The following is a 72,089-nucleotide window of genomic DNA, read 5'->3' on the forward strand; positions in this document are numbered from 1 at the left end:
CTGACATCTTCAATCTGACTATCAGGAACTGGACTGCGGGTGCTCCTTCCAGCACTTGCAGGGGGCATGCAAATAGTGGAAGGCGCATGCTCTTCACGTCCAGTGTTGGGAAGGTCAGGCATCGCAAACGACACAATTGGACTCTCCTTGTGGATTTGGGATTTCAAAGAACGCACAGTTCTTTGCGGTGCTTTTGCCAGCTTGAGTCTTTTCAGTTTTCTAGCGAGAGGCTGAGTGCTTCCATCCTCATGTGAAGCTGAACCACTAGCCATGAACATAGGCCAGGGCCTCAGCCGTTCCTTGCCACTCCGTGTGGTAAATGGCATATTGGCAAGTTTACGCTTCTCCTCCGACAATTTTATTTTAGGTTTTGGAGTCCTTTTTTTTCTGATATTTGGTGTTTTGGATTTGACATGCTCTGTACTATGACATTGGGCATCGGCCTTGGCAGACGACGTTGCTGGCATTTCATCGTCTCGGCCATGACTAGTGGCAGCAGCTTCAGCACGAGGTGGAAGTGGATCTTGATCTTTCCCTAATTTTGGAACCTCAACTTTTTTGTTCTCCATATTTTATAGGCAGAACTAAAAGGCACCTCAGGTAAACAATGGAGATGGATGGATTGGATACTAGTATACAATTATGGACGGACTGCCACGGTTAGGTGGTATAAAAAAACCACGGTTAGGTGGTATATAATACAATTATGGATGGACGGACTGCCTGCCGAGTGCCGACACAGAGGTAGCCACAGCCGTGAACTACCGCACTGTACACTGGTTGATAAAGAGATAGTAGTATACTCGTAACAACTAGTATGACGACGGTATAAAGAATGAAAAAAAAACCACGGTTAGGTGGTATATATTATAATACAATTATGGTTGGACGGACTGCCTGCCGAGTGCCGACACAGAGGTAGCCACAGCCGTGAACTACCGCACTGTACACTGGTTGATAAAGAGATAGTAGTATACTCGTAACAACTAGTATGACTGACTATGACGGTATAAAGAATGAAAAAAAAAACCACGGTTAGGTGGTATATATTATAATACAATTATGGATGGACGGACTGCCTGCCGACTGCCGACACAGAGGTAGCCACAGCCGTGAACTACCGCACTGTACACTGGTTGATAAAGAGATAGTAGTATACTCGTAACAACTAGTATGACACTATGACGGTATAAAGAATGAAAAAAAAACCACGGTTAGGTGGTATATATTATAATAATACAATTATGGATGGACGGACTGCCTGCCGAGTTCCGACACAGAGGTAGCCACAGCCGTGAACTACCGCACTGTACACTGGTTGATAAAGAGATAGTAGTATACTCGTAACAACTAGTATGACTGACTATGACGGTATAAAGAATGGAAAAAAAACCACGGTTAGGTGGTATATATTGTAATACAATTATGGATGGACGGACTGCCTGCCGAGTTCCGACACAGAGGTAGCCACAGCCGTGAACTACCGCACTGTACACTGGTTGATAAAGAGATAGTAGTATACTCGTAACAACTAGTATGACACTATGACGGTATAAAGAATGAAAAAAAAACCACGGTTAGGTGGTATATATTATAATACAATTATGGATGGACGGACTGCCTGCCGACTGCCGACACAGAGGTAGCCACAGCCGTGAACTACCGCACTGTACACTGGTTGATAAAGAGATAGTAGTATACTCGTAACAACTAGTATGACACTATGACGGTATAAAGAATGAAAAAAAAACCACGGTTAGGTGGTATATATTATAATACAATTATGGATGGACGGACTGCCTGCCGAGTGCCGACACAGAGGTAGCCACAGCCGTGAACTACCGCACTGTACACTGGTTGATAAAGAGATAGTAGTATACTCGTAACAACTAGTATGACTGACTATGACGGTATAAAGAATGAAAAAAAAACCACGGTTAGGTGGTATATATTATAATACAATTATGGATGGACGGACTGCCTGCCGACTGCCGACACAGAGGTAGCCACAGCCGTGAACTACCGCACTGTACACTGGTTGATAAAGAGATAGTAGTATACTCGTAACAACTAGTATGACACTATGACGGTATAAAGAATGAAAAAAAAACCACGGTTAGGTGGTATATATTATAATACAATTATGGATGGACGGACTGCCTGCCGACTGCCGACACAGAGGTAGCCACAGCCGTGAACTACCGCACTGTACACTGGTTGATAAAGAGATAGTAGTATACTCGTAACAACTAGTATGACTATGACGACGGTATAAAGAAAGAAAAAAAAATACCACGGTTAGGTGGTATATAATTATACAATTATGGATGGACGGACTGCCTGCCGAGTGCCGACTGCCGACACAGAGGTAGCCACAGCCGTGAACTACCGCACTGTACTGTGTCTGCTGCTAATATAGACTGGTTGATAAAGAGATAGTATACAACAATATACTACTATACTGGTGGTCAGGCACTGGTCACCACTAGTCACACTGGCAGTGGCACTCCTGCAGCAAAAGTGTGCACTGTTTAATTTTAAATTAATATAATATTATGTACTCCTGGCTCCTGCTATAACAACCTGCAGTGCTCCCCAGTCTCCCCCACAATTATTATAAGCTTTTATACATTGATGTGCAGCACACTGGGCTGAGCTGAGTGCACACAGACTGAGTCACACTGTGTGACTGCTGTGTATCGTTTTTTTCAGGCAGAGAACGGATATAGCAGAGAACGGATATATTAAATAAAAGTTAACTTAACAACAACTGCACTGGTCACTGTGGTAAACTCTGTCTGCACAATCTCTCTCTCTCTCTCTCTCTTCTAATCTATTCTAATGGAGAGGACGCCAGCCACGTCCTCTCCCTATCAATCTCAATGCACGTGTGAAAATGGCGGCGACGCGCGGCTCCTTATATAGAATCCGAGTCTCGCGAGAATCCGACAGCGTCATGATGACGTTCGGGCGCGCTCGGGTTAACCGAGCAAGGCGGGAAGATCCGAGTCGCTCGGACCCGTGAAAAAAAAAAGTGAAGTTCGTGCGGGTTCGGATTCAAAGAAACCGAACCCGCTCATCTCTAGTAAATACAGCGGTATTTGTGGCCGCGGGAAATGCTTCAACCCAATTTGAGAACACATCAATACAGACCAAAACATACTTTAAATTTCTACAAGGTGGCAATTGTATGAAATCAATTTGTATTACCTGAAAAGGGCCATCTGTCGGAGGGATATGGAATGGCTCTGTTGGTATTGCCTTTCCGATATTCTTCCTCAAGCAGGTGAGACATGTCATCGCTCTTTTACCTGCATGGGAAGAAAATCCTGGGGCGCACCAATAAGCTCTTACCAACTTACACATTCCTTCTTTGCCTAGATGAGTCAGCCCATGTGCCGCTTCCGCTAGACTTGGAAGGTATGCTCTGGGTGCCACTGGCTTACCCTGTCCATCTGTCCAGAGTCCTGAGGACTCCTGGCCATATCCTTTTGACCTCCAAACTGCCTTTTCCTGTGGTGAACACAAGTTTTGCATTTCACACAATTTCTGTGTGTTTACAGTATTAAATACCATCAGTTGTGTGCTGTCTGTCTGTATGGGGTTACCGGCTGCTGATTTAGCAGCTTCGTCTGCTCGGCTGTTACCAAGTGATACCGGGTCTTGGCTATACGTATGAGCTTTACACTTGATAACAGCCACTCTGTCGGGTTCCTGTATCGCTGTTAGAAGTCTTTTGATGTGGGCTGCATGCGCTACGGGTGTGCCAGCTGCCGTCATGAAATTTCTGAGGCGCCATAGGGCCCCGAAATCATGGACTACTCCGAAGGCGTACCTAGAATCTGTGTAAATATTGGCTGACTTGCCCTTAGCCAATTCGCATGCTCTGGTTAGGGCAACCAGTTCAGCAACTTGTGCTGAGTGTGGTGGGCCTAGCGGTTCTGCTTCTATGGTACTTTGGTCATCTACGACTGCGTATCCAGTACACAAGTCTCCCGAGTCCGTCTGTCTGTGACAACTACCGTCAGTGTAGAAAGTAAAATCTACATCTTCCAGTGGGTTGTCACTGATGTCAGGCCTTGCTGTGAAATTTTGGGTCAAATATTCCATACAATCATGCGTGTCATCCCCTGTATTAAATCCTCCTTCACCATCACTCTCATCCTCCACCCTTTGTGCCTGTCCAGGCACACCTGGGAGATACGTTGCAGGATTTAATGCGCTGCATCTCCTTATGGTGTTGTTTACGGGGGCCATCAATGCCAATTCCCATCTTGTAAACCGTGCTGATGAGACGTGTCTGGTTTGGGCAGAATTTAGTAAGGCTGACACTGCATGTGGTGTATGAATTGTGAGGTTGTGTCCTAGCACTACATCTTCGCTCTTTGTGACTAACAATGCCTTTGCTGCAACACTTCGCAAGCATGTGGGGAGGGATCGCGCTACCGTATCTAGCTGAGCGCTATAGTAGGCTACCGGCCTGCTGGCATCACCATGTTTCTGGGTTAAGACACCTGCTGCGCACCCAGCACTCTCTGTTCCGTACAGCTCAAAGGGTTTCCCATAGTCAGGCATACCTAATGCCGGTGCCTGCGTTAGGCACTGTTTAAGTCTCTCAAATGCCATCTCAGACTCATCTGTGTGCGAAATCCGATCAGGTTTGCTTGATGAGACCATCTCCTGCAAAGGTAGGGCTAGTATGGAAAAACCTGGGATCCAGTTACGGCAATACCCACACATTCCTAAAAATGTTCTAATCTGTTACTGGGTTTGTGGCAGGGTCATGTCACGAATTGCTTGAATTCTATCAGCGGTAAGGTGTCTCAGTCCTTGTGTTAGACAGTGTCCCAAATACTTCACACGGGTCTGGCATAATTGTAACTTGTCCTTGGAAACCTTGTGTCCTGTGTCTGAAAGATGAAACAGGAGTTGTTTCGTATCTCTCAGGGACGCTTCCAGTGAATCTGAACACAGTAGTAAATCATCCACATACTGTATCAATATTGATCCACTCTGGTTGGAAAGACTGTAAACAATCATGTAAGGCCTGAGAGAAAATACTTGGACTGTCTATGAAACCTTGTGGTAAGCGAGTCCAAGTGTACTGAACTCCTCTGTATGTAAATGCGAATAAGTATTGACTGTCAGGGTGCAGAGGTACCGAGAAGAAAGCGGAGCAGAGGTCAATCACAGTGAAAAATTTGGCAGTGGGAGGGATTTGCATAAGGATGACAGCTGGATTTGGCACTACGGGGAATTGACTCTCAACAATTTTGTTGATCCCCCTTAGATTCTGCACTAATCTGTAACCCCTCCCCCCACTCTTTTTAACAGGGAAGATAGGACTATTGGCAGTGCTGGACGTTCTTACCAGAATGCCCTGTTGTAGCAAGCGCTCTATTACAGGGTAAACTCCTAACTCCACCTCTGGCTTCAGAGGGTATTGTGGGATTTTTGGAGCTATCCTACCATCTTTTACTTGCACAACTACTGGGGCTACGTTTGCCATCAATCCAGTGTCTTGTCCGTCCTTGGTCCAAAGTGACTCCGGTATCTGGGAAGTCATTTCTTCTATCTTGGACGGACACCTATTTACAACAACAGTGTGTGACATTAATCTTGCTGGGGAGTCTAGCATATCCTGCGCTTCCTGAGCGTGGTTTTCCGGTATGTCCAAGAACACACCTTCAGGAGTACAGTATATGACGCATCCCATTTTGCACAGTAAATCTCTCCCTAGGAGATTAGTCGGAGCCGATGCAGCCAGCAGAAAAGAATGTTTGGTATGCAAAGGCCCTATCGTAATCTCTGCTGGTTTGCTCAAAGGGTATTGCCGCACTACTCCTGTTACTCCCATGGCTGGAATTGTTTTACCAGTGGTTCTCATGCCCACGGTCGAATTTATCACTGACTTGGCCGCCCCCGTATCTACAAGGAAATTTAGAGATTTACCAGCTACATCAATTGTAACCTCGGGTTCACTTCCAAGGCTTGCAATTAATTTCACTGGCTGCAGATTACAGGTGTGGCCCCACCCCTATGGTGCGTGGTGACCTCCCTGCATTGCGCTGGCAGCTATTACCTGTGAAGGGGGTAAATGGGAACTATCAGAGACTTGCCAGTCTCTTCTTGGGGGATACCTTCTTGTTTCCCCTGCGTGTGGCTCATAACTCCGTCTCTGCGGTCCTTGATCCCAATCTCGTATGTCATGTCGTTGTCTAGGGTTTTTATATGTATTGTGTGGGTTACTGGTGCAGTTACGTGCAAAATGACCTTCCCTGTTACAATTGTAACATTTTACCATATGCGGCTTACCACCAGGGGTCTGAGATTTAGACTGAGGCGGCCTTGTTGTTAGGGCTTGGATACTTATAGCCATCAGTTTATCACTCTGTGACTCCCTGCGTCTTGTGATGTTCCTGTCGTGCCCAACAGCAGTCTCTCTTAAGGCGGCCACCGACATACCTCTCCAGTTAGGTTGAGTGGTTTGTACCCTATTCCTTAATACCTCCTTTAAACCATCCATCAAGACGGACACCGCTACCTCTCTATGGTATATATTTGCCTCAATTTCCACAATCCCAGTATATTTTGCCATTTCCTCCAGTGCCCGGTGGAAATAGTCAGAGGCAGTTTCTCCCTCCATTTGTTTGATGGAGAAAATTTTGTTCCATTTTACCACAGCTGGGAAGTATATTCCCAGCTGCAGATTGATCCTGGTTACATTATCTTGATTATACTCATCCGTAAGGGGTACCTCTTCATCTAATTTACAGTCAGCTATAAATTTCACAGGGTCAATACTAGAGGGCAGGCATGCCCTCAGAAGTGTCCGCCAATCTTTGTTGTTAGGTTCCGTGGAGTTACCCAGGTCCTTAATGAACTTCTGACATGCGGCTAAATCTTTTCTGGGATCAGGAAATTCAGACAAAATTGTTCTTAATTCTGCTCGGGACCAGAGACAGTGCATTGCAATATTCCTGATGGGTGTGACCCCATTTGTGTCGGTCTTCCCATTGGGGACCGCTATCACTCTAACAGGATTAAGATTAATTACTTCACTCTGGGTTGATTCTACAGTGTGTGGTGCAACAGTTTCAGCATATTGTACAGTGCCGTACTTACCTCTAGATACAACCTCACCTGTCCCTGACCTATGGGCCTTTGATACCACTCTTACTGGTTGGGCGGTGCCCACTGAATTATCGTTTATGGTGGCCGCTAGAGAGAGAGCTGAAATCGTAGTGGGCTCATCTTCCTGGTCGTGTTCCTGGGGGAAGTTTAAAATGGGATACAACTTGCATGGGTTAGCGTTAGTATCAACATTTGCATTAACTTTCATTTTATCCTTATCACTACTACATTGGTTAAGTGCACCTTTATCGAACACCCGCATGTCATTCTCTGCAGCCACTTTTTCCCCTACTATATACGGTGGTGGTGCCGTTGCTATCAGACTCCTACCAGGATTTGAATTTGCTTTCTGAGCTAATTCCTGTTGTATTTCACTTTCCTGTTGCCATACCTGTAAACAATCAGAATGTCTAATCCTCTGCTTTGCAGATTTTATTAGACCTATCCTTTTTCTTAGATTCTGCAATACCTCAGGGTTCAAACTGCCTACCCGGGGAAACTGTTCCCCATCATCCTCTGTCATTCGTTCCCATTCTTTGCAAAATACCTGTGTGTGTGATCCGTATTTTTCACACATTATATACTGTGCTGACCCTTTGGGCCAACAAATACCAACGTGAACCCTTGTTGGACGTCCCTTCTTTGAACAACTGGCCCCCATCGTTTGCAGATATTGCTGTCTCAGCGAATTCTTACAAAACAAACCAAGTTGCCCGCGGTAAGGCGACGGTGAAAGTTCAACTAGTGCCTTCACTCACTTTACGCCCCAATTGGCCAGTACGAGTTCCAGCAATGTGCCCACCACTGGACGTACCCAATTCGCGGGATCTTTTTGTAACCTCTATTTACTGGGGCGTGTGGGAGTATGCTACCCTCCCCAGTAAGTATTGATTGTTGGAGATTTCCTGAGTGAACAGCGAAACTCCCTTAAAATAACAAAAACCTACACAAATCACGTTAGAATGTACAAATAGCGTTTATGATCCCACAGTAAATTTTAATGGGTATCAAGGTAACAAACTAATGCACACAATTACGTGCGGTCCAGTCGCACTGCGCATAAGTAACTTAATATTTATACGCTGTACGACCAACGGAATCAGTTGTTTAGGCTGCGAAACCTTCAGCCAGAGCTCAACTTGTCTATATGGGTAATACGCAAAACCCCCCGGGCTGCGCTTAAACCTTCGCAGTCCTTTTGTCTGCGTATACTACTTGCTCCTTTTACCTTGTATAATGTTAACGCAGGCAAGCCAGTCCCACGCCACCAAGTGTCCACTCACCTGATGTGGTCTCCGACGGGATCCCGATTTCTGGGTTCACAAAATAATACCTTTATTTCCACACTCACTCCTACTCACTCATATGCACACTGATCTTTCTGTACAGAAATTCCTTTCATACAGGCAGTAGTCCAATCCTTGAGTATTGCAATAGAAAAAGGTTCTCTTTTAACTAAGCTTTTTTGGAAACTGAACAAACCTGTGCTATTATCAGGTGGCTATACTATACCGTCCCCACTAAAACAATGTTATTGTGTGATTTGAGTCTCGGTGGGCGTATCCGTACGCTCTGTTGCGTAAACACGCCACGTGCGTATGCCTTTGTGTTGCGTACGTAATCTCGCACGTTGCCCGAGACACGTATGCACAAAGTCCAGATATGCCCACAGCAATGCAACTAACACGCTTCTATAAATGTAAACGATGTTCAAATGTAATCGCTTACCGTACACCACACAGTATTTGCTATGCTGTGTGCGTGTCCTTTACAATTATTCCCTTAAAAATTATCCTTTATAATCTCAACTAAATAGCACCAGATTTCCTCAGCACGTGTCTAATAATCGATTCTAATGGCAACAAGAGAGTAAGCCGCAACAATGCAGGTGTGTGCGTGCGTGCGTGTGTGCGTACGCAAAACAGAAATAAACAGTTATAAAAGATAATAGCGTATTGTTCTTACCTTCCTACCTTCCGGTTTCGGATTCCACCCCAGCACTCCTACAGCGTAGCGTAACAGACGCTTATCTAGTCAGCACCACTGTATCCCTCACCACCAATGCGGATACGAAGGGATACTGCGTTCCCGTCCTTTGCTGACAGATAAAGTCTGTGTGCACTAGTGTGGATATGTGGAGGACGGACGAGGCCCCAATTGATAAAGCTGATTATTTACCTTAGAACACAAGCTATTTACTAATATCGTGAAGCCGTAATGGCCGCTGTCCCTCGTGCACGTGCTACGCACTTCGTACGCTATTTGCGTACAAAGACCTTGCACGTGGTACGCAAGTTACGTACACACGCTGCGCTGTGAGTACGGAATACACCCAGCGAGCGTACACACAGATATTAACCTTTTAAACCTTACACAGAGTATGCTTATACTGTTATTCTTAGTGTTGAGATACTGCAATGATATAACACTGTTTAACCTTGGTCTGTAAGCTAGCTGTTTGAGCGATTGAGACGCTCCGATTACCCTCAGCAATGTAATAAACACACAATACCTTGCTAAGGTACCAACACCTTTACTAACAATATTTAGCTAAGTAAAAAGGGAAAAAAACAGTTAACAGTTCATACACTACAGGCTAACATTAATAACTAACAGAATAACTAAACAAAAATATACACAACAGCGAACGATCGCAAACACAAATACATAGACTAAGAATGAATGGCTTACATTAAACGGGTAACAAAGTGGCCACAGAGAAACATACCATACGGGGAACACTCGCTAGCGCAACCGGATCCAGTACTCCATTTATCAGAGATAAATGTTGATGAGAGAGAGTACTGGCCGGTCTGGGGACAGTGACCCTTATATACACAACATACAGTGTACTACAAAGGGCCCTACAATCTTATTGTTCATTGGACACAGGAATGTCTCCTCGCATCATAACAAAAGGTCATTGGTTAGTTTGAACAGGTGGGCTGTGACTATATCAAACTGCTCAGGTGGGAGGGAATCTCAGAATTCCCGCCGCATGGATAATGAACCGCAAATATAGTAAATGTCCAGAAACTACTAATAGACATAACTATACGCAGGAGCGATTAATCTTTACCTAACCAGCACCGGATTGTTTCTAATAAAATGTTCTTTAGTTAGGTACCAAACACCACTGCTCAAACCCTGTCTGACCCTTCGTATCATGCAAAGAGGAATTCCTCTGTCCAGCGACCAGTTACATTAAACAGACTTACAGTTATTATTAAGGGGAACATTATCTATAAAACATACTATTTGGATTTATTATTTAACGATTGAGTCGCCCGCTAGACACACACAAACTCTACCGTAAATGCACATACCACGCGCTCGAGCGCATGGCCGAGGAGGCGCCATCACGCAGCTGCGAGTATCCGCACGCACGGGAGAGAATGTGCACGTGCAGCGGGCAAGCGCATGGGGTGAATATATGGCAACGTGTAGCGTGATATTTTTCCGACTTTGACAGTACCCAATCGAGTTTTTATGAGAATATAAAATAACAGGGAAAGGTTCGAGTGGGGCAATTCAGATAGTAATTGATTTACAAAGCTACGTGCCTGAAAATACGCAAACATGGGAATCTGGACATCAGAAAACAGCTCTCTGAGTCTCTCCAGGGTGTGGGTGGTGGAGAGAGTATCATCCATCAAATGACATGCCAATCTGAGTCCACGGAGATGCCAAACCTTAAAAGTCACTAGAGGGTTACCCTGTTGAAAATCAGTATTATACAAGAACGGCGAAAATATCATACTAGTAAAGGACAGTCCTAAGCGTTTACGAACTATGCGCCAAGCCATACATGGAGAGCATAGCAATGAGTTGCGCTTAACCTCCACATGGAGAGAAAGTAGGGAGGTGTGCAAAATGGAGGTCAAAGAGCCCCGGACAAGAAAGCCTTGTTCTATGTCCAAATTAACAAAGGCAGAGGCCTCACCTATCCATTCCAGAGCATATCTCAAATTGGAAGCCAGCACATAATCTTGCACATTGGGCAGATTGATCCCACCCAAGGATACTGGTTGCTATAGTCTAAAAAGCGAAATGCGAGGGTGTTTTCCCACCCAAAGAAATTTAGATAAGGCTCTATTGATAATTGTAATATCAGTTTTATTCAATAAAAATGGCAGCATCTGGATTGGATATAGAAACCGAGGAAAAGAAACCATTTTAAACAAGTGACACCTCCCAATATAGGATAACGGCAGGTGCCTCCATTTTTCAAAATCAGCATTTGAGTGACGTAGTGGGCATAATTAACCTTGTACAAAGCAGCAGGATCACTTGGGAAACGTAGACCCAAATACAAAAGATAATCTTGGGCCCAGCGAAAGGGGAAGGAGTCACCCCATCCAGATTTAGCCATGACATGTAACGCCAGAGCCTCTGTTTTTGAAAAATTAATAGTGAAACCAGATATCGATTGAAAATCTGTCAAAATACGCTGCAAGGAAGGGAGGGCCTGTCGTGGTTTACTAAAATATAGAAGCAAGTCGTCAGCAAAGGCAGACACTTTAATCTCGGAAGTGCCCAATGTAAAACCCCGCCACATACTCTCCCTGCAAAACACACAAATCAATGGGTCAAGTGCCAAATTAAACAGCAGTGGCGAAAGTGGACAGCCTTGGCGTGTGCCTCTAAAAAGCGTGAAAGGTGACGAATTCAGGCCATTAATAGTCAAATATGCTATCGGATTGGAATATAGCATATTAAAGATACCAATAAAGGTCGGGCCAAATTGTTGAGCATGGAGTATACGCGAAATATGCGACCAGGAAACCCTATCAAAAGCCTTGTCAGCGTCTCAACTAACAATAATGGCTTCTGTATTGCGCAATTGGTGACAACGATACAATGCCGCCACCAACATACGGATATTGTGGACCGAAGTTCTGCCTTTAACAAAGCCATTTTGAGCAGGGTGCAATATCCTAGGGAGAAAACTCTGCATAATTTAGTAAAGAGTTTTAAATCCTGATTTAACAAAGAAATAGGTCTATAGGATTGAACCTGCGCGGGATCCTTGCCTGGTTTCGGAAAAACTACGATCCTTGCCTCAGTAAAGTGTAAGGGGGGTTGTTCTCCAGAAAGCAAAGAATTAAATAAAGTAACCATGTGGGGCAATAAACGATCTAAGAGGAGTTGATAATATTCTGCCCCGAAGCCATCGGGGCCCGGGGATTTACCTTTAGCCAATGATTTAATTAAAAAGGATAATTCTACGTCAGTTACAGGCGCAGTCAGGAAATCCCTTTCCTCCTCTGTAAGTACAGGCAATCCTGCCCTAGTGAGGAACTGATCACCTTCGCATGGAGAGTCAGGTGGAGAGGCATATAACAGCCGGTAATAATCCCTAAAATGGTTAGATATCACAGACTGATCAGTGATCGCAGATCCATGCGGAGGGTCTATTTGCAAAATACGGGAAGGGGCATTATATGAACGCACCAGATTGTCAAGCAGTCTCCCTGATTTATTGCACCCATAATAATATTTACTCCGTTGAACATCATGGGTAAATTGAGCCCGTTCAGTACATAATGTATCATAAGAGTGTTTAGCATCTAAATAACTTTGGCGAGAACTTGCGGAGTCTGACTGTAACATAGTAAAGCATCGTAAGCCGTCGTCAACAACTTACTATGGTCCTCAATAATTTTAGAAAGCCTTCTCCGTTTCCTGGCCACATATTCCATCATCTGACCTCTAACCACAAGCTTCGCTGCTGCCCAAAACAACTGAATATCATCCAAGTGACCCACATTATCTTGTTCATAATTACAAAAAGCAATATACAAATGATTTCGAAACTCAGCGGATTTGGCAAGGTAGGCCGGGTACCTCCAATTGTAAGAAGTACGCAGGGGATCTTTAATAGACAGGGTTACCCAGACCGGGGCATGGTCGGAAAGAGCAATGGAGCCTATACCTGTATCCACCACCCTATGATAAAGTGTATTAGAAAGCAACCAAAAATCAATACGGGAGGAAGTATCGTGAGGGTGAGAGTAAAAAGTATATTCTCGCAAAATTGGATGTTGGCATCTCCATGGATCACACAACTCTAAAGAATCTCTTAAAAAGGATAACGAGGAGACCTCTCCCTCCATTCCCTGACCAGAGGAATGATCCTGTCCCCTGGAGAGAACACAGTTAAAATCACCACCTACCAGCAATTCTCCCTCCGCCCAGTCTTGTAATTTGGAGTATATAGTAGCAAAAAAAGGATTAGTCGCGCCCGTCGGCGCGTAAAGCGCCATCAATGTATACATAGAGTCTAGAAGCGACAACTTAATAAAAAGAAAATTATCATCTGGATCTGCCCACGTATCAGTGATTGTGTATGGCAAATGTTTCCTGAATAGTATTAAAACCCCCTTACGTTTTGCAGCAAATGAGGCAGCCTTGAATTCTCCCACCCAGGGTCCCCTAAGAGTATTAGGGTCTTTTACATCCTAATGGGTCTCTTGCAAAAATGCAACATCCGGCTTAAGGCGTTTTAAATGTGATAATACTTTTCGTCTCTTAATGAGGGAGTTTAAGCCCTCCACATTCCAAGTAACAAACTTCAAGGAAGATTGAATCCTAATGGAGCTATCTGCATGAGCAGACAAATTATCCGATACCTACTCTAGGCCACAAATTAATGATGAGTGTAAAAAATAGATGTGTCCAGCCCGTCCCAGCAAGTGGGCGGGGGCAATAGTGTGAGTACCTAGAGTGTCGTGCCAAACCTGTGTAGAAACACCACATATCTAAACCAATAAACCAAATAATCAATTTCTTATACAACGTATAACTTTTCTGAACCCAGGAGGGCGATCTATCCAATTGCCAATGTCTAAAACAGGAACAGTAAGACCAGAGGGGAGGGGACAGGAGGGGGGGTGGGGGGGGTGGGGGGGGGAGAGAACACAGCATGGAATGACATAACATTGGCAATCCAACCATGGCAAGAATAAAATAACATACTAGTACGGGGCCACTGAGACGACAAAAGCAGTAGTAATAAGAATAAAAAAGAAAACATGAAGAATGTATAATTACAACTCCTAGTTAACCACTGTATATCAAACATGTAGACATAAATAGCGGAGGTCAGGAGACCGGCAGTAAAACCTGAAGACCTGAATATGAAAAAGGCAATAGGATGTTAAAACAAACATTATTACTCATCGTCAGTCCTCATCTGATCTATGTGTCGAGGATCTGGAGGAGAAGATGTCCACAAAGTTCTTTGCCGCCTGCGGTGAGTCAAAGAAATGGGGTTTGCCATTATGAAAAACAAGAAGTTTTGCAGGATATAATAATGAGAAACGGCATCCCAAATCAAATAATTTCTTGCAGGTCGGAGCATATTCAAGTCGCTTCATAGCCACCAAATACGAAAAATCCTGGAATAGTAAGAATCTTGCACCTTGGTAACGGAGATCATCATGCTTACGATAAGCTTCCAGCAACCTCACTTTATCGGCATACTTTAAGATTTGAAGTATTACAGGGCGAGGGCGATCCCTGGTAACCGATCTGTCAGGGCCCACCCAATGCACCCTTTCTACCAGTAATGATGAGCCGGTTGGAACACAGCCCAATTCTTGTGGCAGCCATTCAGAAACCAAAGACATCAAGTCCGAATACTTGACGGATTCAGGAAGCCCAATAATACGGATATTATTTCCACGATTCCTGTTCTCCAAATCTTCTAGCTTGTCCGCCATGGATAACACCGATTTCTCATGATCAGAAATAGTGGCTTTAGCCGTAGTAAGCTCATCTTCTAAGTCGGATATACGTTGCTCCACTTCAGAAAGACGTTGATCGTGTTTCGTGAGCTGTGTGAGTGCAGAGTCAATAGAATCCTTAAGCGGTGCTAATTTTTGGTTTAAAAGTGATGCCAGAAGGGTAGTTAATTCTTGAGAGGTGATAGAACCAGCGACAGCATTAGGAACAGCATCAGAGACTCGTTCTCCAGCAACGTCACCCCGTCTGGTCCCAGGAGAGGCGGGTGAAGCTGAAGACGGCATGTCAGTTCCAATACCCTTACCTGTTTGGCCCCCCTTTGTGCCTCTGGCCTGTCTGGCCATGTATTTATCCATAATCAGCACTGCTGTGGAAGCTAATGAATCTTGGTAAACAGTGGAAAAGTGCTTCTCCCAAACCTGAGATCTCAGACAGCCTGGCCTGCCAACATCTGCCAGAGGTTAGGGTGCTATGCAGGAGCCCCTATCCACCTCTTCCCCGTCCAGCAATCTCCCCTGCAGGTAGTTATAGCTGAATCTGCAGCAGTGGAGAAAGACTGTATAACTAACTAACTGGCTAGCAAGATCGTCTTGTGAGGGGTCTCAGCCGAGAACCCCTTTACCTGCCTGGTATGAACGGCTTGTGGGGGCCCCTTCGGGTCCCGGAGTGTCACTGTACACCGCCTCGCACCGGTCGGCGCACGTGATGATAGGCCCAGCGCCGAGCTCCAAAATCCAGGCCGCGGCTTCTGCCGGCTGAGTAGGCCGCGTCTCGCGGGAGCTGATGGCTGCGTCCTCCGGCCCCGCGCGACCACCACCGGGCGTCCTGGACCTGGCTGACCTGAATGTGGTGCGGGAAGGGTGCCGAGGGCCGCCACTCCCAGGGTGTTAAAGGGAGTCGAGCTACGGAGCACAGCGGCGGCACGTCTTCTTCCACAGCCCGCTTGGCCACGCCCCGGTCCTGTTTTTTTTTATAGATGCTGCTATAATAATTCTTTTTTTTGTTAATGTTTCTGTGCATCATATATAAGTGTTCTGTAAATTATTCCCAGTATGACTTTCCTTGTTATGTGCACTTTATCTATAGTAAGCTTTTCTAGGCCTTTATGATGTAAAGTTATTTGCATAAGCCAAAGACCTGTTTGAGCAATGTTTTGATACATTGATTCTGTGACTGTAAAAGGCCCCATACACTAGGACGATAATGCCCAATTTCTTCAGATTTCAGGCATTTGGCCCAATAAATTGGGTGAAATCGGGCATTTTGGAAGTATTTCCTATCCGATGCGTATTCCCGTGAGCACCGGATCGGATCCTCCAGATTGAATGTGCTGCACATTCAATCATGTCCGACCCTGCAGGCATGGCTGGGATCGCCCAGGATCGCCCAAGATACATTGTATGCAAAAGGACAGCATACGATGTATCTTGGGCGATTCTGCCCCCCGGGGACGCTGCCAGTGTGATCGCCTGCGACATGTCAGACGGACATGTCGCGTAAGTGTATGGGGCCCTTAATATCTATGTGCTTTCTATTATAAAACGATGTATTATATTGTTTACCCTTGTTCTTATGGTGATGGGTGCACTTGTCAGATGCTGTATGTGCGCCATGACATCATTCTCCCGCGACAGCAGCAGGGACCGACTCTCGGCTTCCAATGTGCCGGACGATGGCTTGAAGCCTGATGACGGTTGAAATAAAATACCGAAACGTTGCTGCATATGGGGTGAGGACCCATTATTTATAAGTGAAGTCCAGTGAGTGCCGCTCAATCATATATATATATATATATATATATATACATATATATATATATATATACATATATATATATATAATAAGATTTTACTTACCGATAAATCTATTTCTCATAGTCCGTAGTGGATGCTGGGGACTCCGTCAGGACCATGGGGAATTAGCGGCTCCGCAGGAGACAGGGCACAAAAATAAAGCTTTAGGATCAGGTGGTGTGCACTGGCTCCTCCCCCTATGACCCTCCTCCAAGCCTCAGTTAGGATACTGTGCCCGGACGAGCGTACACAATAAGGAAGGATTTTGAATCCCGGGTAAGACTCAAACCAGCCACACCAATCACACCGTACAACTTGTGATCTGAACCCAGTTAACAGTATGACAAACGTAGGAGCCTCTGAACAGACGGCTCACAACAATAACAACCCGATTTTTTTGTAACAATAACTATGTACAAGTATTGCAGACAATCCGCACTTGGGATGGGCGCCCAGCATCCACTACGGACTATGAGAAATAGATTTATCGGTAAGTAAAATCTTATTTTCTCTGACGTCCTAGTGGATGCTGGGGACTCCGTCAGGACCATGGGGATTATACCAAAGCTCCCAAACGGGCGGGAGAGTGCGGATGACTCTGCAGCACCGAATGAGAGAACTCCAGGTCCTCTTTAGCCAGGGTATCAAATTTGTAGAATTTTACAAACGTGTTCTCCCCCGACCACGTAGCTGCTCGGCAGAGTTGTAATGCCGAGACCCCTCGGGCAGCCGCCCAGGATGAGCCCACCTTCCTTGTGGAATGGGCTTTGACAGATTTAGGCTGTGGCAGGCCTGCCACAGAATGTGCAAGTTGAATTGTGCTACAAATCCAACGAGCAATCGTCTGCTTAGAAGCAGGAGCACCCAGCTTGTTGGGTGCATACAGTATAAACAGCGAGTCAGATTTTCTGACTCCAGCCGTCCTTGAAATATATATTTTCAATGCCCTGACAACGTCCAGCAACTTGGAATCCTCCAAATCGCTAGTAGCCGCAGGCACCACAATAAGCTGGTTCAGGTGAAATGCTGACACCACCTTAGGCAGAAAATGAGGACGCGTCCGCAGTTCTGCCCTGTCCGAATGGAAAATCAGATATGGGCTTTTATACGATAAAGCCGCCAATTCTGACACTCTCCTGGCTGAAGCCAGGGCCAGTAGCATGGTTACTTTCCATGTAAGATATTTCAAATCCACCGATTTGAGTGGCTCAAACCAATGGGATTTGAGAAAATCCAAAACTACATTAAGGTCCCACGGAGCCACTGGGGGCACAACCGGGGGCTGTATATGTAGTACTCCTTTTACAAAAGTCTGGACTTCAGGAACTGAAGCCAATTCTTTCTGGAAGAAAATCGACAGGGCCGAAATTTGAACCTTAATGGACCCCAATTTGAGGCCCATAGACAATCCTGTTTGCAGGAAATGTAGGAATCGACCCAATTGAAATTCCTCCGTGGGGGCCTTCCTGGCCTCACACCACTCAACATATTTTCTCCAAATGCGGTGATAATGTTGTGCAGTCACCTCCTTCCTGGCTTTTACCAGTGTAGGAATGACCTCTTCCGGAATGCCTTTTTCCTTTAGAATTCGGCGTTCAACCGCCATGCCGTCAAACGCAGCCGCGGTAAGTCTTGGAATAGACACGGTCCCTGCTGAAGCAGGTCCCGTCTTAGAGGTAGAGGCCACGGATCTTCCGTGAGCATCTCCTGAAGTTCCGGGTACCAAGTTCTTCTTGGCCAATCCGGAGCCACGAGTATCGTTCTTACTCCCCTTTGCCGTATAATTCTCAGTACTTTTGGTATGAGAGGCAGAGGAGGAAACACATACACTGACTGGAACACCCACGGTGTTACCAGAGCGTCCACAGCTATTGCCTGAGGGTCTCTTGACCTGGCGCAATACCTGTCCAGTTTTTTGTTGAGGCGAGACGCCATCATGTCCACCTTTGGTTTTTCCCAACGGTTCACAATCATGTGGAAAACTTCTGGATGAAGTCCCCACTCTCCCGGGTGTAGATCGTGTCTGCTGAGGAAGTCTGCTTCCCAGTTGTCCACTCCCGGAATGAACACTGCTGACAGTGCTATCACATGATCTTCCGCCCAGCGAAGAATCCTTGCAGCTTCTGCCATTGCTCTCCTGCTTCTTGTGCCGCCCTGTCTGTTTACGTGGGCGACTGCCGTGATGTTGTCCGACTGGATCAACACCGGCTGACCCTGAAGCAGGGGTTTTGCCAGGCTTAGAGCATTGTAAATCGCTCTTAGCTCCAGTATATTTATGTGAAGAGACATCTCCAGGCTTGACCATACTCCCTGGAAGTTTCTTCCCTGTGTGACCGCTCCCCAGCCTCTCAGACTGGCATCCGTGGTCACCAGGACCCAGTCCTGTATGCCGAATCTGCGGCCCTCTAACAGATGAGCACTCTGCAACCACCACAGAAGAGACACCCTTGTCCGTGGCGATAAGGTTATCCGCTGATGCATCTGCAGATGCGATCCGGACCATTTGTCCATCAGATCCCACTGAAAAGTTCTTGCGTGGAATCTGCCGAATGGAATCGCTTCGTAAGAAGCCACCATCTTTCCCAGGACTCTTGTGCATTGATGCACAGACACTTTCCCTGGTTTTAGGAGGTTCCTGACAAGTTCGGATAACTCCCTGGCTTTCTCCTCCGGAAGAAACACCTTTTTCTGAACCGTGTCCAGAATCATTCCCAGGAACAGCAGACGTGTCGTCGGGGTCAATTGAGATTTTGGAAAATTCAGAATCCACCCGTGCTGTTGCAGCACTACTTGGGTTAGTGCTACTACGTCCCCCAGCTGTTCCCTGGACCTTGCCCTTATCAGGAGATCGTCCAAGTAAGGGATAATTAATACGCCTTTTCTTCGCAGAAGAAACATCATTTCGGCCATTACCTTGGTAAAGACCCGAGGTGCCGTGGACAATCCAAACGGCAGCGTCTGAAACTGATAATGACAGTTTTGCACCACGAACCTGAGGTACCCTTGATGTGAAGGGCAAATTGGGACATGCAGGTAAGCATCCTTGATGTCCAGGGACACCATAAAGTCCCCTTCTTCCAGATTCGCTATCACTGCTCTGAGTGACTCCATCTTGAACTTGAATTTTTGTATGTACAGGTTCAAAGATTTCAGATTTAGAATAGGTCTTACCGAGCCGTCCGGCTTCGGTACCACAAATAGTGTGGAATAATACCCCTTTCCCTGTTGTAGGAGGGGTACCTTGACTATCACCTGCTGAGAATACAGCTTGTGAATGGCTTCCAATACCGTCGCCCTGTCTGAGGGAGACGTTGGCAGAGCAGACTTTAGGAACCGGCGAGGGGGAGACTTCTCGAATTCCAACCTGTAACCCTGAGATACTATCTGCAGGATCCAGGGGTCCACCTGTGAGTGAGCCCACTGTGCGCTGAAATTCTTGAGTCGACCCCCCACCGCCCCTGAGTCCGCTTGTAAAGCCCCAACGTCATGCTGAGGGCTTTGCAGAAGCCGGGGGGGGCTTCTGCTCCTGGGAAGAAGCTGCTCGGTGCCCTCTCTTACCCTTTCCTTTGCCTCTGGGCAAATATGACTGTCCTTTCGCCCGCTTATTCCTATAGGAACGAAAGGACTGCGGCTGAAAAGACGGTGTCTTTTTCTGTTGGGAGGGGACCTGAGGTAAAAAGGTGGATTTCCCGGCTGTTGCCGTGGCCACCAAATCCGATAGACCGACCCCAAATAATTCCTCCCCCTTATACGGCAATACTTCCATATGCCGTTTGGAATCCGCATCACCTGACCATTGTCGCGTCCATAAACTTCTTCTGGCAGATATGGACATCGCACTTACTCACGATGCCAGAGTGCAAATATCCCTCTGAGCATCTCGCATATAAAGAAAAGCATCCTTTAATTGCTCTAAAGTCAATAAAATACTGTCCCTATCTAGGGTATCAATATTTTCAGTCAGGGAATCCGACCAAACCACCCCAGCACTGCACATCCATGCAGAGGCGATGGCTGGTCGCAGTATAACACCAGTATGAGTGTATATACTTTTCAGGGTAGTTTCCAGCCTCCTATCCGCTGGATCCTTGAGGGCGGCCGTTTCAGGAGACGGTAACGCCACTTGTTTTGATAAGCGTGTGAGCGCCTTATCCACCCTAGGGGATGTTTCCCAGCGCGCCCTAACCTCTGGCGAGAAAGGATATAATGCCAATAACTTCTTTGAAATTAGCAGTTTTCTATCGGGGTTAACCCACGCTTCATCACACACTTCATTCAATTCGTCTGATTCAGGAAAAACTACAGGTAGTTTTTTCAGACCCCACATAATACCCCTTTTTGTGGTACATGCAGTATCAGAGATATGCAAAGCCTCCTTCATTGCCGTGATCATATAACGTGTGGCCCTACTGGAAAATACGTTTGTTTCTTCACCGTCGACACTAGATTCGGTGTCCGTGTCTGGGTCTGTGTCGACCGACTGAGGTAAAGGGCGTTTTACAGCCCCTGACGGTGTCTGAGACGCCTGTACAGGTACTAACTGGTTTGCCGGCCGTCTCATGTCGTCAACTGATTTTTGTAATGTGCTGACATTATCACGTAATTCCATAAACAAAGCCATCCATTCCGGTGTCGACTCCCTAGGGGGTGACATCACCATTACCGGCAATTGCTCCGCCTCCACACCAACATCGTCCTCATACATGTCGACACACACGTACCGACACACAGCAGACACACAGGGAATGCTCTTATCGAAGACAGGACCCCACTAGCCCTTTGGGGAGACAGAGGGAGAGTTTGCCAGCACACACCCAAGCGCTATAAATATATAGGAACAACCCTATAGAAGTGTTGTCTCCCTTATAGCAGCTTAATATATATCAAAAAACGCCAAAAAAGTGCCCCCCCCTCTCTGTTTTACCCTGTTTCTGTAGTGCAGTGCAGGGGAGAGTCCTGGGAGCCTTCCTCGCAGCGGAGCTGAGCAGGAAAATGGCGCTGTGTGCTGTGCGCTACCTCATGAAGACTGAAAAGTCTTCTGCCGCCGGTTTCTGGACCTCTTCGCTTTTCGGCATCTGTAAGGGGGTCGGCGGCGCGGCTCCGGGACCGGACTCCATGGCTGGGCCTGTGTTCGATCCCTCTGGAGCTAATGGTGTCCAGTAGCCTAAGAAGCCAATCCATCCTGCACGCAGGTGAGTTCACTTCTTCTCCCCTAAGTCCCTCGTTGCAGTGAGCCTGTTGCCAGCAGGACTCACTGTAAAATAAAAAACCTAAAAACTTTTTCTAAGCAGCTCTTTAGGAGAGCCACCTAGATTGCACCCTGCTCGGACGGGCACAAAAACCTAACTGAGGCTTGGAGGAGGGTCATAGGGGGAGGAGCCAGTGCACACCACCTGATCCTAAAGCTTTATTTTTGTGCCCTGTCTCCTGCGGAGCCGCTAATTCCCCATGGTCCTGACGGAGTCCCCAGCATCCACTAGGACGTCAGAGAAATATATATATACAGCAACTTCAGACCGGCACTCCACGAGACTCCAATAGCTGCGCCGGTGCCTCCACATATACAAATGTATAAATATAGTCAGGGCCGTCTTAACAGCAGTGTAGGCCCCTGGGCACAGCAATGCACTGGGCCCCCTACCTATCCTCCAGCGGTAGGGGTGGGGGGTACCCTCAGCGGCAGCTTTGATGTCCTGCGGGCGGTAGGGGGTGTTTTATCTTCCGCTGAGCATGTAGGACCTGGAGCAGTCATTTCTGCTAATTACTCCTTTACTGCACAGATGAGTCTAAACTGTAGAAGGGGGCATTGGGCTGAATGAAGGGTGGTAGGGGGTGTTTAATACGTAGGGGAGGGTGGACAGTGGGATTGGCTTAATATTCATAATTTTCCGGTGGGAGAGCAGCTTACTTGACTGCAGATATCTCCAGTTCCTGAAAATATATTTCTTAGCTTTGAATGGGCTAAAAACACTAAAGAGTCCCACCTTTCAGGAGGTACTGGGGACACCTTTCAGGAGGTACTGGGGACACATGTCAGGAGGTACTGGGGACTTGGGGATCAGAGTTCAGGTGCCAGAGCAATTCACAGATGAAAATAAAAAACTTCATATTAGGCGTGTGGAGCTGGAGCAGGGACCAGCTGTTGGAAGGCTGATATCTCTGGTTCTGGGCATAGTAGAGACAAGCTACCAGTGTCCACTGAAAGGGAAGAGTCCCAGCTTTTGGATTATACCCTCACAAAAACTCTAAGTCAGACAGAACCTGAGATATCTGGCTGGGAAGAGCAATTAACAGGCTCAGATGGGGACCACTGCTTTCACGTTGGATATCTCCGGTTCCCCAGGGCCGATTTTCAAAAATCTGGTACCCCTGGAAAGAGGGGACCCTCAGCTATCAGCCTATGGCCCTTATACTCTTGGGGCCCTTGGGCAAGAGCCCATTGAGCCCATACGAAAAGACGGCCCTGAATATAGTCACGCAATGGTGTGGCACTCGGCTGGATAAATGAACAATAAACCAGTCAGGTCTTACAACGTTTCAGTGCTTTATTGTACTATCGTCAGGATACAATGCACATAAATGAGTGAATTCGCGCCAGGAGGTCAGTCTGAACTTCCCCCCTAACATCCAAAACGGGAGTCACTAACGTGATGATGTATTACGTTTTGGACGTTAGGGGGAAGTTCAGACTCACCTCCTGGCGCAAATTCACTTTGGGTGTACGAGTATAAAGGTATGTAATTTCATTTATGTGCATTGTATCCTGACGATAGTGCAATAAAGTACCGAAACGTTGTAAGACATGACTGGTTTATTGTTCATTTATCCAGCCGAGTGCCACACCATTGCGTGACTATATATATATATATATATATATATATATATATATATATATACACATACATGCAGTAGTTCAAAACGGTTTCCCATCAGAACAGGCACGGCACTACAGGACTAGTGAAAATTTATTTTATATCAACACATACATAAAATGTGTATACATCACCAAGCACTGGCAATAGTTACAATGCAGCATTTCGGGCCCTGCAGGGTCCCTTCGTCAGGTACATGCAAGTGCTGAAAGTAAATGCAGCATTTCGGGCCCCGCAGGGTCCCTTCGTCAGGTACATGCAAGTGCTGAAAGTAGAAGAAAAACAGACATATACACAGTGATGACAATACACTTACCTAAATAGCCTCCCCATGCCAGCGTGTGCAGCCCCCGGTCCGCATGGAGCTTCCGGTAATCTCTGGGCGCCGTCCTGATGACATCATTACAATGCTCAGTTGCCATAGCAACCCGGATACACCGTTCACTGCAGCGCCGCAAAGGTCGCTATAGCCTTGCAGGGAGAAGCTATTATAAACAACATAACAAATACCCACTAAATTACTACAAAACATGTGTATATGTCTGTTTTTCTTCTACTTTCAGCACTTGCATGTACCTGACGAAGGGACCCTGCGGGGCCCGAAATGCTGCATTTACTTTCAGCACTTGCATGTACCTGACGAAGGGACCCTGCGGGGCCCGAAATGCTGCATTGTAACTATTGCCAGTGCTTGGTGATGTATACACATTTTATGTATGTGTTGATATAAAAAAAAATTTCACTAGTCCTGTAGTGCCGTGCCTGTTCTGATGGGAAACCATTTTGAACTACTGCATGTATGAATTGTTTGGCAAGGGCACACAGGCAGCTGATATTTTGACAAATTGAGTGCCGGATTCACACCAGATTGTATTGTGTGGGTGAGATTCCCATAGTATCAAGGCACCTACTGCATTTTTTGTTACTGCTATTTGACTCATGACTACGGATCTGCAGTCATTCAATATGGAGGAATCCAGTGTGGAGAGAAGTGATGTGACGGTTTTTGCAAATATGGGCACACACACAGATGAAATTTTGAGTTTCAGTAAGGTGCAGGCTGAACGTATTTTATTCGCTGAGGATTGAGTTCCGGAAGCATTGGAGGACACTGTCGATGATTTGTATAAACAACTATATAGACTTCGCAAAAGAGAGACTGATTATTTATTACATGGCTCTACCTTATCTGACTATTATAGACAAAAAATGATTCCCCGTGGTTTCCGTATGCGAAATGCTCCAACTGTAGGAAGAACCAACCCAGATTTTTGTCGCCGGTGGATTTCCATACTTAATAAATGTAGCTTCGACCTGATGCTCCTCGTCATTGAGGAGTCAGGTAGGGAACTATCAGTGACCAGAGCCAAAATTGACACACTGAATACCACTCGGGTGGAAATGCTATCCGACCCGGGTTATGCCGCAACATGGGCTAAATTGTCACAACAGGTGGAAACTTACAGACGGGACCTGTTGAAATTCAAAAAATCTAAATTACAAACGGTCCAAAATGATTACGAGGACCATCAAGTGTATCGTTGGCTGACTGGCACTGATTCTATGAAATCCTATAACCGAACATCAGGGAAATCCTATCGCAAACCACGTGGGACACGTTCAGATAAAAGGCAATACACATCTAACAGCGACAGTGATTTTGCTATTGCGGACTCAGATGATTCCATTTCAGCACAGCGCCCCCCTTTAGGGGCCACCACCAGGGCCAGAGCGGAGGCTGGCCCAAGCTCACAAGGAGGAGCAGACAAAATAAAAGGATCAACAAAAGCAACCAAAGCAAAGAAGACAACTTGATTTTTAATTTATCATCTCGACCTTTGACCCCTCTCGAGATGTCTGTACTTAACAAGGGACTTTCTTTTGTACCTACCAATTTTCATAACACATTCGAATGGCAAACAGATTTACATCAGTTGAACCGCAAATTAAAATTACAAGAATTTTTTCAGCATCAGAAAAACAATGAAGAAAAAATACCTAAACACAAGATCGTTCAGAAATATACTACTTCCACATTTGATCCTCCATCTACAAATCCATCTATAAAAACCTACAGTCGTCTGATGAACGATTCCGTGAATCGATTCATAGCCACGCCAGGTAGAATACATCAAAACTTGACATTTGAACAACGAGGTGCTTTAAAAAAACTAAGTGAGGACACATCAGTTATTATACGTCCGGCGGATAAAGGCGGGAGTGTAGTAATACAGGATAGATCTGAATATATCAAGGAGGTAATGAGGCAATTATCATGTACCACTACATATGCCAAGCTGGATCGGGACCCTACTGAGCAATATCATAAAGAATTATCCCAAATTCTGGAAACGGCAGTTATTAATAAACATCTGGATGAGAAGCTCAAAGAAGCATTAATTCCGAAACATCCCATCATTCCATGCCTTTATACGCTGCCTAAGATCCACAAGAGCTTGGACAATCCTCCTGGACGTCCGATCGTTTCAGCGAGGGGATCTCTTTTTCAACCTGTATCAGAATTGTTAGATCTACTCCTGCAACCGCATATCATCAAGCGAAAAACATATCTTAAAGATACATCTACCTTTTTGGAAAAATTACGGGCTTTTCAGAATCTGCCCTCCAATATATTACTTTGCACCATGGACGTCTCCTCTCTTTATACATCTATCCCTCATGAAGCAGGTATTAGGGCCATGAAATCATTCATTTATAATTTGGAGGACGACTTTGATTTTGATAAACCATTGTTCTTACGACTTCTTAGGTTAATTCTTACAAGGAATTACTTCCTATTTAATGGTAATTTCTACCTCCAGTTGGCAGGCTGTGCCATGGGGAGTAGCGTGGCACCGGCCTATGCCAATGTCTTCATGTTTGAACAAGAACAGCATCTATTTTTTGATAATCCGGTTTATTTGCGGGACATTTTATGGTTTATTAGATACATAGATGACCTGTTTGTCTTATGGACTGGTAGTTGTACATCCTTTGAATCAATGATGATTGAAATTAATGCAACCCCAGGTCCCATCAAGTTTACATATCTTCATAGTTGCAGTAAGGTTGATTATTTAGATGTGACAGTACATTTGAACGAGGGCAAACTATCTACCACTGTATTTTATAAGCACACTGACAGAAATTCGCTACTGGACGCTAGCAGCCATCATCCCATAGCACTCAAGAAAGGCCTCCCTCGCTCACAGATGTTGCGAGTGGCAAGAATCACCAGTGAACATTCAGCATTGGAGAGTGCGTTACAGGTCGTGGTAGATAAGTTTGTGAAAAGAGGATATGATATCACAGAATTGGAATCTACTAAGTTGGATATCATGTGTATGGATCGAGATGCAATATTTCAGCAACGTCCTAAAGCAGTCCAAGACAAGTTCATATGGTCCACACGATATTCCACTGCTAGCCCGATAATTCCTCGGGCAACCAAGGCCTTATGGCCCATTGTTAAATCTGATAAATCACTTGTTTGTTTTCAGAACACCCAAGTGATGACTAGTTATAGACGGGGCCGTAACTTACGGGACTACTTAGTCAAGACGGATATTACCGATTATTCACCAAGAACTGGTATCTTTGGAGTCAGTAAAAAACCTGGCTGTTAACGTTGCCCATCTTGTACCACATGTACTGCTCTGATCTCTGGATCAGAATTTGTGCATCCTTTAACTAAAAAGAAATTTACTTTTAGGCATGTTATGACCTGTACCACTCGTTTTATTATTTATTGCATTATTTGTCCATGTCAATTGCTATACGTGGGCCTCTCGAGTCGTACTCTTAGAGAACGGATGGCATTACATCGCTCAAATATTAATCAAGCATTGAATGGCAAAGCGATAGACCAGCCAGTGTCAAGACATTTTTGTGCCCAAGCTCATGCCATTTCTGATCTTAAATATCAATTAATTGATCATGTACCCCCTTTACATCGAGGGGGTGATAGAGTACTCACATTACATAGATTAGAAGCCAAATGGATCATGAAGCTGAATACGTTACAACCATATGGTTTAAACGAAAAAATTAATTGGAATGCCCTACGTTCTAATTAACTGTCATATAGCAATATTATATCTATACCTATATTGTACTGCTCGTTCCTTGTTTGTTAACCGTTTTTGCATTCCCATATCTAACATGCTGTTTCTGACATCTCTCCATTTAGTATTCTCCTTATATGTTGTTTGGTTTGTTGTTGTCTAATAAGGTTCCCCTAGGCAACGTATGTGACACACTATATATATTACAGGTGTCACTTGATATATCTGTATTTAGTATGCTGTAGATGTATATGTTTTGTAGTAATTTAGTGGGTATTTGTTATGTTGTTTATAATAGCTTCTCCCTGCAAGGCTATAGCGACCTTTGCGGCGCTGCAGTGAACGGTATATCCGGGTTGCTATGGCAACTGAGCATTGTAATGATGTCATCAGGACGGCGCCCAGAGATTACCGGAAGCTCCATGCGGACCGGGGGCTGCACACGCTGGCATGGGGAGGCTATTTAGGTAAGTGTATTGTCATCACTGTGTATATGTCTGTTTTTCTTCTACTTTCAGCACTTGCATGTACCTGACGAAGGGACCCTGCGGGGCCCGAAATGCTGCATTTACTTTCAGCACTTGCATGTACCTGACGAAGGGACCCTGCGGGGCCCGGAATGCTGCATTGTAACTATTGCCAGTGCTTGGTGATGTATACACATTTTATGTATGTGTTGATATAAAAAAATTTTTTCACTAGTCCTGTAGTGCCGTGCCTGTTCTGATGGGAAACCGTTTTGAACTACTGCATGTATGAATTGTTTGGCAAGGGCACACAGGCAGCTGATATTTTGACAAATTGAGTGCCGGATTCACACCAGATTATATACACATACACATACATAAATATGTGAAAAATTTATATATTTACATTTAAAATTTAAATTCCCTTTTTCTTCTTTCCCCATCAGTGGATATTAGGCACCGGAAGAGAGCATGGCATTAATTATTAGCATGGTGAAACTGTAACATACTGGACCATGGGCTGCTGAATACTCTTTCTCAGTTAAAATTCATGTATAAATCATTAGCATTTGATAATTTTAACACCTATGATCTCACTTCATTTAAACTGAAGCTGGCACCTGAACAAAACAACTGCTGACAGGGAGAGGCGTTCATAACTTATAATTAATGCTAAAAACTGATGCTGTTGTCCTTTTCATGCTAGATAATAATTATAATGTCATAGTAAGGGGTATTCAAGTTTCTCAGTTTTCTACTCGAGTATAAAGAAAATGCTGTGTGTTTTGGAAATCCCCAATACTGTTATATTTGAAAACTAGCATTTGCCCGTGCCTTCGCTCACGTGGATGTCTGTTATTGCTCAGTGGAACTAATTTTATAAAGACAGTAGTGCAGAGCCGTAACTACGTGTGTGCCAAGGGGGCTTGGCACACAGCGCAGTTGCCCTGGGGGCGCACGGCCAGCGGCATGTAATGAGTCAAATTGACTCATTACATGCCGCCTCTAAGTCTCTGCGCCGCGCGCCGCGCTGTGAAGCTAGAAGACATCAGCGCCGGAGGCAGCGGAGAAGGAGGAGGGAGGGGGAGCAGGGAGCCGCAGCAGCGCTATGTTATTGGTAGTAAGCGCCGCTGCAGCATCCCCCTCTCCTTCCGTATTGGCTGCCCGGCAGCCAATACAGAAGGAGAGGGGGATGCTGCAGCGGCGCTTACTACCAATAACATAGCGATGCTGCGGCTCCCTGCTCCCCCTCCCTCCTCCTCCTTCTCATCTCACTGCCTGCACCGAGGGAGCAGCACGAGGAGCCTGTCAGCGGGGAGAAGGTAAGTATATTCCCCCCCCCTCTCTCTCTCTCTCTCTGTCTCTCTCTCTCTCTCTCTCTCTCTCTGTCTCTCTCTCGGACACCGCCTGCCGCAATGTGTAAAAAATGGGACTGGCTGCCGCAATGTGTAAAATGGGACTGGCTGCCGCAATGTGTAAAAAAGGGGGATGGCTGCCGCAATGTGTAAAATGGGACTGGCTGCCGCAATGTGTAAAATGGGACTGGCTGCCGCAATGTGTAAAAAATGGGGACTGGCTGCCGCAATGTGTAAAAAATGGGGACTGGCTGCCGCAATGTGTAAAATGGGGTCCTGGCTGCCGCAATGTGTAAAATGGAGCTGGCTGCCGCAATGTGTAAAAAGGGTCTATCTGCCGCAATGTGTAAAAACGGGGACTGGCTGCCGTAATGTGTAAAAAGGGGGACTGGCTGCCGCAATGTGTATAAAGGGGGACACCGTCTGCCGTAATGTGTAAAAACGGGGACGCTGTCTGCTGTAATTGTAAAAAAGGGACGCTGTCTGCCGCAATGTGTAAAAAGAAGGACCGGCTGCCGCAATGTGTTAAAAGGGAGACTGGCTGCTGTAATGTGTAAAAAGGGGGACTGGCTGCCGCAATGTGTAAAAAGGGTCTATCTGCCGCAATGTATAAAAAGAGGGACTGGCTGCCGCAATGTGTAAAAAGGGTCTATCTGCCGCAATGTATAAAAAGGGGGACTGGCTGCCGCAATGTGTAAAAAAAGGGTCTATCCACAATGTGTAAAAATGGGGCCTGGCTGCCGCAATGTGTAAGAAAGGGCCCTGGCTGCCGCAATGTGTAAAAAGGGAGACTGGCTGCCGCAATGTGTAAAAATAAGAATTTACTTACTGATAATTCTATTTCTCGTAGTCCGTAGTGGATGCTGGGGACTCCGTAAGGACCATGGGGAATAGCGGCTCCGCAGGAGACTGGGCACATCTAAAGAAAGCTTTAGGACTATCTGGTGTGCACTGGCTCCTCCCCCTATGACCCTCCTCCAAGCCTCAGTTAGGATACTGTGCCCGGACGAGCGTACACAATAAGGAAGGATTTTGAATCCCGGGTAAGACTCATACCAGCCACACCAATCACACTGTACAACTTGTGATCTGAACCCAGTTAACAGCATGATAACAGAGGAGCCTCTAGAAAAGATGGCTCACTACAGCAATAACCCGATTTTTTGGTAACAATAACTATGTACCAGTAGTAATGCAGACAATACGCACTTGGGATGGGCACCCAGCATCCACTACGGACTACGAGAAATAGAATTATCGGTAAGTAAATTCTTATTTTCTCTAACGTCCTAAGTGGATGCTGGGGACTCCGTAAGGACCATGGGGATTATACCAAAGCTCCCAAACGGGCGGGAGAGTGCGGATGACTCTGCAGCACCAATTGAGAGAACTCCAGGTCCTCCTCAGCCAGGGTATCAATTTTGTAGAATTTTACAAACGTATTTGCTCCTGACCAAGTAGCTGCTCGGCAAAGTTGTAAAGCCGAGACCCCTCGGGCAGCCGCCCAAGATGAGCCCACCTTCCTTGTGGAGTGGGCATTTACAGATTTTTGGCTGTGGCAGGCCTGCCACAGAATGTGCAAGCTGAATTGTACTACAAATCCAACGAGCAATAGTCTGCTTAGAAGCAGGAGCACCCAGCTTGTTGGGTGCATACAGGATAAACAGCGAGTCAGATTTTCTGACTCCAGCCGTCCTGGAAACATATATTTTCAGGGCACTGACAACGTCTAGCAACTTGGAGTCCTCCAAGTCCCTAGTAGCCGCAGGCACCACAATAGGTTGGTTCAGGTGAAACGCTGAAACCACCTTAGGGAGAAACTGAGGACGAGTCCTCAATTCCGCCCTGTCTGAATGGAAAATCAGATAAGGGCTTTTACAGGATAAAGCCGCCAATTCTGACACGCGCCTGGCCCAGGCCAGGGCAACAGCATGACCACTTTCCATGTGAGATATTTTAACTCCACAGATTTAAGTGGTTCAAACCAATGTGACTTTTGGAACCCAAAAAACTACATTGAGATCCCAAAGTGCCACTGGAGGCACAAAAGGAGGCTGTATATGCAGTACCCCTTTTACAAACGTCTGAACTTCAGGGACTGAAGCTAGTTCTTTTTGGAAGAAAATTGACAGGGCCGAAATTTGAACCTTAATGGACCCCAATTTCAGGCCCATAGACACTCCTGTTTGCAGGAAATGTAGGAATCGACCCAGTTGAATTTCCTCCGTCGGGCCTTACTGGCCTCGCACCACGCAACATATTTTCGCCAAATGCGGTGATAATGTTTTGCGGTTACATCCTTCCTGGCTTTGATCAGGATAGGGATGACTTCATCCGGAATGCCTTTTTTCCTTCAGGATCCGGCGTTCAACCGCCATGCCGTCAAACGCAGCCGCGGTAAGTCTTGGAACAGACAGGGTCCTTGTTGGAGCAGGTCCCTTCTTAGAGGTAGAGGCCACGGATCCTCCGTGAGCATCTCTTGAAGTTCCGGTTACCAAGTCCTTCTTGGCCAATCCGGAGCCACGAATATAGTGCTTACTCCTCTCCATCTTATCAATCTCAGTACCTTGGGTATGAGAGGCAGAGGAGGGAACACATACACTGACTGGTACACCCACGGTGTTACCAGAGCGTCTACAGCTATTGCCTGAGGGTCCCTTGACCTGGCGCAATACCTGTCGAGTTTTTCCCAACGGTTTATAATCATGTGGAAGACTTCTGGGTGAAGTCCCCACTCTCCCGGGAGGAGGTCGTGCTGAGGAAGTCTGCTTCCCAGTTGTCCACTCCCGGAATGAATACTGCTGACAGTGCAATCACATGATTTTCCGCCCAGCGAAGAATCCTTGCAGCTTCTGCCATTGCCCTCCTGCTTCTTGTGCCACCCTGTCTGTTTACGTGGGTGACTGCCGTGATGTTGTCCGACTGGATCAACACCGGCTGACCTTGAAGCAGAGGTCTTGCTAAGCTTAGAGCATTGTAAATGGCCCTTAGCTTCAGGATATTTATGTGAAGTGATGTCTCCAGGCTTGACCATAAGCCCTGGATATTCCTTCCCTGTGTGACTGCTCCCCAGCCTCGCAGGCTGGCATCCGTGGTCACCAGGACCCAGCCCTGAATGCCGAATCTGCGGCCCTCTAGAAGATGAGCACTCTGCAACCACCACAGGAGGGACACCCTTGTCCTTGGTGACAGGGTTATCCGCTGATGCATCTGAAGATGCGACCCGGACCATTTGTCCAGCAGGTCCCACTGGAAAGTTCTTGCGTGGAATCTGCCGAATGGGATTGCTTCGTAGGAAGCCACCATTTTACCCAGAACCCTTGTGCATTGATGCACTGAGACTTGGCTCGATTTTAGGAGGTTCCTGACTAGCTCGGATAACTCCCTGTCTTTCCCCTCCGGGAGAAACACCTTTTTCTGGACTGTGTCCAGGATCATCCCTAGGAACCGAAGACAAGTCGTCGAAACCAGCTGCGATTTTGGAATATTGAAAATCCAATCGTGCTGCCGCAACACTACCTGAGATAGTGCTACACTGACCTCCAACTGTTCCCTGGATCTTACCCTTATCAGGGAATCGTCCAATTAAGGGATAACTAAAATTCCCTTCCTTTGAAGGAATATCATCATTTCGGCCATTACCTTGGTAAAGACCCGGGGTGCCGTGGACCATCCATACGGCAGCGTCTGAACTGATAGTGACAGTTCTGTACCATAAACCTGAGGTACCCTTGGTGAGAAGGGTAAATTTTGACATGAAGGTAAGCATCCTTGATGTCCCGAGACATCATGTAGTCCCCTTCTTCCAGGTTCGCAATCACTGCTCTGAGTGACTCTTGAATTTGAACCTCTGTATGTAAGTGTTCAAAGATTTTAGATTTAGAATCGGTCTCACCGAGCCGTCCGGCTTCGGTACCACAACAGTGTGGAATAATACCCCGTTCCCTGTTGCAGGAGGGGTACCTTGATTATCACCTGCTGGGAATACAGCTTGTGAATGGCTTCCAAAACTGTCTCCCTGTCAGAAGGAGACATCGGTAAAGCCGACTTTAGGAAAACGGCGAGGGGGAGACGTCTCGAATTCTAATTTGTACCCCTGAGATATCACCTGAAGGATCCAGGGGTCTACTTGCGAGTGAGCCCACTGCGCGCTGAAATTCATTGAGACGGGCCCCCCACCGTGCCTGATTCTGCTTGTAAAGCCCCAGCGTCATACTGAGGGCTTGGCAGAGGCGGGAGAGGGTTTCTGTTCCTGGGAACTGGCTGATTTCTGCAGCCTTTTTCCTCTCCCTCTGTCACGGGGCAGAAATGAGGAACATTTTGCCCGCTTGTCCACGAAAAGACTGCGCCTGATAATACGGCGTCTTCTCATGTTGAGAGGCGACCTGGGGTACAAACGTGGATTTCCCAGCTGTTGCCGTGGCCACCAGGTCTGAAAGACCGACCCCAAATAACGCCTCCCCTTATTAAGGCAATACTTCCAAATGCCGTTTGGAATACGCATCACCTGACCACTGACGTGTCCATAACCCTCTACTGGTAGAAATGGACAACGCACTTAGACTTGATGCCAGTCGGCAAATATTCCGCTGTGCATCACACATATATAGAAATGCATCTTTTAAATGCTCTATAGGCAAAAATATACTGTCCCTATCTAGGGTATCAATATTTTCAGTCAGGGAATCCGACCACGCCAACCCAGCACTGCACATCCAGGCTGAGGCGATTGCTGGTCGCAGTATAACACCAGTTTGTGTGTAAATACATTTTAGGATACCCTCCTGCTTTCTATCAGCAGGATCCTTAAGGGCGGCCATCTCAGGAGAGGGTAGAGCCCTTACAAGCGTGTGAGCGCTTTATCCACCCTAGGGGGTGTTTCCCAACGCACCCTAACCTCTGGCGGGAAAGGATATAATGCCAATAACATTTTAGAAATTATCAGTTGTTATCGGGGGAAAACCACGCATCATCACACACCTCATTTAATTTCTCAGATTCAGGAAAACTACAGGTAGTTTTTCCTCACCGAACATAATACCCCTTTTTGGTGGTACTCGTATTATCAGAAATGTGTAAAAACATTTTTCATTGCCTCAATCATGTAACGTGTGGCCCTACTGGAAGTCACATTTGTCTCTTCACCGTCGACACTGGAGTCAGTATCCGTGTCGGCGTCTATATCTGCCATCTGAGGTAACGGGCGCTTTAGAGCCCCTGACGGCCTATGAGACGTCTGGACAGGCACAAGCTGAGTAGCCGGCTGTCTCATGTCAACCACTGTCTTTTATACAGAGCTGACACTGTCACGTAATTCCTTCCAACAGTTCATCCACTCAGGTGTCGACCCCCTAGGGGGTGACATCACTATTACAGGCAATCTGCTCCGTCTCCACATCATTTTTCTCCTCATACATGTCGACACAAACGTACCGACATACAGCACACACACAGGGAATGCTCTGATAGAGGACAGGACCCCACTAGCCCTTTGGGGAGACAGAGGGAGAGTTTGCCAGCACACACCAAAGCGCTATATATATACAGGGATAACCTTATATAAGTGTTTTTCCCCTTATAGCTGCTGTATTGTTAATACTGCGCCTAATTAGTGCCCCCCTCTCTTTTTTAACCCTTTCTGTAGTGTAGTGACTGCAGGGGAGAGCCAGGGGAGCTTCCCTCCAACTGAGCTGTGAGGGAAAATGGCGCCAGTGTGCTGAGGAGATAGGCTCCGCCCCTTTTTCGCGGACTTTTCTCCTGCTTTTTTATGGATTCTGGCAGGGGTTAAAATTCATCCATATAGCCCTGGGGGCTATATGTGATGTATTTTCGCCAGCCAAGGTGTTTTTATTGCTGCTCAGGGCGCCCCCCCCTAGCGCCCTGCACCCTCAGTGACCGAAGTGTGAAGTGTGCTGAGGAGCAATGGCGCACAGCTGCAGTGCTGTGCGCTACCTTGGTGAAGACAGGATGTCTTCTGCCGCCGATTTTCCGGACCTCTTCTGTCTTCTGGCTCTGTAAGGGGGCAGGCGGCGCGGCTCTGGGACCCATCCATGGCTGGGCCTGTGATCGTCCCTCTGGAGCTAATGTCCAGTAGCCTAAGAAGCCCAATCCACTCTGCACGCAGGTGAGTTCGCTTCTTCTCCCCTTAGTCCCTCGATGCAGTGAGCCTGTTGCCAGCAGGTCTCACTGAAAATAAAAAACCTAAACTAAAACTTTCACTAAGAAGCTCAGGAGAGCCCCTAGTGTGCACCCTTCTCGTTCGGGCACAAAGATCTAACTGAGGCTTGGAGGAGGGTCATAGGGGGAGGAGCCAGTGCACACCAGATAGTCCTAAAGCTTTCTTTAGATGTGCCCAGTCTCCTGCGGAGCCGCTATTCCCCATGGTCCTTACGGAGTCCCCAGCATCCACTTAGGACGTTAGAGAAAAGGGGAACTGGCTGCCGCAATGTGTAAAAAGGGGGACACTGTCTGCTGTAATGTATAAAAGGGGCTCTACCTGGTGTAGTGGCGCTACTGTGCAGCGTAATTTGAATAATGTAGACTACTGTGCACCGTAGTATGAATTGCTATTATTTTGTGGCCACGCCCCTTCCCCATGAAGCCACGCCCCCAGAACTTTTTGGCGCGCCTGCGGCGCGCACTGCCCCTATCTTACATGGGGGGGGGGGGGGCGCCACTGTCGTTTCTTGCACACAGCGCTAAATGCCTAGTTACGGCACTGCAGTAGTGCCATTTAATATTGGGATGTATATTTTATATTGTAGACATTGATCATATAATTTCTTTGTAAACAATATTTGTAGTTTTTCCTTCTGGGATTAACACAAAAAGATGCTTGGGTCTACTAATTCGTGAGCAAGCCACATAAAGCTGCCCATGGGAGAAACGGCTGGTCCTGAGTCCTACACCTGAGTGTTTGTCCCTGCGACTTGTTGATCGTCATAGCTTACAGGCGCTTACAGGAAACTGCAGGCACTTGAATTTAAAAGGAAAACTGTTGGGGATAAGGGCTATATGTGGTATAAACACTGTCTCACCTGCACCACATCCTGTTAGGTTTCTTTGCAGAACAGTCACTTTAATACAGTGGCATAACTTGGGCGGAGTCAAGTTCCCCAGAAGCATAAGCGGAACACCAACTTTCAGTGCGCAGTGTCAAGTGCCTGGTTTTTCCTTTATTGTTCCTCTCCCTGAAGTCACATCGAGATCATACATACTTCAGTTTCTTTGTAGGTCACTAAGTTATACAATATTGAAAATGCAATCCAAATTGATCCAGTAGTTTTTGCGTGATACCAGAAGGAACAGACATATATTTTGTTTTTCATCTTCATAGTTTATAAACAGTACCTAGAAGAATATTTATCATAACAAATTGCTATGTACAGGCACAACCCATGGGGGGAATTCGGTTAGCTGCAGGGATTACCCCGTAACTAATTGATGTCAAAAATCCCAGTGGAACAGGGAAAGGCTATTCAATAAAATAGCCTTTTTCTGCTCCAAAAAATTGGAATTCATGCATCGAAAAACACTGATTCCGCAGTTTATGCAGAATCAGTGTGTTTTTTCCGACTCGCAACCAATTTTGTGTGGAGGGGGGGGGGGTTTACGCAGACTTTCCCTTGCAGCTCCTGGAGATTCACATGCGGGACTGCAGAGACTTGCATATGGGTAAACCCCCGCTATTTGTAAGATCCCACGGCTAATTGCATTTTCCCCTTACAGTTTCATTATATGTATAGATCTAGTGGACTGGGTGCAAAGTAAATTGGCTGTGTGTTGACTTTCGAAATATAAGCAAACTACATTGTATTTTATTCATTTTTGGTTTCTTATGAGAAACTCCAACAAGTATACTGAGGCTCTGTATACTATACCAACATAGTGACATATGCTCACAATATTGTAGACAAATGTATTAATAAGCACAGTCCATACGGAAATGCCATAATTATTAATGCTTGTCTACCAGGTTGATGTATCAAGCAGGGAGTGGAGAAGTAGACCAGTGAAGAAGTTGCCCATAGCAACCAAACATCCTCTATCATTTTATAGAATATACTTAATAAATGTAGTGGAAAGTGCTAGCTATAATGCAGATTACATTGTGTAATCAATTATAAAAAGGCAACTTAATTAACATACAGCAGGACACTTATTTGACCCTTAAACAGACCCCAATTGACAATTACAAAGGAGCAGCAACAAAGACACAAAGTAGCACCCATTTTAAAAAATAGACAAATACCATTTACACAATGCAGCCTACCATTTCACAAATAGATGGACACTCATTTGACCAGTTCATGATGCAGCATCCATTTGAACGGGGTTAGTATGATTTACCAACGGACACAATACTGACAGTAATAATCCCGACAGCCATTGGCCTACAGTCAAAATGCAGAAATAGTCAGAATACCGACATTTGAAATGGCGACATGTCAAAATACCGACATGAGTTTTTCTGGGTGGTTTTGTGTCAATGTCGACATAGGTCTAAGTCTAAGTGTACCGTCTAAGTGTACAGCGTCCCCTCGCATGGCTCACTGCGCTAGCCATGCTTTGGGCACGGTGCCTCGCTGCGCTCGCCATGCTTCGGGCATGGTGCCTCGTTGCGCTTGGCACACTATTATATTCCCCCTCCAGGTCCACTGGGATGATAACGTATGAACAAGTCTGTTTTTGGGCAAACATTCCTTAGAAACGCATGTTGGCATTTTGACATGTCGGCATTTCAAATGTCGGTATTCTGACTATCAGTAGCGGATCTTGCTACGGGCACACAGGATTTTTGCCCAGGGCGCCGCCTTCCGGAGGGCACCGCCGCCGTGGCAAGATCCGCTACTGGTGGTGCCCCCCGATGCTGTGCTGTAACTGCTGTGCGGTGCGCGATGACATCATCGCACACCGCACGGCATTGTGGGACCGGCACATAGATGCTAGGGGTCATAATGACCTCTAGTGTCTATGCTGTGCTATGGGAGAGACGGCATGACATCTCTCCCATAGATCAGAGGAGCGGCGCCGGTGGCTGGAGACGGAGGTCAGCAGCGGTCGGGAATCAGGAGTGGGGATGGTGAGTATTAATTTTTTTTAATTTTATTTTTTGTAAGCGGCACAAACTAGGGTGCACAAATAAGGGCACAGTACTGGGGGCACAAACGGGGGGCACAGTACTGGGGGCACAAACGGGGGCACGGTACTGGGGGCACAAATGGGGCACAGTACTGGGGGCACAAACGGGGGCACAACTCTACAGGGGGCATACCTGACCACACCCCTTTATGAAGCCATGCCCCTATTTTCGCCCGGGGTGCCACAAGGGCTAGAACCAGCCCTGCTGACTATGTCGGTATTTTGAACATGTCGGCATAATGAATGTCGGTATTTTGACTGTGTGAGTATTTTGACAGTCGGTCAATAGGTGTCGAGATTATGACCGTTGGTATTGTGTCCGTCGGTAAATCAACTGCTACCCATTTGAACAACAGAGGGGCTGATGTCAGGAATGGAGGATTATTGTTATATAGGGAACTGTTGGGGAATTGATTAATGTTAATATGAATGCCATAATTTGATGTCAGAGCTGCTTTATGGGAAATAGGTCTATTTATTTAATGTCAAAGGTTGATGTAAGAAAAAAAATTATTAATTTGATGTTGAAAAAGTATTTTGGGAAATGTATTAAATGTGAATGTTATTGGTGTAATGTCAATGCTAGTTGATGGAGAAGGGGGAAGAGTGCTCACTCATTGCTTTAAGATGGGGAATAATGGATAATATTTATCTCTTTTCTAACAGGGTCGCAACATTGTACAGAAATATAAATACTGTTTTTTTTATTTTTTTTTGTTTTGAGGAATGGAGGTGGGCACTAAAATAATATCCCTTTCACACTGCCAATGCCGGATCTCACCCGGGAATTGGAAACGGGTCCTTCCCGGGTGGTATCCGGCATTGGCAGCTGCTGCAGGCTTCCCCGACCCGGCAATATGCCGGGCGGGTTGTCATAGCAGCGGGGGGCGGAGCTGGCGGCTGGGGCGGAGGTGGCGCTGGGAGATAAGATCATCTCCGCGCCGCCTCTCCCTGCTGTAGTAAACGGGTCCCGGGACGCATCGACCCGGGAGCCCATTTACGCAGCCACTGACCCGGTATTCAACCCGGGTATAACACTGCTTTATTCCCAGGTTGAACTGCCGGGTCAGGCGACCCGCGATTTCGGCTATGCCCCTTTCACACCGCACGCCAACCCGTGTCGAACCGGCAATATGCCGGGTCGATAGCGGGTTATTTCTGCGGTGTGAAAGGGGTATAAGTTTTCACACTTGGGTCCACTTGGTCTAGAACTGTTCCTGCTCATAAAAACAAGATTTTTTAAAACAAAAGTTTTAACAGGAGGCGCTGTCCAGTCGTTATTAATATTTAAAATATATTTATTTTACAAACAACACATATGTGGCCATTTAATATAACATATAATAAAAAATAAAATATACAGTTTAATAAAAATGTGATCCAATGATCACCAATGTATAACATCCGATGTTAGTGCATCAATAAAGGCATGCAATCTCTCTTACTGCCGGCATTAGTCACTCATAGTATTAGTATGTTAATGTATTAATGCAACTATCCACTTGAACTGGGATCCAATACAGTCCAATACAGCCGCCGAATACCCGGAAGCGGAGAGGCGGGGAAACGCGTCACGTGGTTAGGCTGCAACCGCTGCTGGAGATTGCACACTCGCACCTTAAACTTGCTTGTGGACACTGTCTTGCTGGATCAACAGCTGCTGAAAGCAAGTATACTCAGGGAGCGCTCCCCTTTAACTTTTAAAAAAATCTTCATTTGGATCCTTCATTGCGTCAGTGATTTATGGACTCCAACTTGTAAAAGCCCCCATAATTTTGCCATACAAGGGAGGTAGGAGTGAAACCATTAGCACTATCTGAGGCAATGTGCTGACTGTATTGGATCCCAGTTCGAGTGGATAGTTGCATTAATACATTAACATACTAATACTATGAGTGACTAATGCCGGCAGTAAGAGAGATTGCATGCCTTTATTGATGCACTAACATCGGATGTTATACATTGGTGATCATTGGATCACATTTTTATTAAACTGTATATTTTATTTTTTATTATATGTTATATTAAATGGCCATATATGTGTTGTTTGTAAAACAAATATATTTTAACTATTAATAACGACTGGACAGCGCCTCCTGTTAAAACTTTTGTTTTAAAAAATCTTGTTTTTTTGTTCATTAATTAGGGTCTATGTAATAGCCCTTTTCAGGAGGCTGCAGCCCAGTTCTAGCTATACGTTTGTCAGCGGTAATTTGATCAGGCGCCGAGTATATTGTGTTTTTTTGTTTGTGTTCCTGCTCATAAATGTCTTTGGTCATAATTAACAATATAAAGGGGTAATTTAGAGTTGATCATAGATGTGCTAAATTTAGCACATCAAAGATCATTTACTCTGACATACGGGGGGATGCCCAGCACAGGGCTAGTCCGCCCCGCATGTCAGTCTCTGCCACCCCACAGGTACATCATAGCATCTCACTGGGCTCCCGGGGTGTGCACGTGCAGTGCGGCCGCTGAGCGTGCGCACTCCACATAAAGATTCAGACTGCGAACGCTGCCGCTGCAGCAATCCAGTCTGAATTAGCCCCTAAGTCACTTGAAAACTGCACAACATATGAATGCAGAGTGCATTTAATGTATTGCAAATGTATGTATTAGACTGCCTTGCGCATACATTCGTGTATACCCGATATCTGCTTTCGCTTTTTCCAAACACTAGTGAAATTCCAGTATCCGGATTGCATTGCACATGGCAGAAAAAAAAAAATGAAAAAGTCCTCTCAACCATCTCTTTATTGGAGTGAGGCAGCTCGCCTGAAGCATGGCAAGTGAAGCGAGGGGACACGGTACACTAATTGGGGGTCCACATGCTGGAAGAGAAAATTTGACACAAAAAACCCACAAGAAAACTCATGTCGACCTTTTCATGTGTTGACCATTTCCATGTAAACCTTTGTACCCTGTTGACCCTTTGACCATGTTTATCTTGTGCATTCGACCATTTGCTATAGCAAGTCCAGGGGTCAGTTCAATTAGACGTGACTGAGGGGGGTGAATTGCATTTGCACCAGCATGGAAATGCCGGCTATGACTCCTCCTCTCGCCCCCCCCCCCCCCCCCTTGCGGCCTAATCTTGCAGTTCCGGAGCAACCATAAGTGCGACATGCAGCAGCACCTACTCGCACTAACTCGCAGGGGTGAGTTAACTGAATTGACCCATAAGTGTATAACTTAGCAAAATGGTATTTGCACTGTGTGCCTGTATTTGTGTAGCTTGTATATTATGGGTGTTTTTTTTGTTTGCCCCTCTAACAGCAGATTGAGCCTTAATATAGGTATTTTATGTCTAGTGTCCCTTTCTGGTTACCAAAAACAAATAAATACAACAATTAAAAGTGGGAATGACAGGTAAGTGTCCGAGACCTCAAAGGCCCTCATCCAGATCCCAAAGGATCTGCAGCACATGCCGCAATGTACAGATGTTCAGTACTTTGCGCATGCGCTGGACCTGCACTGAGCATCTGCAGGGTCTTTGACGGCGGACGCAGGACAGGATCATACCGCCATAAATTAATTTCCCCTTACATAGTTAACCTTTTACTTAGCAGACTAATAAACACTGACCACAAATATATATATATATATATATATATATGATAAAAAACATTGATAAAAGAAAAACTTGAGAATATTAGCACTAGATGGCGCACTTTACTTCAACATTAGATAACCTCTCTATTGCAGGCTTTAAAGTTTGCTTGTAATTTAATATAAACTTAGAACATAGGTTTGGGATATGGATAATATTTTTGTATTAAGTAAAATTCCATCAAGTTATGTAATTAACTAATTTAATGAATTAAATTCATTAAATTTGGGGGCGAGTAGGAACCAACTTAATAGAGAGTTAATGGTTCACTACTCCGCGGACAGGACACTGAGCTCCTGAGGGTGCTGATCGCAAGCCTACGAGGCGACCACTCACGCAGCACGGCCGCCACCCCCTAACAGAGCAAGAAGTTAGAAGAGTGGTGAGTACAGCGCCGGCATCCCAGTTAGCTGGTTCCCTGGTGGGTATGGCGGCACAAGGGTTGGAGCGCAGCTCTGATAGGCTGCGCTCCTGGAAGGCTGAGCAACATGCACATGTAGACGTCCTGAGCCAGCGCATTAACCCTACACTGGTCACATAGTTAATAGGGGCTAATCCTGCTAGCCGCACGCCATTACAGGGGGCAGGGCTTCCTCTCAGAGTGGATCCAGCACTCACCAGCGCCAATTTCTCCCTGCAGATCATAGAACAAGGACGCTGACAGGGAGCGCTGCCATCCACTTAACTCCAACGCTACCTCTGCGGTACCAGGGTGTTATAGACAGGGGGGGGGGGGGGAGTGTGTTAAATGTACTAGCTACCCTATTAAGGTTAACTAGTTAGCGCCGGGCTTTTATCATAATAACAGTCTATAGAGGCGCAGTGTGGCTGGCTCCTTATACTCTGTTACTCTCTGAAGGAACTCTGGGGGAACTGTGTCCTACATTTTCCGGTGTGTGTGTGTATATAAGTGTGCAAATCCCACATTACCATGTCTAAGAACTCTGTGTCCTGTGCTGCAGAGTGTTCATCTTCTCCTGAGGGGTCTATTCCATGTACTCAGGACTGCAATATACTTTCTCAGCCTTCTGAATCCGAACCCGCATGGGTGGATTCTTTAAGGGGAATGATATCCCAGATTTCAACAAGGATGTCACATAGGCCCTTATTCCGAGTTGTTCGCTCGCTAGCTGCTTTTAGCAGCATTGCACACGCTAGGCCGCCGCCCTCTGGGAGTGTATCTTAGCTTAGCAGAATAGCGAACGAAAGATTAGCAGAACTGCTACTAAATAATTTGCTGCAGTTTCTGAGTAGGTCCGGACCTACTCCAAGACTGCGATCACCTCAGTCCGTTTAGTTCCTGGTTTGATGTCACAAACACGCCCTGCATTCGGCCAGCCACTCCCCCGTTTCTCCAGCCACTCCTGCGTTTTTACCTGGCATGCCTGCATTTTTAGCACACTCCTTGAAAACGGCCAGTTTCCGCCCAGAAACACCCACTTCCTGTCAATCACACTACGATCACTCGAGCGTTGAAAAAACGTCGCTCGAGCTTGTGTAAATCTCCAAAGATTTGTGTTAAATTAATTAGCGCATGCGCGCTGCGTACCATGCGCATACACATTTTCCACCTAATCACTGCGTAGCGAAAAACGGCAACGAACGAACAACTCGGAATTACCACCATACTGAGAACGATACGCAGTTTTTTTAACTCACTACTTTTTTTTTAGCTCACTACTTCGTCTAAAAACTAGAGATGAGCGGATTCGGTTTTACTCGGTTTTACTCGGTTCTCAAAACCGAATCTAAAACCCACCTACATACCCACAAAAACGTATACTTGGCCAGATAATGCAGGCTGTCATTGATACCGACTCTGATACAGGGAACGGTGATGGGGATATGCGGGGGTGTTGCATCCCTTGCTAAAGGGGTGCAACTAATGATTGAAGCCATTAGGGATGTTTTGCATATTTCAGAGAATGCACCTGAGCAGGAAGAGGAAACTTATTTTACCATAAATTAGAAATCCTTGCTTACCTTCCCTGCTTCTAAGGAGTTAAACTCCTTGTTTGAAAAATCCTGGGAACCCCAGAGAAAAAATTCCAGATCCCTAAAAGAATTCTCATTGCTTTCCCTTTTCCTGAAGAGGACAGCAAGAAGTGGGAAAATCCACCTATAGTAGACGCTTCTGTATCTAGGTTGTTAAAAAAAGGTGGTTTTACCTGTCCCTGGTTCAACCGCCTTAAAGGAGCCGGCTGACCGCAAGACTGAGACTACGCTCAAATCACTATACACTGCTACAGGCGTGGCTTTAAGGCCCACTATTGCATGTGTGTGGATTTCTAAAGCCATAGTAAAGTGGTCAGGCACATTACTGGAGGAATTAGATACTTATAGGGATGTGCACCTGAAATTTTTCGGGTTTTGTGTTTTGGTTTTGGGTTCGGTTCCGTGGCCGTGTTTTGGGTTCGAACGCGTTTTGGCAAAACCTCACCGAATTTTTTTTGTCGGATTCGGGTGTGTTTTGGATTCGGGTGTTTTTTACAAAAAACCCTAAAAAACCGCTTAAATCATAGAATTTGGGGGTCATTTTGATCCCATAGTATTATTAACCTCAATAACCATAATTTCCACTCATTTTCAGTCTATTCTGAACACCTCATACCTCACAATATTATTTTTAGTCCTAAAATTTGCACCGAGGTCGCTGGATGGCTAAGCTAAGCGACACAAGTGGCCGACACAAACACCTGGCCCATCTAGGAGTGGCACTGCAGTGTCAGGCAGGATGGCCCTTCCAAAAAATACTCCCCAAACAGCACATGACGCAAAGAAAAAAGAGGCGCAATGAGGTAGCTGTGTGAGTAAGCTAAGCGACCCTAGTGGCCGACACAAACACCTGGCCCATCTAGGAGTGCCACTGCAGTGTCAGGCAGGATGGCCCTTCCAAAAACTACTCCCCAAACAGCACATGACGCAAAGAAGAAAAAAAAGAGGTGCAATGAGGTAGCTGTGTGAGTAAGATAAGCGACCCAAGTGGCCGACACAAACACCTGGCCCATCTAGGAGTGGCACTGCAGTGTCAGGCAGGATGGCCCTTCCAAAAACTACTCCCCAAACAGCACATGACGCAAAGAAGAAAAAAAAGAGGCGCAATGAGGTAGCTGTGTGAGTAAGATAAGCGACCCAAGTGGCCGACACAAACACCTGGCCCATCTAGGAGTGGCACTGCAGTGTCAGGCAGGATGGCCCTTCCAAAAACTACTCCCCAAACAGCACATGACGCAAAGAAGAAAAAAAAGAGGCGCAATGAGGTAGCTGTGTGAGTAAGATAAGCGACCCAAGTGGCCGACACAAACACCTGGCCCATCTAGGAGTGGCACTGCAGTGTCAGGCAGGATGGCCCTTCTAAAAAATACTCCCCAAACAGCACATGACGCAAAGAAAAATGAAAGAAAAAAGAGGTGCAAGATGGAATTGTCCTTGGGCCCTCCCACCCACCCTTATGTTGTATAAACAGGACATGCACACTTTAACCAACCCATCATTTCAGCGACAGGGTCTGCCACACGACTGTGACTGAAATGACTGGTTGGTTTGGGCCCCCACCAAAAAAGAAGCAATCAATCTCTCCTTGCACAAACTGGCTCTACAGAGGCAAGATGTCCACCTCATCATCATCGTCCGATTCATCACCCCTTTCACTGTGTACATCCCCCTCCTCACAGATTATTAATTCGTCCCCACTGGAATCCACCATCTCAGATCCCCATGTACTTTCTGGAGGCAATTGCTGCTGGTGAATGTCTCCATGGAGTAATTGATTATAATTCATTTTAATGAACATCATCTTCTCCACATTTTCTGGAAGTAACCTCGTACGCCGATTGCTGACAAGGTGAGCGGCGGCACTAAACACTTTTTCGGAGTACACACTGGAGGGAGGGCAACTTAGGTAGAATAAAGCCAGTTTGTGCAAGGGCCTCCAAATTGCCTCTTTTCCCTGCCAGTATACGTACGGACTGTCTGACGTGCCTACTTGGATGCGGTCACTCATATAATCCTCCACCATTCTTTCAATGGTGAGAGAATCATATGCAGTGACCGTAGACGACATGTCAGTAATCGTTGGCAGGTCCTTCAGTCCGGACCAGATGTCAGCATCAGCAGTCGCTCCAGACTGCTCTGCATCACCGCCAGCGGGTGGGCTCGGAATTCGTAGCCTTTTCCTCGCACCCCCAGTTGCGGGAGAATGTGAAGGAGGAGATGTTGACAGGTCGCGTTCCGCTTGACTTGACAATTTTCTCACCAGCAGTTCTTTGAACCCCTGCAGACTTGTGTCTGCCGGAAAGAGAGATCCAACGTAGGTTTTAAATCTAGGATCGAGCACGGTGGCCAAAATGTAGTGCTCTGATTTCAACAGATTGACCACACGTGAATCCTGGTTAAGCGAATGAAGGGCTCCATCCACAAGTCCCACATGCCTAGCAGAATCGCTCTGTTTTAGCTCCTCCTTCAATGCCTCCAGCTTCTTCTGCAAAAGCCTGATGAGGGGAATGACCTGACTCAGGCTGGCAGTGTCTGAACTGACTTCACGTGTGGCAAGTTCAAAGGGCAGCAGAACCTTGCACAACGTTGAAATCATTCTCCACTGCGCTTGAGACAGGTGCATTCCACCTCCTTTGCCTATATCGTGGCCAGATGTATAGGCATGAATGGCCTTTTGCTGCTCCTCCATCCTCTGAAGCATATAGAGGGTTGAATTCCACCTCGTTACCAGCTCTTGCTTCAGATGATGGCAGGGCAGGTTCAGGTTTTTTTGGTGGTGCTCCAGTCTTCTGTACGCGGTGCCTGCACGCCGAAAGTGGCCCGCAATTCTTCTGGCCACCGACAGCATCTCTTGCATGCCCCTGTCGTTTTTTAAATAATTCTGCACCACCAAATTCAAGGTATGTGCAAAACATGGGACGTGCTGGAATTTGCCCAGATGTAATGCGCGCACAATATTGCTGGCGTTATCCGATGTCACAAATCCCCAGGAGAGTCCAATTGGGGTAAGCCATTCTGCGATGATCTTCCTCAGTTGCCGTAAGAGGTTTTCAGCTGTGTGCGTATTCTGGAAAGCGGTGATACAAAGCGTAGCCTGCCTAGGAACGAGTTGGCGTTTGCGAGATCCTGCTACTGGTGCCGCCGCTGCTGTTCTTGCAGCGGGAGGCAATACATCTACCCAGTGGGCTGTCACAGTCATGTAGTCCTGAGTCTGCCCTGCTCCACTTGTCCACATGTCCGTGGTTAAGTGGACATTGGGTACAACTGCATTTTTTAGGACACTGGTGAGTCTTTTTCTGACGTCCGTGTACATTCTCGGTATCGCCTGCCTAGAGAAGTGGAACCTAGATGGTATTTGGTAACGGGGGCACACTGCCTCAAGAAATTGTCTAGTTCCCTGTGAACTAACGGCGGATACCGGACGCACGTCTAACACCAACATAGTTGTCAAGGCCTCAGTTATCCGCTTTGCAGCAGGATGACTGCTGTGATATTTAATCTTCCTCGCAAAGGACTGTTGGACAGTCAATTGCTTACTGGAAGTAGTACAAGTGGTCTTCCGACTTCCCCTCTGGGATGACGATCGACTCCCAGCAGCAACAACAGCAGCGCCAGCAGCAGTAGGCATTACACTCAAGGATGCATCGGAGGAATCCCAGGCAGGAGAGGACTCGTCATACTTGCCAGTGACATGGCCTGCAGGACTATTGGCTTTCCTGGGTAAGGAGGAAATTGACACTGAGGGAGTTGGTGGTGTGGTTTGCGCGAGCTTGGTTACAAGAGGAAGGGATTTACTGGTCAGTGGACTGCTTCCGCTGTCGCCCAAAGTTTTTGAACTTGTCACTGACTTATTATGAATGCGCTGCAGGTGACGTATAAGGGAGGATGTTCCGAGGTGGTTAACATCCTTACCCCTACTTATTACAGCTTGACAAAGGCAACACACGGCTTGACACCTGTTGTCCGCATTTCTGTTGAAATACTTCCACACTGAAGAGCTGATTTTTTTGGTATTTTCACCAGGCATGTCAATGGCCATATTCCTCCCACGGACAACAGGTGTCTCCCCGGGTGCCTGACTTAAACAAACCACCTCACCATCAGAATCCTCCTTGTCAATTTCCTCCCCAGCCCAAGCAACACCCATATCCTCATCCTGGTGTACTTCAACACTGACATCTTCAATTTCACTATCAGGAACTGGACTGCGGGTGCTCCTTTCAACACTTGCAGAGGGCGTGCAAATGGTGGAAGGCGCAAGCTCTTCCCGTCCAGTGTTGGGAAGGTCAGGCATCGCAACCGACACAATTGGACTCTCCTTTGGGATTTGTGATTTCGAAGAACGCACAGTTCTTTGCTGTGCTTTTGCCGCAAGTCTTTTCTTTTTTCTAGCGAGAGGATGAGTGCTTCCATCCTCATGTGAAGCTGAACCACTAGCCATGAACATAGGCCAGGGCCTCAGCTGTTCCTTGCCACTCCGTGTCGTAAATGGCATATTGGCAAGTTTACGCTTCTCCTCAGACGCTTTTAATTTTGATTTTTGGGTCATTTTTTTACTGATCTTTTGTGTTTTGGATTTTACATGCTCTGTACTATGACATTGGGCATCGGCCTTGGCAGACGACGTTGATGGCATTTCATCGTCTCGGCCATGACTAGTGGCAGCAGCTTCAGCACGAGGTGGAAGTGGATCTTGATCTTTCCCTATTTTTTTAACCTCCACATTTTTGTTCTCCATATTTTGCGCACAACTAAAAGCCACCACAGGTATACAATGTAGATGGATGGATAGTATAGTATTACTTATACTTATGGACGACGAGTGACGACACAGAGGTAGATACAGCCGTGGCCTACCGTACTGCTGCTTAGTGCTTATATATATGATATACTGTATAACGGACCTGGTGGACACTGTCAGCAGACTGCTAAACAAACTAGTATGAAGAAAGAAAAAAAAAAAACACCACAGGTATACAATGTAGATGGATGGATAGTATAGTATTACTTATACTTATGGACGACGAGTGCACTGACGACACAGAGGTAGGTACAGCCGTGGCCTACCGTACTGCTGCTTAGTGCTTATATATATGATATACTGTATAACGGACCTGGTGGACACTGTCAGCAGACTGCTAAACAAACTAGTATGAAGAAAGAAAAAAAAAACACCACAGGTATACAATGTAGATGGATGGATAGTATAGTATTACTTATACTTATGGACGACGAGTGACGACACAGAGGTAGGTACAGCCGTGGCCTACCGTACTGCTGCTTAGTGCTTATATATATGATATTATACTGTATAACGGACCTGGTGGACAGTGTCAGCAGACTGCTAAACTAGTATGAAGAAAGAAAAAAAAAACACCACAGGTATACAATGTAGATGGATGGCTAGTATAGTATTACTTATACTTATGGACAACGAGTGACTACACAGAGATAGGTACAGCCGTGGCCTACCGTACTGCTGCTTAGTGCTTATATATATGATATTATACTGTATAACGGACCTGGTGGACACTGTCAGCAGACTGCTAAACAAACTAGTATGAAGAAAGAAAAAAAAACACCACAGGTATACAATGTAGATGGATGGATAGTATAGTATTACTTATACTTATGGACGATGAGTGACGACACAGAGGTAGGTACAGCCGTGGCCTACCGTACTGCTGCTTAGTGCTTATATATATGATATACTGTATAACGGACCTGGTGGACAGTGTCAGCAGACTGCTAAACTAGTATGAAGAAAGAAAAAAAACACACCACAGGTATACAATGTAGATGGATGGATAGTATAGTATTACTCAGTGCCGGCGCTAGCCGCTCAGCAAGGTCCGCAAAGCAGGGAGGCGCCTGGCATTAAAGGCGCCCTCCCTGCTCTGCTACTGTACCTTGCTGATGCGCAGTGTTGGTGCAGCCTGCGCCTGTCACACTGTGTGACGAGCAGAAGGCAGACGCGGTGCTGGCAGCATGAACACAGGATCCTCGGTCTCCTCCTGTGTCAGAGCCCTCCTCCTTCCCTGCCCGTCTTGCTCCTCCCCGCTGCACATGTCATGCTGGGAGGCAGGAGCATCGTCCCCACCTCCTCTCTTCCCTCCCCCCTCACAGCAGACTTCAGCACCGCCCCTCCACGGAGTCCCCTCTCATCAATGGTGGATTCAAGACCAGGTAGGGAGAAAAAGCATATTAGTGTGTGTGTAAAGTAGTATGTTACTGTGTGCTGGGAAGGGGGGGGGGGACTGGTGTGTTACTGTGTGCTGGGGGGAGGGGGGACTGGTATGTTTCTGTGTGCTGGGGGGGGGGAAGATAAAGTGAAATATTACTGTGTGCTGGGGGGGGGACTGGTATATTACTGTGTGCTGGGGGGGAGATAAAGTGAAATATTACTGTGTACTGGGGTCGGGGGGGAAGAACTGGTATGTTACTGTGTGCTGGGGTGGGGGGGGGGGATAAAGTGAAATATTACTGTGTACTGGGGTGGGGGGGGACTGGTATGTTACTGTGTGCTGGGGCGGGGGGGGGGAGATAAAGTGAAATATTACTGTGTACTGGGATCGGGGGGGGGGGGGATACACTGGTATGTTACTGTGTGCTGGGATGGGGGGGTATAAATTGGAATATTACTGTACTGGGGTCGGGGGGAGGGGATAAACTGGTATGTTACTGTGTGCTGGGGTGAGGGGGATAATGTGGAATATTAATATGTACTGGGGTCGGGGTGGGGGGGGATAAGCTGGTATGTTACTGTGTGCTGGGGTGGGGGGGATAAAGTGGTATGTTACTGTGTGCTGGGGTGAGGGGGATAAAGTGGAATATTACTGTGTACTGGGGTCGGGGGGGGGGGAGAAACTAGTATGTTACTGTGTGCTGGGGTGGGTGGGATAAAGTGGAATATTAGTGTTTGCTGGGGTGGGGGGTGGATAAAGTGGCATATAATGTGTGCTGGGTGGTGGTGGTAGTGTAGTTTTTGCGGGGACTGGGCTGCAGGGTAGCTGTGGTATAGCGTGTGGGGAGGGGGGATTAATTGCTTAATTAGTCATTGTGGGGAGGTAGAGGAAAAAAAATCCCTTATAAGCCATGTCTCGCACAGCCTTATCAGGGCTAATTGAATAGCCCCTTGGAGACACAATTACCCGCGATCAGTGACCGTGGGTAATAGGATACCTCAATATGTTGTGTAAAGGTCACTAGGACTAACAGATTTTACTTATGGACTACAGGGCTGCATCCCCCCAGTAAAATCTGCCACCCGCAGGGACTGCCTAGCAGTGGCAGTGACTTACTGTACCATAGGAAGTGTTTCTCTTCATGGGACTGTAAGTCCGGACTTGTAATGTTACTATTTTTTTTAATTTATGTTAAATGCAGTTTCTCCACTGCCTGCCACCCGCTGCCTCTCCACAGCCGTCACCTCTCTCTCCTGTCACCCACTCACTCTCATCCTCTCACCATCACCTCTCTCTCCAGTCACTCTCTCCGTCACCTCCCCTCCCCATCACCTCTCTCTCCTATCACCCTCTCCCTGTCATCCAACCCTCTCCCCGTCACCTCTTTCCTGTCACTCTCTCCCTGTCATCCAACCCTCTCCCCGTCACCTCTTTCCTGTCACTCTCTCCCTGACACCCACCCCTCTCCGCATCACCTCTCTCTCCTGTTGAACTATCCCTGTCACCCACTGATTCTCACCCTTTCCCCATCACCTCTCTCTCCTGTCACCCACTGACGCTCATCCTCTCCCCGTCATTCTCTTTTTTCACCCTCTGCTTGTCACCCTCTCATCGTCACCTTCCGGTTCTCACTGTTGCCCACTGCCTCTCCCTAGCTTCACTCTGTGCCCGTCTCCCACTATCTCTCACTGTAGCTACCCTCTCCCTGTCACCAACTGACATTCCTGATACCCACTTACTCTCACCCTCTACCCGTCACCCTTTCTCTCCTGCTATCCTCTCTCTCTCACACACCCGTGATCCATACGATCGCATGGTGTGTGCACTCCCACTAACTGGATGCAGCTAGTCGCAAGCGCAATGTGGCTGCTTGTGGGTAGGATGAGAGCGGAGTAGGAGGGCGCAAAATTTAGAGTTTGCAGGAGGGCGCCGAATAACCTAGCACCGGCCCTGGTATTACTTATACTTATGGACGACGAGTGACGACACAGAGGTAGGTACAGCCGTGGCCTACCGTACTGCTGCTTAGTGCTTATATATATGATATACTGTATAACGGACCTGGTGGACACTGTCAGCAGACTGCTAAACAAACTAGTATGACTATGAAGAAAGAAAAAAAAAAACACCACAGGTATACAATGTAGATGGATGGATAGTATAGTATTACTTATACTTATGGACGACGAGTGCACTGACGACACAGAGGTAGGTACAGCCGTGGCCTACCGTACTGCTGCTTAGTGCTTAATTATATATATAATATACTGTATAACGGACCTGGTGGACACTGTCAGCAGACTGCTAAACAAACTAGCATGAAGAAAGAAAAAAAAAAACACCACAGTGTTTTTCAGGCAGACAAACGTATACTGGACTGGTGGTCACTGTCAGCAAAACTGTGCACTGTACTCCTGCTATAACTGCTCCCCAGTCCCCACAATTAGGCAGTGTGAGCAGTGCACTCAGCACAGATATATCATGCAGCAGTGCAGCACACTGAGTGAGCACAGATATGGTGGAGCGTTTTTTTTCAGGCAGAGAAACAACGGATTAAACTCAAAACCCTGCACTGTACTCCCTAACAGCTGCTCCCCGTCCCCAATCCTCCCCACAATTAAAACTAAGTCACTCAGTTTTTTTTTTTCTAATACAACGGAGAGGACGCCAGCCACGTCCTCTCCCTATCAATCTCAATGCACGTGTGAAAAATGGCGGCGACGCGCGGCTCCTTATATAGAATCCGAGTCTCGCGAGAATACGACAGCGGGATGATGACGTTCGGGCGCGCTCGGGTTAACCGAGCAAGGCGGGAGGATCCGAGTCGCTCGGACCCATGTAAAAAAAAGGTGAAGTTCGGGCGGGTTCGGATTCCGAGGAACCGAACCCGCTCATCACTACTATTGATAGGAGTGACATTGACTTGTTTTTACGTCACATACAGGATTCTGTAGGTTTCATGGTGGAGGCCATGAAGGACATTGGCCTGCTTAATGCAAGGGCTACTTCCATGGCAGTCTCAGCACGCAGAGGACTCTGGCTACGCCAATGGACTGCGGATGCAGAATCCAAGAAGAGTGTGGAGAACCTACCCTTCACAGGTAAGGCCCTGTTTGGGGATGCATTGGATGCTTGAATTTCCATGGAGACTGCGGGTAAGTCAACCTTTCTTCCCTCCGCAGCACCATGGCTAGGAAATCTTATCCTACGCCTTCACTGCAGTCCTTTCGGGCCGCAAAATGTAAAAAATCCAAACCCCCTCCCACCTTCTTTAGAGGAGGTCGGGGAAAGTCCAGAAAATCTGCACCATCAGGTTCCCAGGAACAGAAACCAGGTTTTGCTTCCTCAAAATCTTCAGCATGACGGTGGACCTCCCAGCCTGGAGATCAGACAGGTGGGAGTGAGACTAAAAAATGTCAGTCACGTCTGGGCGTCTTCATGCCTAGACCCCTGGGTAAAAGATATTGTTGCCCAGGCCTACCGACTGGAATTTCAAGAACTCCCACCTCACAGATTCTTCAAATCAGGCTTACCAGCTTCACTGACAGAAAGTGTTATCCTACAGGAAGCCATTCAAAAATTGGTGCAAACAAATGTCATTGTTCCAGTTCCACCTCACCTAAAACACAAGGATTATTACTCAAACCTGTTTGTGGTACCGAAACCTGACGGTTCGTTAAGACCAATATTAAACCTAAAGTCGTTGAACCCCTACTTGAGGGTATTCAAATTCAAGATGGAGTCTCTAAGAGCGGTGATCTCAGGTCTGGAGGAGAGGGAATTCCTAGTATCCCTGGATATCAAGGATGCGTACCTTCACATTCCGATCTGGCTGCCTCACCAGGCTTATCTAAAGGGCCCCATACACTAGACCGATAATCCCCGATTTCAGCACAATTTGGGCATTCGGTCCGATATATTGGGTGAAATCAGGCATTTTCGGTGTGCTTTCCCCCCGATCCGATGCATGCTCCCGTGAGCATCGGATCAGATCCCCCTAGATCGGACATATCATGAGTGCTGCACTCGTGATATGTCGGAACCCGCAGTAATGGATGGGAAAGTAAAAGATACATCGTATGCAAAAAAAACTGCATACGATATATCTAATACTATCCTACCAACGGGGAGGCTGCCGGGAGGTTGGAGGAAATCTTATACGACATGACGAACCGTCATGTCGTATAAGTGTATGCATGGGGCCCTTAAGATTTGCGCTGCAGGACTGTCACTATCAGTTCCAGACAATGCCATTTGACCTCTCCACAGCACCGAGGGTGTTCGCCATGGTCATGGCAGAGATGATGCTCCTCCTCCGCATGCAGGGAGTGAACATAATTCCATATCTGGACGATCTCCTGATAAAAACATCTTCCAGGGAGAGGCTGTTGCAGAGTATTGCTCTCTCAACTCAACTACCCCAGGATCATGGGTGGATCCTGAACCTTCCAAAGTCACATTTCGAGCCGACAAGGAGATTGCCCTTCCTGGGAATGATACTCGACACGAAACTGCAGAGGGTGTTTCTACCAGTGGAGAAAGCGTTGGTGATCCAATTAATGGTCCGGGATGTCCTGAAGCCAGCCCGGGAATCGGTTCATCAGTGCATTCGCCTTCTGGGAAAGATGGTAGCCTCCTACGAGGCTCTGCAGTACGGAAGATTCCATGCAAGGTTCTTCCATCTGGATCTCCTGTACAAGTGGTCCGGATCACATCTTCACATGCACCAGCGGATACGCCTGTCACAAAAAGCCAGAATTTCACTCCTTTGGTGGCTGCGGACTTCTCACCTACTCAAGGGCCGCAGGTTCGGGATTCAGAATTGGATCCTTCTAACCGCGGATGCAAGTCTCAGAGGTTGGGGAGCAGTCACCCAAGGGGAAAACTTACAAGGAAAGTGGTCAAGTCTGGAATCCATCCTTCCAATAAACGTTCTGGAACTAAGGGTCATATACAATGCCCTTCTACAAATGGCACATCTTCTGCGAGATCAAGCCATTCAGGTTCAGTCGGACAATGTCACGGCAGTATCCTACATAAACAGGCAGGGCGGAACGAAGAGCAGAGCTGCAATGTCAGAGGTAACAAGAATCCTCTTCTTGGCAGAAAGACACGTGGTGGCGCTATCGGCGATCTTCATTCCGGGAGTAGTAGACAACTGGGAAACGGACTTCCTCAGCAGACACGATCTCCATCCAGGAGAATGGGGCCTCCACCTGGAGGTATTCGCAGAGGTAACAAGCCGATGGGGTGTACCTCAGATAGACATGATAGCCTCTTGCCTCAACAAGAGGCTTCGGAAGTACTGTTCCAGGTCAAGGGATCCACAAGCAGTGGCGGTGGACGCCCTGGTAACTCCGTGGGTGTTCCAGTCAGTGTATGTGTTCCCTCCACTTCCACTCATCCCAAGGATTCTCAAACTAATGAAAAGAACAAGAGTTTGGGCGATCCTCATTGCTCCGGACTGGCCAAGAAGAGCTTGGTACGTGGATCTTCTGGAATTACTGCTAGAGGATCCGAGACCTCTTCCTCTTCGCGAGTACCTTCTACAACAGGGGCCTTTCGCCTATCAAGACTTACCACGGCTACGTTTGACGGCATGGAGGTTAAATGCCAGATCTTAGCTCGGAAAGGCATTCCGAACAAAGTCATTCCTACTCTGATTCAAGCTAGGAAGGGTGTAACGTCTAAGCATTACCTTCGAATATGGAAAAACTATGTGTCTTGGTGTGAATCCAAAAAGTTTCCTATGGTGGAGTTTCAACTAGGACAGTTTCTCCTATTTCTGCAAGCAGGTGTGAATGTGGGCCTACGCTTGGGCTCCATAAAGGTCCAGATTTCGGCCTTTCCATTTTCTTCCAGAAACAATTGGCTGCTCTCCCTGAGGTTCAGACATTCTTGAAAGGAGTTCTGCACTTCCAACCGCCCTTTGTGCCTCCTACGGCACCTTGGGATCCTAATGTGGTGCTGCAGTTCCTGCAATCAGATTGGTTCAAACCTTTACAGGAGGTAGACGTAAAGTTTCTTACTTGGGAGGCGGTCACACTGTTGGCATTGGCATCTGTGAGACGTGTGTCAGAATTGGGGGCATTGTCGCACAAGAGCCCCTACTTTTTTCCATGAGGATAGAGCTGAGCTCAGAACGCGTCAGCAATTTCTTCCAAAGGTTGTGTCGGCTTTTAATATCAACCAACCTATTGTGGTGCCAGTGGCTACTGACACCTCACTTACCTCAAAGTCCTTGGATGTTGTGAGGGCTTTTAAGTTATATGTAAAGAGAACTTCTCGTCACAGGAAGTCGGACGCACTATTTGTCCTTTATGTTCCCAACAAGATTGGGTGTCCTGCTTCTAAGTAGACGATTTCTTGCTGGATCAGGCTTACTATCCAGCATGTTTATTCTACGGCAATATTGCCGATTCCAAGATCTGTTCAGGCCCACTCTACTCGTAAGGTGGGTTCTTCCTGTGCGGCTGCCCGGGGTGTCTCGGCTTTACAGCTTTGCAGAGCAGCTACTTGGTCAGGGTCGAACACGTTTGCTAAGTTCTACCAGTTTAATACTTTGGCCGCTGAGGACCTTAGGTTTGGTCAATCTGTTCTGTAGGAACCTCAGCACTCTCCCTCCCGTACTGGGAGCTTTGGTACATCCCCATGGTACTAAATGGAACCCCAGCATCCTCTAGGACTTAAGAGAAAATAGGATTTTATATACCTACTATTAAATCCTTTTCTCGTAGTCCGTAGAGGATGTGACGTCAGCTCCGGCCTGATCAGCCTGTTTTTTTGGCAGTGTAGGAGTAAACCTGGCTACGCACAGACTGGAAAAATCATTAGATTGTGAGTAAGTTGCAAACGGATTTGCAGCTGACCGGTGTATGCAAAGCTTTCCGTACGGCATACACAGACTTGCACGGGGCAGATTTTCACTCTGGCTGGGCGGCGACTATCCGATTTAAAATCTCTGCAAATTCACAGAGGTGCGATCAGGTCTGAATTAGGCCCTTAGTCTGTTCCTTCTCTGGGAAATAAAATTATCTACAAGGCAGAAATGGGAAGGATGCGCTCCATAGTAAAATAAAACTTTTTTTTTTATTATCACCCAGAGATCTAAATAAATGAGAACATGTAAATAACAGCTTTACTACACAAGGCCGTTTTTTATGGCTGGGCAAGCCATGCGATCTGCGCGATTGCACGGGGCGCCTGCAGCCAGTGTTTGCATAGTGGGGGTCATTCCGAGTTGTTCGCTCGCAAGCTGCTTTTAGCAGCTTTGCACATGCTAAGCCGCCGCCTACTGGGAGTGAATCTTAGCTTATCAAAATTGCGAACGAAAGATTAGCAGAATTGCGAATAGACACTTCTTAGCAGTTTCTGAGTAGCTCCAGACTTACTCGGCATCTGCGATCAGTTCAGTCAGTGTCGTTCCTGGTTTGACGTCACAAACACACCCAGCGTCCGCCCAGACACGCCTCCGTTTCTCCAGCCACTCCCGCGTTTTTCCCAGAAACGATAGCGTTTTTTCGCACACGCCCATAAAACGGCCAGTTTCCGCCCAGAAACACCCACTTCCTGTCAATCACATTACGATCACCAGAACGAAGAAAAAACCTTGTAATGCCGTGAGTAAAATACCTAACTGCATAGCAAATTTACTTGGCGCAGTCGCACTGCGGACATTGCGCATGCGCATTAGCGACTAATCGCTCCGTAGCGAGAAAAAAATAACGAGCGAACAACTCGGAATGACCCCCAGTATTGCATGCGGTCTGGCAGGATCGGTATGAAATACCTACAATCAAAATGGCGATGGTCGAAATCCCGACAGCAATTGACCGACGGTCAAAATCCCGACAAGGTAAAAATCCCGACAAGGACAAAATACCGACATTTAAAAATAAGAATTTACTTACCGATAATTCTATTTCTCGTAGTCCGTAGTGGATGCTGGGGACTCCGTCAGGACCATGGGGAATAGCGGGCTCCGCAGGAGACAGGGCACATCTAAAAAGCTTTCTAGGTCACATGGTGTGTACTGGCTCCTCCCCCTATGACCCTCCTCCAAGCCTCAGTTAGGTACTGTGCCCGGACGAGCGTACACAATAAGGAAGGATCTTGAATCCCGGGTAAGACTCATACCAGCCACACCAATCACACCGTACAACTTGTGATCTGAACCCAGTTAACAGTATGATAACAAAACGAAGTAGCCTCCGAAAAGATGGCTCACAACAATAGTAATAACCCGATTTTTTGTAACAATAACTATGTACAAGCATTGCAGACAATCCGCACTTGGGATGGGCGCCCAGCATCCACTACGGACTACGAGAAATAGAATTATCGGTAAGTAAATTCTTATTTTCTCTAACGTCCTAGTGGATGCTGGGGACTCCGTCAGCACCATGGGGATTATACCAAAGCTCCCAAACGGGCGGGAGAGTGCGGATGACTCTGCAGCACCGAATGAGAGAACTCCAGGTCCTCCTTAGCCAGAGTATCAAAATTTGTAAAATTTTACAAACGTGTTCTCCCCTGACCACGTAGCTGCTCGGCAAAGTTGTAATGCCGAGACTCCTCGGGCAGCCGCCCAGGATGAGCCCACCTTCCTTGTGGAATGGGCATCTACATATTTCGTCTGTGGCAGGCCTGCCACAGAATGTGCAAGCTGAATTGTACTACAAATCCAGCGTGCAATAGACTGCTTAGAAGCATGAGCACCCAGCTTGTTGGGTGTATACAGTATAAACAGCAAGTCAGACTTTCTGACTCCAGCCGTCCTAACTATATATATATATATATATATATATATATATTTTTAGGGCCCTGACCACGTCTAGTAACTTGGAGTCCTCCAAGTCCCTAGTAGCCGCAGGCACCACAAGAGGTTGTTTCAGGTGAAAACGCTGACACCCCTTTATGAAGAAACTGGAGACGAGTCCCAGTTCTGTCCCGTTCAAATGGAAAATTTTAATATGGGCTTTTGTAAGACAAAGCCGCCCATTCTGACAATCGCCTGGCCGAGGCCAGGGCTAACAACATGGTCACTTCCCATGTGAGATATTTGTCAACAGCATGGTCACTTTCCATGTGAGATATTTCAAATCCACAGATTTGAGCGGTTCAAACCAATATGATTTTAAGAAATCCCAACACTATGTTGAGATCTCACGGTGCCCCTAGGGGCACAAAAAAGCTGTATATGCAATACATCCTTTACAATCTGGACTTCAGGAACTGAAGTCAATTCTTTCTGGAAGAAAATCTACAGGGCCGAAATTTAAATGTTAATGAACCCCAATTTGAGGTCCAAAACACTCCTGTTTTCAGGAAGTGTAGAAATCGACCTAGTTGAATTTCCGTCGTGGAGCCTTCCTGGCCTCACCCACGCAACATATTTTCACCACATGTGGTGATGACGTTGTGCGGTCACCTCCTTCCTGGCTTTGACCAGGGTAGGTATGACCTCTTATGGAATGCCTTTTCCCCTCAGGATCCGGCATTCAACCGCCATGCCGTCAAACGCAGCCGCGGTAAGTCTTGGAATAGACATGGTACTTGCTGAATCAAGTCCCTTCTTAGCTCCCCAGGCCCTTAGTCCTCTGTGAGCATTTCTTGAAGTTCCGGGTACCAAGTCCCTCTTGGCCAATCCGGAGCCACTAGTATAGTTCATACTCCTCTATGTCTTATAATTCTCAATACCCTGGTTATGAGAAACAGAGGAGGGAACACATACACAGACTGGTACACCCACGGTGTTACCAGAACATCCACAGCTATCGCCTGAAGGTCTCATGACCTGGCGGAATACCTGTCCCGTTTTTTGTTCGGGCGGGACGCCATTATGTCCACCTTTGGTCTTTGCCAACGGTCCACAATCATGTTGAAAAACTTCCCTATGAAGTTTCCACTCTCCCGGGTGGAGGTCATGCCTGCTGAGGAAGTCTGCTTCCCAGTCGTCCACTCCCGGAAAGAACACTGCTGACAGTGCTATCACATGATTTTCCGCCTAGCGAAAAATCCTTGCAGTTTTCACTGCCCTCCTGCTTTTTGTGCCGCCCTTCTGTTTACGTGGGCGACTGCCGTGATGTTATCCCACTGGATCAATACCGGTTGACCTTGAAGCAGAGGTCTAGCTAAGTTTAGAGCATTATAAATTTGCTCTAAGCTTATTTATGCGGAGAGAATTCTCCAGACTTAATCACACTTCCCTGGAAATTTTTTCCCTGTGTGACTGTTCCCCAGCCTCTCAGGCTGGCCTCCGTGGTCACCGGCATCCAATCCTGAATGCCGAATCTGCGGCCCTCTAGAAGATGAGCACTCTGTAATCACCACAGGAGAGACACCCTTTTCCTTGGATATAGGGTTATCCGCTGATGCATCTGAGGATGCGATCCGGACCATTTGTCCAGCAGATCCCACTGAAGAGTTCTTGCGGGAAATCTGCCGAATGGAATTGCTTCGTAATAAGCCACCATTTTTACCAGGACTCTTGTGCAATGATGCACTGACACTTTTCCTGGTTTTAGGAGGATCCCGATTAGCTCGGATAACTCCCTGGTTTTCTCCACTGGGAGAAACACGTTTTTCTGGACTGTGTCCAGAATCTTCCCTAGGAACAGTAGACGTGTCGTCGGAAAAAGCTGCGATTTTGGAATATTTAGAATCCACTCGTGCTGTCGTAGAACTACTTAAGATAGTGCTACTCCGACCTCCAACTGTTCTCTGGACCTTGCCCTTATCAGGAAAGCGTCCATGTTTCTTTTAAGAAAAATCATCATTCCGGCCATTACCTTGGTAAAGACCCGGGTCGCCGTGGACAATCCAAACGGCAGCGTCTGAACTGATAGTGACAGTTCTGTACCAGGAACCTGAAGTACCCTTGGTGAGAAGGGCAAATTTGGACCTGTAGGTAAACGTCCCTGATATCCAGTGACATCATATCGTCCCCTTCTTCCTGGTTCGCTATCACTGCTCCGAGTGACTCCATCTTGATTTGAACGCTTGTATGTAAGTGTTCAAATATTTCAGATCTCACCGAGCCGGTTGGCTTCAGTACCACAATATAGTGTGGAATACTACCCCCTTCCTTGTTGTAAGAAGGGTACTTTGATTATCACCTGCTGGGAATACAGCCTGTGAATTGTGTGAGGGGGAGACGTCTCGAATTTCCAATGTACACCTGGGATATTACATGTAGGATCCCGGAGTTCCCTTGCGAGTGTTGCTGAAACTCTTGAGATGACCCCCTACCGCACCTGAGTCCGCTTGTACGGCCCCAGCGTTATGCTGCGGACTTGGCAGAAGCCGTGAGGAGCTTCTGTTCCTGGGAATGAGCTGCTTGCTGCAGTCTTCTTCCCTTTCCTCTCCCCCTGGGCAGATATGACTGGCCTTCGCCCGCCTGCCCGTATGGGGACGAAAGGACTGAGACTGAAAAGACTGTGTCCTTTTCTGCCAATATGTGACTCGGGGTAACAAAAGGTGGATTTTTCAGCTGTTGCCATGGCCACCAGGTCCAATGGACCGCCCCTTTATACGGCAATACTTCCATATGCCGTCTGGAATCTGCCTCACCTGACCACTGTCGTGTCTTCGTCTGGCAGATATGTACATCACATTTACTCTTGATGCCAGAATGCAAATATGCCTCTGCGCATCACACATATATAGAAATGCATCCTTAAAATGCTCTATAGACAATAAAATCCTGTCCCTGTCAAGGGTATCAAAATTTTCAGTCAGGAAATCCGACCAAGCCCCCTCAGCGCTGCACATCCAGGCTGAGGCGATTGCTGGTCGTAGTATAACACCAGTATGTGTGTATATACTGTTATGATATTTTCCAGCTTCCTATCAGCTGGCTCCTTGAGGGCGGCCGTATCTGGAAACGGTAACGCCATGTTTTTTATAAGCGTGTGAGCGCCTTGTCCACCCTAAGGTGTGTTTTCCAACTCGCCCTTACTACTGGCGGGAAAAAAGGGTATACCGCCCATAACTTTCTGTCGGAGGAACCCCACGTATCATCACACACTTCATTTAATTTATCTGATTCAGGCAAAACTACAAGTAGTTTATTCCCACCCTACAAAATACCCTTATTTGTGGTACTTGTGGTATCAGAAATACGTAACACCTCCTTCATTGCCCTTAACATGTAACTTGTGGCCCTAAAGGAAAAATACGTTTGTTTCTTCACCGTCGACACTGGGTTCAGTGTCCGTGTCAGTGTCTGTCGACCGACTGAGGTAATTGGGCGTTTTTACAAGCCCCTGACGGTGTCTGAGACGCCTGGACCGATACTAATTTGTCCGCCGGCTGTCTCATGTCGTCAACCGGCTTGCAGCGTGTTGACATTATCACGTAATTCCATAAGTAAGCCATCCATTCTGGTGTCGACTCCCTAGAGAGTGACATCACCATTACAGGCAATTTTCTCCGTCTCCTCACCAACATTTTCCTCATACATGTCGACACACACGTACCGACCTACAGCACACACATACAGGGAATGCTCTGATAGAGGACAGGACCCACTAGCCCTTTGGGGAGACAGAGGGAGAGTTTGCCAGCACACACCAAAAGCGCCATAATGTATATAACAACCCTAGAAGGTGTTGTTTCTATATATGGGCTCTTAATATATAATTATATCGCCAATTTATGCCCCCCTTCTCTTTAACCCTGTTTCTGTAGTGCAGGGGAGAGTGGGAGCCTTCCTCACCAGCGGAGCTGGTCAGGAAAATGGCGCTGAGTGCTGAGAAGAATAAGCTCCGCCCCTTTCACGGCGGGCTTTTCTCCCGGTTATTAGGAAAACTGGCCTGGGTTAAATACATACATATAGCCTTAATGGCTATATGTGATGTATTTATTTGCCAAATAGGTATTTATATTGCTGCCCAGGGCGCCCCCAGCAGCGCCCTGCACCCTCCGTGACCGTGTCAGTGAGCCGTGTAGCAACAATGGCGCACAGCTGCAGTGCTGTGCGCTACCTCTCTGAAGACTGTGAAGTCTTCTGCCGCCTGTTTCCGGACCTCCGTTCCGCCGTCTTTCTTCAGCGTCTGTAAGGGGGATCGGCGGCGCGGCTCCGGGACGAACCCCAGGCTGACCTGTGTTCCGACTCCCTCTGGAGCTCAGTGTCCAGTAGCCTAAAACTTCAATCCTCCTGCACGCAGGTGAGTTGCAAGTCTCTCCCCTAAGTCCCTCGTTGCAGTGATCCTGTCGCCAGCAGGAATCACTGATTAGAAACCTAAAAAAAACTTTACTAAACAGCTCCTTAAGAGAGCCATCCAGTTTGCACCCTTCTCGGACGGGCACAAAAACCTAACTGAGGCTTGGAGGAGGGTCATAGGGGGAGGAGCCAGTACACACCATGTGACCTAGAAAGCTTTTTAGATGTGCCCTGTCTCCTGCGGAGCCCGCTATTCCCCATGGTCCTGACGGAGTCCCCAGCATCCACTAGGACGTTAGAGAAATAAAGACTAGGTCAAAATACCAACATGTAAAATGTCGACAGGTCAAAATGCCGACATGAGTTTTTTATTGGTTTTTGTGTGTATGTCGACTTAGGTCGATATGGACACCATATAAGTGTACCGCGTCCCCTTGCATGGCTCGCTGTGCTTGCCATGCTTCAAGCACGGTGCCTCGCTGCGCTCGGGACACTATTATATTCCCCCTCCAGGTCCACTGGGATGGTAAAGTATGAACAAGTCGGTTTCAATGAAAAAATCATGAAAAACTCATGTCAGCATTTTGACCTGTCGACATTTTACATGCCGATATTTTGACCGTGTCGATATTTTAAATGTCGGGATTTTGACCTTGTCGGGACTTTGACCGTCGGTCAATTGCTGTCGGGATTTCGACCGTCGGGATTATAATTGTCGGTAAATTGACTGCATCCCGGTCTGGCCATCTGCATGGAATACTATTGAAAATGTCCCTCCCATTTTGGGAGGAACATCACTCCCCTGAAGTGGAGACCGAGGGCCGGCTGCCGGCGGAGGCGGTTTGAAACCCCTCACAACGAGCAGGTAGTGGGGCAGGATTATTGTGTAAGGCTGGCATTAGTGCAAGGAGTATTACTGTGAGGGGCATATGGGGGGGTCATTCCGAGTTGTTCGCTCGCAAGCTGCTTTTAGCAGCTTTGCACACGCTAAGCCGCCGCCTACTGGGAGTGAATCTTAGCTTATCAAAATTGCGAACGAAAGATTCGCAATATTGCGAAAAGACTTCTCTGTGCAGTTTCTGTCCATAGTGATGAGCGGATTCGGTTTAACTTTCTAAGTAGCTCGAGACTTACTCTGCCAGTGCGATCAGTTCAGTGCTTGTCGTTCCTGGTTTGACGTCACAAACACACCCAGCGTTCGCCCAGACACTCCTCCGTTTCTCCAGCCACTCCCGCGTTTTTCCCAGAAACGGTAGCGTTTTTTCACACACACCCATAAAACGGCCAGTTTCCGCCCAGAAACACCCACTTCCTGTCAATCACATTACGATCACCAGAACGAAGAAAAAACCTTGTAATGCCGTGAGTAAAATACCTACCTGCATAGCAAATTTACTTGGCGCAGTCGCACTGCGGACATTGCGCATGCGCATTAGCGACTAATCGCTCCGTTGCGAGAAAAAAATAACGAGCGAACAACTCAGAATGACCCCCATGGTGCAAAAGGCATTTACTGTGTAAGTTATATGTTGCAAGGGGCATTTACTGTATGGGTCATATGATGCAAGGGGCATTACTGTGTGCTTAATATGGTGCAAGGGGCATTACTGTGTGGGGAATAAAATAGTGCAAGGGGCATAACTGTGTGGGGCATAATATGGTGGAATATTCCTGTGTTTGTCAATGTCTGGGGGTGTAGGCTCAAAAACTGGGGTGTAATGTAGCCTTTTCCTGCAAGCCCCCCCCCCCCCCCCCATTTTAGTGAAGCCACACCCACTTTAGTGAGGCCACACCAACTTTTGGGGGCACGCCTTCGAAGTGCGTAGCAATTAGTTTGTCGGGGGGGGGGGGGGGGGAGTAGCATTTTTCTACTGTTCTCACTGGGCGCCAAATTGTCTAGAAACAGCCTTGTTATTATAAGTTACCACCAGAAAATGGAGCTGCTAAAACTGGTAAGTCATCTGATATACTGTAGATACAGGGGCGTATTAAGAGGGCAGGGGGCCTGTGTGCCGTCTCCATGCAGCCCCCTCCTCTCTAGCAGCTATTGCATGTGAGAAGAATCCGGGCTACTGCACATACAACACCCCATATGACACAGGCCTGGGTACCTTACCTGACCGCCCCATGTGACACAGGCCTGGATACCTTACCTGACATGTGTGGTAATCATGTGGGCAGTGGTTAAAAGCACAGTAACACAATCACAATAAGTGATACATGAATGACTGTCTGTACCAGATTGCTACAATGCATTTGAAAATGCTGGTATAATAGCTGCAGAACCAGTGATGTGGGATTCGGGAGAGGTCCATGCAGGGCCGGTGCTAGGGTGTTTGGCGTAGTAGTAGCATCCTTATACATAATGCCCCCCCAGTAGTAGTAGCGTCCCTATGCGTAGTGCACCCCCAGTAGTAGAAGCGTCCTTATACGTAATGACCCCTCCAGTAGTAGTAGCGTCCTTATACATAATGCCCCCCCAGTAGTAGTAGCATCCTTATACATAATGCCCCCCCAGTAGTAGTAGCGTCCCTATGCATAGTGCACCCCCAGTAGTAGAAGCGTCCTTATACGTAATGCCCCCTCCAGTAGTAGTAGCGTCCTTATACATAATGCCCCCCCAGTAGTAGTAGCATCCTTATACATAATGCCCCCCCAGTAGTAGTAGCATCCTTATACATAATGCACCCACAGTAGTAGTAGCGTCCCTATGCGTAGTGCACCACCAGTAGTAGAAGCGGCCTTATACGTAATGCCCAGAGCCGGATTAAGAGGGGGGTCCCGGGGATAAGTACTCCAGGCCCCCTTTTTTCAAAGGGCCCCCTGTTGCCGCCGCAGATCGGAACAGAGATCCGATCTGCGGTATTGCGCTGCGCTCCCGGGAGCCGGCGCCACACGCAGCAGCAGGGCAGCTCAGCGATTGCCGTCCCTGGCGGCTCTGGCTCCCGGCGGCGGCTCCACTGACTTCACTGCCTGTGATGGAAGGACAGCTGAGCGACGTCTCAGCTGTCCAATAATGTGAGGAGCAGCAGCATGCGGCTCAGTCAGTGGCTGCCGCTGGGCGCACAGGCTGCAGGGAAGGAGAAGGGAGGACAGCCGTGCGTAGACACCGTGGAGGCAGCAGCCAGCCCAGCACCCATTCTCAGCCAACTCTCAGACTCCTAGGCTACCTGTACCTGTGCAAAAGCACATGAAAACTTAAGGCTGCATTACAGTATGTTCTGGGTTTTTATATATATATATATATATATATATATGTGTGTGTGTGTGTATATATAAATATGTGTGTGTATGTGTGTATATATAAATATGTGTGTGTATGTATGTATATATAATAAAAAAATAAATAAATGTGTGTGTGTGTGTGTGTGTGTGTGTGTGTGTGTGTGTGTGTGTGTGTGTGTGAATATACACTGCTCCAAAAAATAAAGGGAACACTAAAATAATACATCCTAGATCTGAATGAATGAAATATTCTTATTAAATACTTTGTTCTTTACATAGTTGAATGTGCTGACAACAATATCACACAAAAATTATCAATGGAAATCAAATTTATTAACACATGGAGGTCTGGATTTGGAGTCACCCTAAAAATTAAAGTGGAAAAACACACTACAGGCTGATCCAACTTTGATGTAATGTCCTTAAAACAAGTCAAAATGAGGCTCAGTAGTGTGTGTGGCCTCCATGTGCCTGTATGACCTCCCTACAACTAGAGATGAGCGGGTTCGGTTCCTCGGAATCCGAACCCCCCCGAACTTCAGCCTTTTTACACGGGTCCGAGGCAGACTCGGATCTTCCCGCCTTGCTCGGCTAACCCGAGCGCGCCCGAACGTCATCATCCCGCTGTCGGATTCTCGCGAGGCTCGTATTCTATCGTGAGACTCGGATTCTATATAAGGAGCCGCGCGTCGCCGCCATTTTCACACGTGCATTGAGATTGATAGGGAGAGGACGTGGCTGGCGTCCTCTCCGTTTAGATAGAGAGTGAGACACTTGATTTACTAGTAATTTAATTTTAGTAATTTTGGGGAGCATTAGGAGTACTCAGAGAGTGCAGAGTTTTGCTGATAGTTATACTAGTGACCACCAGTTTTATTTATTATTTAAAATCCGTTCTCTGCCTGAAAAAAAACGATACACAGTCACATACCATATCTGTGCTCAGCCTCAGTGTGCTGCATGATAATATCATCTATGTATATCTGACTGTGCTGAGTGCTCACTGCTCACACAGCTTAATTGTGGGGGAGACTGGGGAGCAGTTATAGCAGGAGTACATAACAGTGCACACTTTTGCTGCCGGTGTGACTGACCAGTGACCACCAGTATATTGTCTGCCTGAAAAAGTTAAACACTCGTGTGGTGTTTTTTTTTTTAATTCTATAAACGCATTCTGCTGACAGACAGTGTCCAGCAGGTCCGTCATTCATTATATTATAATATATACCTGCAGTAGTGATATATATATATTTTTTATATCATTATCATCCAGTCTATACTAGCAGACGCAGTACGGTAGTCCACGGCTGTAGCTACCTCTGTGTCGGCAGTGCTCGTCCATAATTGTATACCTACCTGTGGTGGGTTTTTTTTTTTTCTATCTTCTTCATACTAGTAGTTTAGGAGTCTGCTGCTGACAGTGTCCAGCAGGTCCGTCATTATATAATATATACCTGTCCTGCAGTAGTGATATATATATATATTTTTTATATCATTATCATCCAGTCTATACTAGCAGACGCAGTACGGTAGTCCACGGCTGTAGCTACCTCTGTGTCGGCAGTGCTCGTCCATAATTGTATACCTACCTGTGGTGGTTTTTTTTTTTCTATCTTCTTCATACTAGTAGTTTAGGAGTCTGCTGCTGACAGTGTCCAGCAGGTCCGTCATTATATAATATATACCTGTCCTGCAGTAGTGATATATATATATTTTTTATATCATTATCATCCAGTCTATTCTAGCAGACGCAGTACGGTAGTCCACGGCTGTAGCTACCTTTGTGTTGGCAGTGCTCGTCCATAATTGTATACCTACCTGTGGTGGTTTTTTTTTCTATCTTCTTCATACTAGTAGTTTAGGAGTCTGCTGCTGACAGTGTCCAGCAGGTCCGTCATTATATAATATATACCTGTCCTGCAGTAGTGATATATATATATTTTTTATATCATTATCATCCAGTCTATACTAGCAGACGCAGTACGGTAGTCCACGGCTGTAGCTACCTCTGTGTCGGCAGTGCTCGTCCATAATTGTATACCTACCTGTGGTGGGTTTTTTTTTTCTATCTTCTTCATACTAGTAGTTTAGGAGCCTGCTGCTGACAGTGTCCAGCAGGTCCGTCATTATATAATATATACCTGTCCTGCAGTAGTGATATATATATATATTTTTTATATCATTATCATCCAGTCTATACTAGCAGACGCAGTACGGTAGTCCACGGCTGTAGCTACCTCTGTGTCGGCAGTGCTCGTCCATAATTGTATACCTACCTGTGGTGGTTTTTTTTTTTCTATCTTCTTCATACTAGTAGTTTAGGAGTCTGCTGCTGACAGTGTCCAGCAGGTCCGTCATTATATAATATATACCTGTCCTGCAGTAGTGATATATATATATTTTTTATATCATTATCATCCAGTCTATTCTAGCAGACGCAGTACGGTAGTCCACGGCTGTAGCTACCTTTGTGTTGGCAGTGCTCGTCCATAATTGTATACCTACCTGTGGTGGTTTTTTTTTCTATCTTCTTCATACTAGTAGTTTAGGAGTCTGCTGCTGACAGTGTCCAGCAGGTCCGTCATTATATAATATATACCTGTCCTGCAGTAGTGATATATATATATTTTTTATATCATTATCATCCAGTCTATACTAGCAGACGCAGTACGGTAGTCCACGGCTGTAGCTACCTCTGTGTCGGCAGTGCTCGTCCATAATTGTATACCTACCTGTGGTGGGTTTTTTTTTTCTATCTTCTTCATACTAGTAGTTTAGGAGCCTGCTGCTGACAGTGTCCAGCAGGTCCGTCATTATATAATATATACCTGTCCTGCAGTAGTGATATATATATATATTTTTTAAATCATTATCATCCAGTCTATACTAGCAGACGCAGTACGGTAGTCCACGGCTGTAGCTACCTCTGTGTCGGCAGTGCTCGTCCATAATTGTATACCTACCTGTGGTGGTTTTTTTTTTTCTATCTTCTTCATACTAGTAGTTTAGGAGTCTGCTGCTGACAGTGTCCAGCAGGTCCGTCATTATATAATATATACCTGTCCTGCAGTAGTGATATATATATATTTTTTATATCATTATCATCCAGTCTATTCTAGCAGACGCAGTACGGTAGTCCACGGCTGTAGCTACCTTTGTGTTGGCAGTGCTTGTCCATAATTGTATACCTACCTGTGGTGGTTTTTTTTTCTATCTTCTTCATACTAGTAGTTTAGGAGTCTGCTGCTGACAGTGTCCAGCAGGTCCGTCATTATATAATATATACCTGTCCTGCAGTAGTGATATATATATATTTTTTATATCATTATCATCCAGTCTATACTAGCAGACGCAGTACGGTAGTCCACGGCTGTAGCTACCTCTGTGTCGGCAGTGCTCGTCCATAATTGTATACCTACCTGTGGTGGGTTTTTTTTTCTATCTTCTTCATACTAGTAGTTTAGGAGCCTGCTGCTGACAGTGTCCAGCAGGTCCGTCATTATATAATATATACCTGTCCTGCAGTAGTGATATATATATATTTTTTATATCATTATCATCCAGTCTATACTAGCAGACGCAGTACGGTAGTCCACGGCTGTAGCTACCTCTGTGTCGGCAGTGCTCGTCCATAATTGTATACCTACCTGTGGTGGGTTTTTTTTTCTATCTTCTTCATACTAGTAGTTTAGGAGTCTGCTGCTGACAGTGTCCAGCAGGTCCGTCATTATATAATATATACCTGTCCTGCAGTAGTGATATATATATATTTTTTATATCATTATCATCCAGTCTATACTAGCAGACGCAGTACGGTAGTCCACGGCTGTAGCTACCTCTGTGTCGGCAGTGCTCGTCCATAATTGTATACCTACCTGTGGTGGTTTTTTTTTTTCTATCTTCTTCATACTAGTAGTTTAGGAGTCTGCTGCTGACAGTGTCCAGCAGGTCCGTCATTATATAATATATACCTGTCCTGCAGTAGTGATATATATATATTTTTTATATCATTATCATCCAGTCTATACTAGCAGACGCAGTACGGTAGTCCACGGCTGTAGCTACCTCTGTGTCGGCAGTGCTCGTCCATAATTGTATACCTACCTGTGGTGGGTTTTTTTTTTCTATCTTCTTCATACTAGTAGTTTAGGAGTCTGCTGCTGACAGTGTCCAGCAGGTCCGTCATTATATAATATATACCTGTCCTGCAGTAGTGATATATATATATTTTTTATATCATTATCATCCAGTCTATACTAGCAGACGCAGTACGGTAGTCCACGGCTGTAGCTACCTCTGTGTCGGCAGTGCTCGTCCATAATTGTATACCTACCTGTGGTGGGTTTTTTTTTTCTATCTTCTTCATACTAGTAGTTTAGGAGTCTGCTGCTGACAGTGTCCAGCAGGTCCGTCATTATATAATATATACCTGTCCTGCAGTAGTGATATATATATATTTTTTACATCATTATCATCCAGTCTATACTAGCAGATGCAGTACGGTAGTCCACGGCTGTAGCTACCTCTGTGTCGGCAGTGCTCGTCCGTAATTGTATACCTACCTGTGGTGTTTTTTTTTTCTATATTCTTTATACTAGTAGTTTAGGAGTCTACTGCTGACAGTGTCCAGCAGGTCCGTCATTATATAATATACACCTGTCCTGCAGTAGTGATATATATATATTTTTTATATCATTATCATCCAGTCTATACTAGCAGACGCAGTACGGTAGTCCACGGCTGTAGCTACCTCTGTGTCGGCAGTGCTCGTCCATAATTGTATACCTACCTGTGGTGGGTTTTTTTTTCTATCTTCTTCATACTAGTAGTTTAGGAGTCTGCTGCTGACAGTGTCCAGCAGGTCCGTCATTATATAATATATACCTGTCCTGCAGTAGTGATATATATATATATATTTTTATATCATTATAATCCAGTCTATACTAGCAGACGCAGTACGGTAGTCCACGGCTGTAGCTACCTCTGTGTCGGCAGTGCTCGTCCATAATTGTATACCTACCTGTGGTGGGTTTTTTTTTCTATCTTCTTCATACTAGTAGTTTAGGAGTCTGCTGCTGACAGTGTCCAGCAGGTCCGTCATTATATAATATATACCTGTCCTGCAGTAGTGATATATATATATTTTTTATATCATTATCATCCAGTCTATACTAGCAGATGCAGTACGGTAGTCCACGGCTGTAGCTACCTCTGTGTCGGCAGTCACTCGTCATCCATAAGTATACTAGTATCCATCCATCTCCATTGTTTACCTGAGGTGCCTTTTAGTTGTGCCTATTAAAATATGGAGAACAAAAATGTTGAGGTTCCAAAAAT

This window comes from Pseudophryne corroboree, chromosome 4, assembly GCF_028390025.1.
Source record: "Pseudophryne corroboree isolate aPseCor3 chromosome 4, aPseCor3.hap2, whole genome shotgun sequence".
In the NCBI taxonomy this organism is placed as follows: Eukaryota; Metazoa; Chordata; class Amphibia; order Anura; family Myobatrachidae; genus Pseudophryne; species Pseudophryne corroboree.